Raw genomic sequence first — 72,089 nt, 5'->3', positions numbered from 1 at the left:
TCCAGGAAAATAATCAAAGATTGCTTTACATTTTATAAATAGACTTCCCTCAGGATCTTCAGACTCACCCTGGTTATGCACGGTGAGCGGCTTTGCATAATTTTCCATACAAATGTATTCACAAAGCGATTAAACCGTATAGCACACAAACTAGGAGTACATATGAATGGGCAGCTGTGTTTTTTTCTTCTTTCTAGGAACAAAGAGGTTCATTTTTATGCTCGACGCATCTGGACATGAGCACATTAATAAACCATAGTTCTCTGCTGGTGTCTCTGTTGACTGAGAGTGATTTCAGCTGGCTTTACTTACCTGTCAGTTTCTCACCAGGCAGCCATATTGAACTACGTCAATAAGTGCAAAACCAATACACTGAATGAAACCGTCGCCCATGCCAAAATTAGCAGCATCATTTTTTTCCCTCAAATGTTTTGACACTACCCCATGTGGTGGTAGGTGTGCTGTATGCCAGTAATTCTTTAACTGCTGTCCCCTTTCAACTGCTCTCAGTGAGTAATGGCTGAAGTCCACTTTGCTGCACACTTCTTTCCACCTCCTACTGTTTCTGAGAGAAAAATGCTTCTCATTATAGCTCAATTATTCAGGAGAGGCACTGACATACTTCATTGCCATTAACTTCACCACTGTAGGACAGGTGTATCTTTCTTGGTGTGAAATAATCAAGATAACCGCTATAGCGAGGTTAGGATAAAAGTCACAGTGATTCAGCTATTAAAAGGAATTGTTCATAAAACATCCTGTGGTTTTTTGATGTGCTTATTTGTGTCTTTACTGTTTTATGTATTGGTAAAATACCTTAAAATATGCTTTTGTCATTATTACAATAATTAACATGCAATTCCACTTATAGATAAGCAATTTCTAATTATTAATGTCTCAAAGGGATAGTTCATCCAAAATTGTTATCATTTACTCACCTTCATGTTGTTTCAAATCTGTATTTATTCTGTGCAACTGAACCCCAATTAATTGGGTGGGATATATTAGACAGTAAGTTAAAATTTTGTCCACAAAGTTGATGTGATAGAAGCAGGAAAAATGGGCAAGCGTAAAGATTTGAGTGAGTTTGACAAGGGCCAAATTGTGATGGCTAGATGACTGGGTCAGAGCATCTCCAAAACTGCAGCTTTTGTGGGGTGTTCCCGGTCTGCAGTGGTCAGTATCTATCAAAAGTGGTCCAAGGAAGGAACAGTGGTGAACCGGCGACAGGGTCATGGGCGGCCAAGTTGCTCAAGAAGTTAATGCTGGTTCTGATAGAAAAGTGTCAGAATACACAGTGCATCGCAGTTTGTTGCATATGGGGCTACATAGCCGCAGACCAGTCAGGGTGCCCATGCTGACCCCTGTCCACCGCCGAAAGCGCCAACAGTGAGCATCAAAACTGGACCATGGAGCAATGGAAGAAGGTGGCCTGGTCTGATGAATCATGTTTTCTTTTACATCACGTGGATGGCCGGGTGCGTGTGCGTCGCATGGCACCAGGATGTACTATGGGAAGAAGGCAAGCCGGCAGAGGCAGTGTGATGTTTTGGGCAATGTTCTGCTGGGAAACCTTGGGTCCTGCCATCCATGTGGATGTTACTTTGACACGTACCACCTACCTAAGCATTGTTGCAGACCATGTACACCCTTTCATGGAAACGGTATTCCCTGGTGGCTGTGGCCTCTTTCAGCAAGATAATGCTCCCTGCCACAAAGCAAAAATGGTTCAGGAATGGTTTGAGGAGCACAACAACGAGTTTGAGGTGTTGACTTGGCCTCAATTCCCCAGATCTCAATCCAATCAAGCATCTGTTGGATGTGCTGAACAAACAAGCCCTATCCATACAGGCCCCACCTTGCAACTTACAGGACTTAAAGGATCTGCTGCTAACATCTTGGTTCCAGATACCACAGCACACCTTCAGGGGTCTAGTGGAGTCCATGCCTCGACAAGTCAAGGCTGTTTTGGCAGCAAAAGGGGGAACAACACAATATTAGGAAGGTGGTCATAATGTTATGCCTGATATATATACTGTATATATACAGAGCCAGTATGTTCAGACTGTGTCTTAAGTACTAGTATGACCAACTAGTTATTAGTCAAGGGCAATCAGTGTTACTTTATTTATGCAACCGGCCCCTGGATTACATAATCAAATTCCAAAAATTAAGTGCTTGTAATTAGATTATATTACATTTTAAAATACTCATAATCAGACTACAGTTACTTTTTAATGATTACATGATTACATGTTATTCCCACAATGGCAGTAAATTACTCAAAATTCATTGATTCTCCCCACTATTTTTAAATAGCTTTTCATTAAACTCTCAAACCTCAGTCTGGGAAATCCTAACTTAATGTAATATTTAATACACTTCATGTTGTTGACAAAGAATGGAATATATTTTCTTTTTCTTTGTATTTTTTATATCAATATGGTGCAAGATTATCCTATTCAAATCAATTTGATTAACGAGTTGGGTCAAAAGTAATCTAAAGGTATCTTTCTAGGTGTAATCTAAAAGTATCTTTCTTAATAAAAAAGTAGTCAGATTACATTACCTTAAATGTGTAAAGTAATGGATTACGTTACTAACTACAATTTTTGTCATGTAATTTGGAATGAGTAACTGATTACAATTTGTAAGTAATCTATCCAGCACTGTGTGTGTGTAATATATATATATATATATATGCAGATGGGTAGATAGATAGATCTTCAGTTAGCCTTTAAATTGCAAATATGACAGTTTTGTCAAATTAACTTTTTTTTTGGTCCGGATTTCAGATCTATCTATCTATCTATCTATCTATCTATCTATCTATCTATCATCTATCTATCTATCTATCTATCTATCTATCTATCTATCTATCTAATCTTCAGTTAGCCTTTAAATCACAAATATGACAGTTTTGTCAAATTAACTTTTTTTTTTTTTTGGTCCGGATTTCAGCATGCTTGACTTCAGTATTTTCCAATTTCCCCCAATCCACTTTCGCTTTTTCTTCACATCTGCAGACAATGAATTCAGATGTATAGCTCCTAACCCTCTCGAGTGCTTTGTAACATGCTGTAGTTGTACCGTTCATCCCACCACCCTGCAGTGACCCTGTCATGTTTTTGTTTTTTTTCTTTTAGGTTGCGTAAATCAATATTGTAAGACTAAGGGTGTTTTTTTGGCATTATTAAATCATAATCCAACTTGTCTCCACACAACAGAAGCCTCTAACATCTTCCTTTGGAATATATTATAGCCAAGATGACATTATTCATTCATTGACTGTGCCATATGGTAGCATCAGAAATGTGGTTGTGAGTCTAGCCTGAAGGAATTTGGGCACCGCGGTGTCTGGGTATTCCATACAACTATCGATTTAGTTCACACCATGAACTACCCTTTCCTGGTGTTCTCTCTGGTGGTTTGGTTTAATGCATTCTCTTTCTTTTCCACTACTAATTACTTCCCCTCTGACCTCAAGGCACATTCTGCAGTTCAGGCGAGCACCTTTATATATATGTTTGTCTGTGTGTGTGTATGAACTATGGGTGGGATGGGAACAAGAGGTCACTCATAGTGGAATCCCACAGGCATTAGGCTTCGATCTTTTGGCTAGAGCAGTTCAGGAATGTGGAAGTAGTCTAAAACACCACCTTGAGACTAAGAGCTGACAAACTACTCTGGTACCACAGTCTCGGTGGAATTGTAATGGCTCCCTGTTTTACCATAAGCTTCGTTATCAGAACCAGCTGCAGTACCTAAACTCCTGTTGTACCGGTTTTCCTTTCTCCCTAGTGCACTGGCCCAGACTGGCCCTCTCATTTAAACACAGACAGCTACCTGCATGAGTGCCTGTTGAGAATACACCCATTTGGCCCTCTGTTTTCTCTTATGAATTGCTACTCATCTACCTCTTCCAAAGTTCAGTCCAATTACTGGGCAACGAATGCAGGCGAATGGAAACACAATTACGATATGTTATTTCCGCCAGTGTTCCCTCAAGAGCACTTGAAGGAGCTTTTCACACGTTTCCTGTAAAAAAAAAAAAGTGCAAGAACAACATTTTAAAAACTTATTTTGGAGCTTGGCCTTGTTGAATAATTTCACAGCAGATATGATTTCTGAGCTATTGTGATTGTTTGATTTACGTCATACTTGCCCCTTTTTTTTTTTTTTTTTTTTTTTTGTGGAGAGCCTACAAGGTGGATCCACTAGACATATAATGATTTACAATATGTCCCTGAGAAGTCAACATGACCTTTTAAACTCAATTAATATTGAAATGGAACAGATTGTTGAAAGGTTGCGTCTGAATTGGATTGTTGCACTTGTAGATGTTTGGTGGTTTAATTGCAGTCACAAGAAAACAGAAAACAAAATACAGCCACACAAGAAAGGTCACAGCTTGCCACACACTTTAATTTATCAAACAGTCTCTACTCTTAAAGATTGTTTCAAAGACATTCACGTGCCAGCATTATACCTCTAGTATGGACTTAGGCCCAGGTGAAAAAAAAGTATGCTTCTATAATGTACTTAAAGTGCTCTATTTTCGCGCACTAATTTTGTACATCTAAGTGTACTCAACTGTGCTATTTTGAGACACCATGAAATATGAACTAAAATGTGCTTTTAATAAACTATCTCTGTATTTAAAAAATGTATTTAGTTACCACTTGTAGTACACTATGGGTTCAAGTGTGCTATAAGTGGTAACTAAATACATTTTTTAAATACAGAGATAGTATATTAGTATATTACACAGTTGAGATGTTCTTAAAGGAACACGCCACTATTTTTGAAAATAGGCTCATTTTCCAACTCCCCTAGAGTTAAACAGTTGAGTTTTACCATTTTCAAATCCATTCAGCCGATCTCCGGGTCTGGCGGTAGCACTTTTAGCTGCAGCTTAGCATAGATCATTGAATCTGATTAGACCGTTAACATCTCGCTCAAAAATGACCAAAGAGTTTCGATATTTTTCCTATTTAAAACTTGATCTTCTGTAGTTACATTGTGTACTAAGACTGACGGAAAATGAAAAGTTCTAGGCCGATATGACTAGGAACTATACTCTCATTCCGGCGTAATAATCAAGGAAATTTGCTGCCGTACCATGGGTGCAGCAGGAGCAATGATATTACGCAGCGCCTGAAAATAGTCCCCATTTTTCTGGTAATTATTTTTTTTTTATTTCTATATACTGGAAGCATAAACAGAAATTACATAATCATTCTTAAAATTCCTTGTTGTTTTAAGCTTGTTTAGTTCCTCTAAAGAATTTTGGCCTTATAACGCAGTAGGAGTCAGTTTATATCAACCATGAATGTGGCTATAAAATGATACCCTGATAAGATTCATATCTAGAGTACGGTGAAAGTTTTAAGAAATTCAGGAATAATGAACCACTCTTAGTCTGACACAGACAAATGTAAAGCCATAAGCAGTTGTTTCCACTCCGTGTTGTTTATATCACAAGCAACACCACAGAAATTAACTGTTTATATCTGATAAATATCAAACAGAGATCTTTGGTTTCTCATTGCATTCTGGGATGCTGGGATAATCTGAAAATACTTCTCTCTGAAAAATGAAAGTGAATAGTATATAAGGTGTCGTGTGGACAGATGTGGAATGCAAATGGAGATTTTTCATGGCAAAGGAAGAGAATGACTCACATTCTGTCATCATCTACTCACCCTTATGTCACTCTAATGTCACTTGTATGACTTTTTCCTGTGAAATGAAATGTCAAAGCTACTCTTATCCATGAAATGAAAAAAAGGTAAACATTGACTGTAAAGCTCAGTTGCAATTGTGATATACTTTGTAATATTATATATATATATATATATATATATATATCCTTTAAATAATTTTTATACAGCACCAACTCAAATATACAGTGTTTCTTTTATGCACCTTTTATATGCCTGCCACTTTATTCTGTCTCTTATATGCTTTATTCTTTTCTTTTGAATTACATTCTTGAATTGCTTCACCTTTTATCTGAAGCTATTGCATTTATATGCCAATTACATGCCAGACCTCTCTTGCCTTTTATAAAATGATATTTTCCTACAGAGAACGTTGAGACAGGGTCAAATGCAGAGGCTGAAGAATATCAACTCTAATTTCCCTAAGAAATTGCCACTTCGATTTAATTTGAATCCACAGCAGTCAGTTGTAGGATGTGAGGGTGAAAAAAAAAAAAAGAAAAGAAAAAGCTGTCAAAGAAATCCATAGATTTTTTTTTTGTTGTTGTTCATTGCTCTATATAGTGATACATTGCACACTCCCTTTAGACTCCCTGTAAAAGCAAGAGAAAACTTCAATAAAAGATTAAAAATTATTTTTGTTGAAAGACTCAAAAATAATGTTTTTGTTAATTTCTGCATTTCATGCATTATTAATTGTGTTTCAGTTGGAGTGTTAGCACAATAAGAAATTTTGCGGATAAAAGGAAATGCATTGCAAGGCCACTGAAACAAAATGAAGGAAGTCAGGAAGATAATGAAGTGCTCGCTGAGACGTGGGGTGTGCAATTTCTTTATTTTACATGTCTAATGCCATTCTGGCAGCATTGTTTCTATGCACGGCTGAATAAACGTAATCAAGGCTTTTGAGATCTGCCCTGCAGAGGTAACACTAGCAAAACAACTGTTAGACAGGCTCATGATACAACGGCTCATGATATATTCTTTTTGAAGAAAGAAATCTAATCATTTCAAACTATTTGACAGACTTCAAGATGGCCACTAATGGCTAGTAAGCTGGGAGAGGTTTTAAGTAAAATTCGAAAAATAAATTATACATTTCACTTGCAATTCAGAGGAGCAGCCATCTGAAGTCATTGGGGCTGCTTTTACTTCTCAGCATGGACCGTATTGCATACTTTCATCTTAAATTCTTTGGTTCCTATCATGTTTAATTTTTCATCGCTGCCTTTTCATGTCAGTATACCTTTGATACTAATACTCCTCCGTCGACTCTATTCATAGGACATGCGTATTTTCTCCAGTTGGGTCTGACAGTCCAGTTGTTCCGGCAGCATCTCCAGGTTTCAGAAGTACTTTATTCAGCCCCAGGCACTGGATAAAGAGCACCAAAGATATGTCGGCAACAAACCTTTGTATTAATTATCCGTTTGAAATTTAGTTTGCATGCAACAGAATGAGCAACTGGTATTGTTGAACACAGATATTGTCAACAGTGATACCCAGACACTGAATTCATACCTGAACCGCAAGCCATTTTTGGTTATATCCAATAGAGACAGAGCGACACGCTTCATAATCTGAAAACCACGCCCACCGGGGGGAAAACAATCCAACCGTCTCCATTGATTTTGTATTGTGTGATGCTGCCTCCTTGTCATTTCTGACTTATAACAAAAAACAGAACAATGTCTAAAAGCTGCTATGTGACAAGGTGTACAGAAAACAAGCTAAAAAAAACCCAGAACCAAAAACCCAGAAGTTTTTATAAGCTGTCGACCCAAAAAACAAGCGTTTAAGGACTAAAAAGTGGATACAGGCGATTGAGACAGAGCGCGACATGTCATATTACTATGAGAACTACGCCCACTGGAGGGGAACATAATCAGCGACATGAAATATAATATATAAAACTGACATTTGGATATTTGACTTAACAGTGACAAAATGTTTTCTGCACACGTAGGCTTACTGAGGCATACTGAGTGTCAGGATCCCAAAATTTACCCATTCTTCCTGCTGATACTTCACGTCTTATTGCCTGTATCCACTTTTGTCTCCTTAAAGGCTGGCTTTTACGGTTCGGTAGCTTATAAAAACTTAGTTCTGGGTTCTTTAGCTTGTTAGCTGTACACCTTGTCACACAGCAGCTTTAAGGCATTGTTCTGTTTTTTGTTATAAGTCAGAAATGACAAAGAGGCAGCCTCACGCAATACACAGTCAATGGAGACGGTTGGATTGTCAATTGGCCAAAATGCGCTCTGTCTCTATTCAAAATTAACCTGAAATTGTTACTTTAATGTGCAGTATTTAGGTACATAAAATCATTTTAAAATATGATTGGTTATTTGAATTTGAGTTATAATTCTAAGTTTAAAAGGGCTGTAAAGGAAAGTGTGTTCGTTGGAACCATAATCAACTAATTTTTTTCTCAACTATGCAGAAATATTCCTTCAAAACAGTGATATTTATATGGTGCAAATACAGTCTAACATCAAATTAGCTACTTTATGCTAAATACTAGAAAACATCCACCATTTATCAAGAAATTCTGACATTGTTCAACTAAAAAGTCATTTGATTCCTAAATGCTTCATTTTAGGAGATAAGACTCAAACTTGTTTTCGAACTGAGCACCATGTCTCAAGTTAAACTTGTGTCCTAGAAACTGTATAGTATGGAAATAAAAAAATTGAAAGACAATTGTGACTTTTTATCTAACAATTCTGAATTTTTTCTCGCAGTTTTGACTTTTTTTCTTGTAGTTGTGAGACTTTTTCAGAATTATGTGAAACAAACTCACAATTACATTATAAAGTCACAATTGTGAGAAATATACTCGCAATTGCGTGTTATAAAGTCAGAATTTTGAGATATAAACTCAGTTTATGTCTTGCATTTCTCAGAATTGCGAGAAAAAAGTCAGAATGTGGGATAAAAAGTCATAATTCTTTTTTATTTTTTAATCAATGACTAAAACAAGCTTCCATAGTGCTGATTCTGTCAGGACCACTATCGTCAAATATGATTGATAATTGCATAGAGTTTGTATTGGCGGTATGGTTCTGTTCTGAGCAATAACTCCCTGCGCATCCATGCAGCCTAGCGAGGAGAGCAGCAATAACCCCCCTTAGGGTAACAGAACAGAACCAACATATGCAGATAATTTAACATGTACACATATTTCAAGAATTAGTCTGACTCCAGGGGAATCATAAGGCCAATTCTGACTGAAGAAAGGAGGAGCCCTCTAATTAGCTCCTGAGAAATGCGATAGCTGCTGATAATACTGAGGAGCTTATATATGGATGCTGTGATAGGCGTTGTATTCCTATAGGTAGACGTGAGTCACCTGGGATTCAGCTGATGTGAGCTTGACTGACGTGACCTGCCAGAACTGACGCTAATGATTGATTATTACCAAATGGCTTTAATAGTAATGGTGCTTCACAGTTCTCACAGTATAGTTACATTGTTTCCCTTTACATTGCATTGAGCTTAACCTCTTTAATTGCTGTGTAAAGCATTGAGGCTGTTGTGAGCATTGTGAAGATTCTCTCAGAAACATTTAATCTTGGAAAACACACGCCAAGGCGTAACTGTGTGACACTCATGTTACTCTGGTGCACCATCTGTTTACCTGGCATTTAACCGCAGGCACCACTGAGTTGAGTAAATGACCAAGAATGACAGGACATGCTCTTGCAGCGGTGATGTAATCCGGAGCATATGGGGTGGGGTGGAGAGTTTTTAATGCCACAGAACACATTTCACCACACATCTTATTTAATAGCACTTTTTTGCCATATCCACACAGTGTTGTAATTTATCTTTTCAATAAAAGAATGTGAAACAGAAGGAATGAGGCTTTAAAAGATAATTAACTCAGCAAAGGGAGTTTGTGCTGGTCTATTCAGCAGGGGATCTTCCAGATCTTCTTTACATGGTGAGTTTCCACACTACATCAAACATAAGGACTCTAAAACATAAATATGGATGTGAACAAACATTTTCTTTTTTTATCATGCCTCACACCATTGCGTTTACATTCATCAGACAAGACAATTTCACCAATGTACCTTATAACTTCACTGCGCAGGTTATGAAAACTGTTAGCCTGAGTAAAATTGAGCAAAATATTCATTTCAGATTTTGTTGGGGGGCAATTAACTTTTATTACCTCAGCAGCATCATGTCGGTTAAAAGTAGATGAAGTGCAACACCATTAACACCTCTTTGAAAATACCAACACAGCTCACTTCCTGCAGAAAACAGTTGACACAATCTCTTAATTAATTTTCACTGGACAGAAGTATTTTTAGCCTGCTCAACATGGCAATAATATTCTATTTCTCATGCTGGTTTGGAGAATGAGAAGTCATTGGTGGTCCCCATGTGGCTGGAAAGTCGTGGCACTCAAGCAATGTTCAGACATTTATTTACTGAGGCAGTTACTCCCCTGGAGCTGGAGACAGAACAGATTGAATGTCATGCTGTGCTCTCTAGCATCCAGCACTTACCCTGACTTACTAAATACATGTGTTGGTCTGACCTGATCATTTGCTCTTGCCTGCTTTCACCCAATAATATTTACTTAAAAAAAAAACGTATACATAAAGATCTACTTACTGGGGTTGTGTGCTATTTGGAATCAAATTAAATTTGAATTTAAGGAAGTGCTGTAAGTGTAAGGTTTCACATTGTTATAAAGGCAATATTTTAATATTTGCTACAATTTGTATCTTTACACTTATTTTTCAACACATTTAGAAAAATATGCTATAATTTACATGTTATTAAAAAATCTGGTATCATTTTACAGTAAGGTGTCATTTGTTAACAGTTAAATCTACAGTGGGTACGGAAAGTATTCAGAACCCCTTAAATTTTTCACTCTTTGTTATATTGCAGCCATTTGCTAAAATCATTTAAGTTCATTTTTTTTCCTCATTAATGTATACACAGCACCCTATATTGACAGAAAAACACAGAATTGTTTACATTTTTGCAGATTTATTAAAAAAGAAAAACTGAAATATCACATGGTCCTAAGTATTCAGACCCTTTGCTCAGTATTTAGTAGAAGCACCCTTTTATCTAATACAGCCATGAGTCTTTTTGGGAAAGATGCAACAAGTTTTTCACACCTGGATTTGGGGATCCTCTGCCAAGTCAGGGCTCTGGCTGGGCCATTCAAGAACAGTCACAGAGTTGTTGTGAAGCCACTCCTTCATTATTTTAGCTGTGTGCTTAGGGTCATTGTCTTGTTGGAAGGTAAACCTTCGGCCCAGTCTGAGGTCCTGAGCACTCTGGAGAAGGTTTTCGTCCAGGATATCCCTGTACTTGGCCGCATTCATCTTTTCCTCGATTGCAACCAGTCGTCCTGTCCCTGCAGCTGAAAAACACCCCCACAGCATGATGCTGCCACCACCATGCTTCACTGTTGGGACTGTATTGGACAGGTGATGAGCAGTGCCTGGTTTTCTCCACACATACCGCTTAGAATTAAGGCCAAAAAGTTCTATCTTGGTCTCATCAGACCAGAGAATCTTATTTCTCACCATCTTGGAGTCCTTCAGGTGTTTTTTTTATGTGTCTTGCACTGAGGAGAGGCTTCCGTCGGGCCACTCTGCCATAAAGGCCCGACTGGTGGAGGGCTGCAGTGATGGTTGACTTTCTACAACTTTCTCCCATCTCCCGACTGCATCTCTGGAGCTCAGCCACAGTGATCTTTGGGTTCTTCTTTACCTCTCTCACCAAGGCTCTTCTCCCCCGATAGCTCAGTTTGGCCGGACGGCCAGCTCTAGGAATGGTTCTGGTCGTCCCAAACGTCTTCCATTTAAGGATTATGGAGGCCACTGTGCTCTTAGGAACCTTAAGTGCAGCAGAAATTTTTTTGTAACCTTGGCCAGATCTGTGCCTTGCCACAATTCTGTCTCTGAGCTCTTCAGGCAGTTCCTTTGACCTCATGATTCTCATTTGCTCTGACATGCACTGTGAGCTGTAAGGTCTTATATAGACAGGTGTGTTGCTTTCCTAATCAAGTCCAATCAGTATAATCAAACACAGCTGGACTCAAATGAAGGTGTAGAACCATCTCAAGGATGATCAGAAGAAATGGACAGCACCTGAGTTAAATATATGAGTGTCACAGCAAAGGGTCTGAATACTTAGGACCATGTGATATTTCAGTTTTTCTTTTTTAATAAATCTGCAAAAATGTCAACAATTCTGTGTTTTTCTGTCAATATGGGGTGCTGTGTGTACATTAATGTGGAAAAAAATGAACTTAAATGATTTTAGCAAATGGCTGCAATATAACAAAGAGTGAAAAATTTAAGGGGGTCTGAATACTTTCCGTACCCACTGTATTAACTAACATGAACTAACAATGAGCAATACATTTGCTGCAGTATTTATTAATCTTTGCTTAATGTTAGTTAATAAAAATACAAATGTTCATTGTTCATGTTAGTTCACAGTGTGTTAACTAATGTTAACAAATGCAACTTTTGATTTTAATAATGTATTAGTAAATGCTGACGTTAACATTAACTAAGACTAATAATTGCTGTAAAAGTATTGGTCATCCTTAGTTCATGTTAGCTAAAGTAGTTAAAGGCCCACTGAAGTGTCTTGGAACGCGCAGCATTATTCAGCGTGTTAACGTGATTTCAACTGAAACAGTAAGGTAGGGCGATATATCTAACAGCTCCGCCCCTTTTTTAAAATAGCCAATAGCGTTTCGTTTATATCACAGCTCGGCCAGAGCCGTTAAACTCGGTAAAACCTCCGTTTTCTTTTACTATCTATCCGTTTATCCTCCTAATCTCCTCTATATCACTTTAAAATATAGCATTCTGTGCAGAATTTAAATGGGTCCGATAACTTTCGTGGTCTGAGCCGACTCGCGGATATGATCCGCTCTGTGCTCTCGTGTCCCTGGGCCAGAGCAGACTGTCCTCGCGCTGCGGCGGTTCACGTTATACTAACACAAAAACGGACTTCATTCATGTCTATGGAAAGCATATTTACACTGTCTGAATTGTTCCCTATCCCCTATATAGTGCACTTTACCATGTAGAAACTAGTAAATGTGTGAACAAATGACCGATTTCAGCCGCAGCTTCAGTGTGTGTTGATAGCGTAGGAGGGGGCGGGACTACAAATTCTAGAGAGCATTTGATTGGACAGGAGGTTTGATGAGAAGCTGAAGTGTGATGTGATGTCATGAAAATCCGTGATCCATTTTAGCGGAAGTGAGAGACTAAGTTTTGAATGCTTATATCTCCTAAATGCTAATTTTTTTGTCATTGTTTTGGAACACACCAGCTTATTCATAACATTAAGGCTAACATATTCATACTAAAAGCTAAAAAACTTACATTTTGATTTCAGGGGGACTTTAACTAATGAACCTTATTGTAAAGTGTTACCAAAATTCTATGTACACATTTAGAAAGAGTACAATAAATACAATACCTGCACAAGCACAGCTTTCTCCTTCAGTCTGTGGAATACATCCTTTTTCTAACGTTAAATGAGGCAGACCAGAATTAACCTCCTACGACGGAAAATGACCTTAACTTTTGCCATGAAAACACAGATCTCCATGGCTCTCGCATTCGTTGCTGACTGATATCAGTGTGCTATTAGTGTATATTAACATCATCTTGTGGTATGGTGCATCTGCACCTCAATGCTTTCAATTTTAGTCTTTGTAAATGCCGCCAAACCTGCCATTTGAATGAGGATGGGTCGTCCTCAACATTAGCGCTGCTACGCTTGACGCTCAACTTCGACGACTTGCTCGCTGCTCTCGCGCCTGTAAAGTGGCGTCGATTTGTTTGAACATCTCAACCGACTTGAATCGTCACATATTTTTATCGATTATCGGTGCATCGTTACATCCCTACTTTTAGTTGATATAGACATTTTAATTCAACGATGTTTATCTCCCAGAAATACAAAACAGAAATACTGATGACTCATCCTGCACTACACAGATTTTTGTCCAATCAAATGCTCTCTAGAATAAGAATGTCCCTTCCTCTAATACCCATGCAATTGACTAGCCAAGTAGCAAGTCATGATTCATGACTGTAATGTAATTAAAGCCTTTTGGCTACACTGTAAAAAAAAAAAAAAAGATTGTACTTTTAACTATAAAAGGCTGACAATGCGACAGCAAAAACCTGTCAATTGGTTAACAGCTCTCTTATACACTCTCTTATATGGTTAATTCAGCAGAAAAGAGCAACCAGTTTTATTTTCTGTCAAAATGACTGGATTTTTTACAGTGTATTTTAAAAGGGGGGCCTTTAGATACTGTATTTCCCTCCGAAACTTCCTGTTTCAGTAAGAAATACACCAAAAACATCACAAGAAACAAAACTGCACTTGCCGAGCCATTTCATGCTGTTTTTAATTTTTTATTGTTGTATTTTCTTTCTTACACTCTTTGAGTACAACCGTCCGAAGATCCGTCTGAAGTAATGTCAACAATCAGACATCAATATGATGCAAGCAGAATGAAAAGATGGGATAAGAGAAGTGAGGAGAAAGCACGTTCTTACCTTATCTGCCAAGCTTGAGACACAGTAAGACTATATCTCATATTTTCATCTTTTTTTCTCATCCTTTCTTTGATTTGTGATATTTCTTCTTCTTCAGATTATTCTCTACTCTGGGTCTCCAGAGGGAAAGAGAGAGAGAGAGAGAGAGAGAGAAAAACTGGGACTGAAAATTGATATATTTCCAGATACATTGAAAAAGATATCAAAAAATCATTTTGTGTCTAATTTAGACTACATATGGTTTATAGAAAACAGAGAGCGAATTTCAAAGACGCTTTTCCCACAGCACTCTTCTTTGTCAGTGGCTGGCTCTTTTGATAATAGAGAGCCATTTATGTCTGATGAGAACTTTTCATCTAAAATGAAATTGTCTATTTATTTCCATGTACTTCCCAGGGATATGCACACATACAATAAACAAGATTCAAATGTGGCCTTTTAATAAAACTTTGTGCTTGTTTACACTAGAAAAATTACTGCATGTTTATGTTACTGAAACTGCCATATATGGCTAAATAAATGCCTAGGCTGTTTCTATAATGTTCTCATACAAAGAGGAGACATGCCTAGAGGAATGTTTACTACATCACTAGGTTCAATTCACATCTTGGTAATCCTGAGCAATTATGTCCATTGCTGATTTTCTCATCTTTTGGGCCCTTGAGGGCCTTCTGGATTTTGAATTGATTTGATAAATGCTTCTTGTTTTATATTATACTTTTATTTATTTGAGAAGTTCACCCAAAGACATCCAAAGAGATTTGTTGGCATACCGCTCTGTATGTGATTTGAATCAACAGCCTATGTATTCCTGTGAAACCCTCCATTTCTACCTGCTCATGAGCCTTATTTGAATTTGAATGTCTTATCAGGGCCGTGCTCCTTCTTACAGACCTAAATGCATCTCTTTTTCAAGAAAGATTAGAGCAGAGGATTACTGAGAATCAGAAATAGCTTGTGTGATCCAGCTCCACACAAAACGCGAGCAAAATTATGAAACATGAATATCTCGACCTTGAATCGCATTTCTTTTCCAAGAAACCTTGAACTTTTCTTTCTGCATGTCATGTTCAAAACACAGGAGGGCTTGAGGGAGCTGAGAGACCTCATAGTTATCTTTACAATCAAGCTTTATACTTATTACATCAGTAGGTCGACATCTTCATGATATATTAGTGAGATTAGGGATTAATTAACAACTAGAATCATTATTGATTACTGAAATTTAAACAGCAACTCACAGTGTTCTCAAGCAAGGTTGTTAATTGATGGTATATGCCTCTGTTCAAGCCATAAGAGAAAAAGAATTGTAATTCAATATGCTAATTCTAGGTGAAGAACTACGAAGATGTAACAGCTCCCATTAATCACTGTTCTCGAAATTCTTACAGATCTGAAACCTGTGCATATACTCTACCATTCAAAGGTTTGCGGTGGGTGTTATCTATTTTAATAACATTAATAATAATGTTTCTTGAGCAGCAAATCAGCATATTAGTATGATTTCTGAAGGATTAATTAATTAGATTAATTAATTTGAAGAATTAGATTAATATTTCGACTAAGTTTTCCCATACCGTCAGTTGAAGTTGGTCCTCGTCGGCTTTTTTTCAGCCGATTCAACATGTTGAATAGACTACTTACACTGAGCCTTGTGACGCACATCCGGTTTGATATATTACAGCTCAATTGTTTCCGGTTATATCTATTTTCAATGGGCTGTTATCACATAGTTAACTAAACGCCTCTTAAAATGAGAGTCCTTGGGTGATTTTAAATTCCAGACATATTCAGAGACAGGAGAAGAGATATTCTGATGATTACCGTGAACATACCTTTCCAAACTCAACGGAACTTTAAGTTTTAATCCAACATAAGTTGTGATTTTTTTTTTTTCACCACAGGGTGTCAGCGCTCTTCTAGTGATTGCGACGCTGCAGTGCAAGACGCGATGAATAAGATCAGAATGAACATAATATTATATTTAATTTTAGTTACTATTCTGTGCCATTTTTTCACTGACAATCATTTGTATGTAATTCACACATTTATGCCAAAAATCCTAATATTCAAAGTAGTTGCGCTGTCATTGCATTATTCTTTAAGATTAATTAAATATTGAACATCTTTAAAGCAGTTATCACATTCATTCAACTATTTGAAACACTGGAATAAAAGAGCACCAACGCAAGCAATACTGCCGGTACGAAAATTAACCATAGTTACACTCTTACTATAGTAAAACCATGGTTCGCCTTCATAAGTATTTGATTAATTATAACTATTATTTGAAAGGTAAGTTATACTGCTGTTTAATCGTAAGCTTGGTTTGTTTGTGCATGTCTTGTATGCTCTTCTGCTCGTTTAAATTCATTAAAATGTAAATTTAACAGGTATGAAATATGACTAAGAGAAAAACACTGCTAATGAGAAGACGAGCACTTGACGGCGGCAGATTAGTGAGGAAATATATTTATTTATTATTCAGAATGCGCATTTGGAAGCGAAATATATTAATAATAATATATTGCTTAAAAAACATTTGGCAGCCCTAAAACGTAGTAATAATCTGCGCTTTCACGAGAAGCTCTCTGTATATAATGCTGTGTTCCAGGCAGGTTTTTGAGCCCGTAAGTCACGACTTTAAAACACGACTCACGACTTTGTAGCGCTCCAGGCAAGTCGACGCCAAACTGCCTGAGTGTAAACAAACCAGCATAGCGGACCGTACGGGGCTTATGCTCATTTACAATAATTTCTATCTACAAAGGTGCTTACTCCTTGCTGATTTGAGGGAAACGGAGGAGGAAAAACGGCGCATAAGGCAAGAGAAGCTGTTATATCTTTTATTTTACGTTATTTTACCGTGCACTTGCATAAACACCGCATCCATAGGGGCTGCCATTGTTGTTTCATGGGCTATGTGACGTCAGAGCGGGGAACTGGGAGTATATCGATCTAGTACGAGTTCACGGGTGGGAAGTCACGGGTTTGACTGCCGTTCCAGTGCACTTTCACGGGTAGAAGGTTGGAAAAACACGGGTTACGGGTTGCCTGGAACGCGGCATAAGTGCGCTGAACGCTGACCGGAAACGCTCGAGCCGTAATAAGTAGAACGCGGAAGTAGTTGTGCAAGTAGTCCATTGGTGTCAGAGATTGTATATAATAGGGTGGTAAGAGGGTCTGTATCTCTTACCATTCGAGAAAGCGTAATGGCTAACTTAATCACATGCTGCACCTCTCAGCCTATCGTGTAATGGCATTGACATCAGTCGCAACATTCCCTAGTCTGCCTTCTCTTGAAAAAATACATTTTTATCAAGCTAAAATCTACATGTAGTTCCCAACGAAAGTATTGTTCATGCTAAAGATTAGCAAACAGGCTGTTGATTAATTAAATGATTAGCTATTTCCCCACAAAAGCTGTTTAATCAGCATACTGAAGCCTCTCATCCATTGACATCCATTAAAAAAAAACAGCCTCTGGTCTCCTTCCCTGCATACCGCCAGGGGCGGAGCGTTAGCATTAGCCGTTACGCTTTTTTGGCTAAAGGTTGCAGGCTTGCCTTCCAGTGGCTTTGATTGGCGTCGGAGCTCATTGGTCAGTCAGGCCATCAGATCATTCTGATTGGCTTTTCAGCTACTGCCACCTGCTGGTACGGAAAGGCATTTCTTCTTACACAGGCGCAGAACAGATGTGCTACTTCGCCGTCGGGTGTCGAGCGTCGGTTTGGTGTGTCAGGGCAACTTTGGACCCAGACGCTGCCGATGTGAGCCAACCCCACAGTCTGCTTTCGTCGCCACTATACGTTGGCGTCGGCTTGGTTTGTTCCGGGCTTTAGAGTCTTCTTTCAAAAACATTTAGAAAAAAAAAAAAAAAACATTTGGAAGTGTATGTATTTTGGTTGTTTCTTGGCTTAAAATTCTTTACTAAAGAATTTTGAATTGAAGTACCCGTAAGAAAACGAATAAGAAGAATACATGGGAAAAGATGTCACTGTTGTCGGAACTGTGACTATTTGGATGTTTATTCTATATAGGCCCATTTACACTAGTGTGTTTTCATTTTAAAAACGGCATTTTAAAATGAAAACAATCCTCTTCTACACTGCACTTTTCCACAGCGTTTAAGAAATGATTTCCGTCCACACTACACAACCGAAAACACGTCACATGACTGTTCATGCACACTGGGCATGCGTGTACAAGTGTAAACAGTTGCGCATGTAGGTAGCTGCAGTATTTAAAAAATGCAGTTTAACTGTACAATGCCTGCTAAAAATGACAACAAAGCCAGCAAAGATTGCAGTTCAGCCTCCATGTCGAAAACACGGGAGTAGTGTAAACGACAGGTGTAACCAAAGCAAAAATTATGCATTTTAAAACAAAAACGCACTAGTGTAAACGGGGCCTAGGACAGAAACTTGTGTTCTAAATGCATTTGTTTCAGTTTCTTTGATAAGGTTGGTTTCAGTGTCTCTTGGCTTTGTTGTAGTGATGTTATGCGACCAGTCCAGTCTATCATAAATCATGAACTGCATTTTGAATTGCTATCAGCTTGTATGGTGATGTTCATATTTGCTTCATCAGCTATGCAGTATGTGACCTGTTTATCTTTGGTTATGACACACATTTATTACCTTTTTATGAAACATCCTCCTAGCCTCTGTTTACTGTTAGCTAATATCCCATCTGTCTCTCTAAAATGAGATTCTGTCTACTGTGAAGAAAAAGCTGTCAGCTCAGATTGTGTAATTTTATTAAAGTGTTTTGAAATAAAGTTTGGTATTATGTAACTCACCATAGAACATCTTTCCTCCCTCAGAACAGCAACTGCATGTGGCAGAACAATCAATGACAAGTCTGTCCTTTAGACTTTGATTTTTTTTTTTTTTTTTGAGTAAAAATGATACGGTTACAACAACAGACCTACAACAGGTAGAGAAAACCAAGGACAAAAATCTAGAACATGCCACTTATGAAAGGCGACAGTCATTGCTATGAAAATAGGTATATTGAGGCTTTTGAACCTTTTTGGATTCAACAAACAACAATGGAAGTGAATTTAGACTGTTTCTACTAATTTGGGTGTCATGGAAACAAACAGACCTCCTTACTTGAGGGCTACAGTGTTTAAAATAAAATTGCAGTATAGCCTTCAATGCCTAAAGCCCATGTTTTAATAATAATAGAGGGTTACATTCAACAATCTGATTTAATGTGTGTTTCAGAGTGTGAACTTTTACTGTACTTCTGAATTACAACGCTGGCGGACATGCCATCGAACACCATTACCATAAACCTGATAAATGGGGATGACCTACAGTGTCTATTAATGTAGGACATGGATGTTTTTAATATTAGGCTTAAAGCATAAGAAAAGATTCCTCCGCTGGGAAAAGCCATTGAACAAATAAGTTCAGAATTTTTTGCTCTTAACTTCAAACTTTTAAAAAGTGTGGGTCATTGAGGTTTTTTCTTTACTAAAATCACTTTGATGCCTCTGTGGACCTTAAACAGCCAATATCCTAGTAATATGCATATTAATAAAAATAGTTAATTGGACCTAAACTTGGATGAAGACTCTGACCCTTGACCCATGAGTCAGAATAATGTTTTACTGCATACATAAAGTGACATTTTCCATGAAAGAGGTGGAAAATATGATTATTCTTTGTTTTTAAAACAAATAGTATTTGTTGATTTCATTACCAACTTTACCTTTTGTTTTGTTTCTAAAATGAGATTCCATTACAAATGCCTTCTATTACTTGTAATGGAACCCGTCTTAAAGATTATGCAGCTCACACACTGAAAGGAGAGGGAAAAATCTAATAATTTGTTTGTTGGCTTTCATTTGTGTAAATCAAGCACTCAATTTTCTAGAGTAGAGAAACAATCTAATTGAAAAAGGACTAGCGATCCCCCCCTTTTCTTGTTTTCCCAATTCATTTCCCCCATGAATCTTAGTAATTAATAGAATGCATTACAGGCTGCTCCGGTGACTTATTTGCCCAATTCTACCAGGCCTCAGGGACAAATCAGTCTGACTGATGAGGAGCGAATTAAGAGCATGGAGAAGGAAGCTTCATAAACCTTAGTCAGGGTGATGCCATATTTATTAATTTATTTGTCGGTGGAAATGAGGCTACGAAGGACATGCATACAGTCTTCTCATTGGAATGTAATATTTTTAACTTGGATGTTAATTGTTTAGCTGATGCAACACTGTAAAACATCTTGCCAGCAGCATCTTCCGTAACTTAGGTCAGTACCAGTCATTCTCAAAAAGCGTGATTTCTCTATGCAGAATTTCTTGGTTAGCTTAAAGGGGTAGTTCACCCAAAAATGAAAATTATCCCATGATTTACTCACCCTCAAGCCATCCTAGATGTATATGACTATCTTCTTTCAGACGAACACAATCAGAGAGGGATATTTAAAAATATCCTTAGTCCTCCAAGGTTTATAATGGTTGTGAATGGGGGACCACGTTTTAAAACAAATAAAATGGATCCATCCATAATTAAAGTAATCCATACGGATCCAGTGGGTTAATAAAGGCCTTTTGAAGCAAAGGGATGTGTTTTTGTAAGAAAAATATCCATATATAAAACTTTATAAATTCAAATAACTAGCTTCCGGTGGACGCCAGTAAACATACTTGTCGGAAGGGGAGAATTGGGCCCAAAATTGGCCCAATTATCTTGTAGTGTGTGGGTGCCTTTAGTCGCTAAACAATGGCAGATAGACACTGGGGTATTTAAACTTGATCACCTTGTGTGTTTTAATTGAACAGATTGCTATCCGATAGGGAATGCACACTCTATTTACACTGGGCCACATAAATGTGTCACCACATAATGGTTATAAATCTGATGTACTGTATGAAGTGACCCATTATTAATAAAACCATGATTACAGTGCCAAGACAAGTGTTGGCAAATCCCATGTCTCCTTCCTCATACATCCAAGAACTTGTAGAAATGTATTACCATTAATATTTTTATATTTTATTACACCCATACATATTTGGTATCGCTATTTTATGTATTACCATACAGCCTAATGGCATACTATATGAAACAAAAGGTGAAACATCTTATTCTGAATGTGATATTGTTAAATTATACTTTTAAAATGGCCGTTTTGCATTAGCCCTCTTTTCACAAACCTTTTTTTAAAATAAATCGACCTGTATCTGCATGTACTTTATATGTTAATGATGTAAACAACATTCTCTGCTGTAAAACATTGTAATACAAATGGAATTCAGTTCCATTTACACTAATACACTGATTCATAACCAAAGGTCATAAAAATTATGACTTTGAAAAAAGGTTCTATCTTGAAAGAGTGCTTTCCTAGGGGAGAACAGACATGAGGAATGAATCAGAACCGGACTTTCTTTAAGGAATCTTCAGGACCAATACACAAAGGAATGTAAGGCAAAGTGTGAAATTCAGCAGGTTAACTTAGCTTGCAGGTTTCGGGACTGAAGAGGAAGATAGTCAGAAGATGATAAGATAACAACATGTCAACAGGAATGCAGGTAAGTCAGTCAGGTAAGTCATTCATTGTAGTTTGTGTAGACAACAGTGTGATAGTGGGATCAGGATTTATAGGAGTCCATGATGAGCTGTGACAGGTGATTAGAATTCTGGGGACTGGGAATTAGTGGGAAGAGCTGAGGAATCTGGCATTGATGTTAGGTCAGATGTGTTTGTGACACCCACATGATTTTTTAATTCTCTACACATTTCAGTAAAAGTTTTACACCACTCAGCTAGTAAAATCTTTAGGACTGAATATTTAAGTGAAGCCCAATCTGAATAGGCTGATTTCCGCCACATTAATCGTATGTTTATAAAATCTGACACTACTTTAGACAACTTGCAGCGACTATATATTTCATACTGGAGCTTATAATGAACTTACATGCAGCGATACGGTTTATCAGGCAAACATATGTGGCATGGCCCAGGGAGAGAGAAAGGGGCTTACAGTGCCTCACACCTGACTACACCACTTCAGTTTTATGAGATTCCAGAATTATGAGCAAACAGGTTATTCAAATAAATGAATAGAGCAGAGAGGCTGTGAAATTACAAACTGTGAAATATTTTAAAATGGAAGCAAGAGGTTGTAAATGCCCAAATGGCCAGATGAAGGCACAGAATTTAAAAAGGGAAGATATGCACAGATATGCAGATCAAAAAATGCAAAAGTAGCCTACTCTGTACTGTTACACTTTATTTCAATGGTCCACTTTAGACATTCTACTAACTATAAGTAACTTTGCAACTACATGTCAACTAACTCTTATTGGAGTATAGTAGACCATAATATACTGATAGGTTAAGGTAGGTGTTAGGGTTTGGGTTAGAAGTTCACATATAGTTGCAAAGTTACTTATAGTCAGTAGAATGCCTGTTGGGGGACCATCAAAATATAGTGTTAGCAGATATTAAGCAGACAGTCTACTAATACTCATTGTAATTGCCCCTAACGCAAAATAATTGAGTTGGGCCAACTCAGTTTAATTGGCTAAAATTGAGTTAGACCAACTCAATTAAATTGGCCCAAATTAAGTTGGATCAACTTAATAACACTGGCCCAAATTCAGTTGCTCCAACTCAATTTAAATGGCCCAAACTGAGTTTAATTAAATTTAATTAAATTGAGTTGGACCAGCTCAATTTAATTGAGTTAGTCCAAATCAGTTTGGGCCAATTTAATTGAGTTGGTCCAACTCAATTTGGGCCAATGGTAACCACAAAATTCAAAAACATTACACAAACTCCTCAAAATGTCCAACATAACTGAATATTAAACACTAACATTAACTAACATCTTTACCTATACAGAAAAACACAAAATAACACTTTAATCCCTAAATTTACTCTCCTAATGCCGTCCCTTGCAAAGCATGCTGGGAGTTGACAAACTTAAATAAATTTCATAGATGACACTATTTTAATATTTTATGTTAGAGTCATTAAATATAAATATTAATCCTAATTAGATATGTTTAAGTAAAGTGAACAAAAAAAATTAAAATGTGTCATATCTATGAAGGGCCTGAATCTTTTTTTTAGGTCAAGATTTGTAATTTGTACGGAGCCCCAGACATGACATGCAGGAAAAAAATAGTAGGCTAAATCGTGCGCACGATTTACTATTTCGTTCCCTCGATTTACTAAATCGCGCGCGCGTTTTAGTAAATCGAGGGAACGAAATAGTAAATCGAGGAAACGAATTAGTGAATTGTGCGCACAATAAAAAATTTTTTCTTGCATGTCATGTGCGGGGCTCCGTAAATTTGTACTTCTAAAAAAGAAATGTTCAATGATGAAAAAGAATATTATAAGGACAAATATTCATGAGTTATTGAGTTATATAAATGAACAGTACTAATACTGTAAATGACAATACAATAATAATACTGTAAATGCAAGTACAGTAAACCGTACATCCAGCTGCCATTAAGTTACAGTAAAATTTACAGCAATCTCTTTACAGTGTATTAAGAAGATCATTTGCATACTCTGCACAGTATATATGCTACGTTCTCTATAGAGTAGTATGAGTAGTATGCTATTCAAAAGATTGCTTATATTGTACATCAATCTTAAATGCCTAGTAATATTTTATTAGATTACTGTGTCATTGATAATCTCAAATATTCATTAGTCACAGCATTGTTCTCCTCATTTATAAGTCGCTTTGGACAAAAGCATCCGCTAAATGATTAAATGTAAATGTCAAATGGTTAAAGAGTGGTACTTTATTCATTTAAAGCTGATGTTGACTTTTCTTGCATATAGTTGCATATAGGAATCTCAGGACAATCATATTTGGTTGGGTTAGAAATACAGTTAGTATAGATGGACAATTTGCAAGTTACTATAGGTCATATGGCACTAGGTGGAGACTGAAATCTCCTGATTTCTCATAAATAAGGAGAGGTGTTTCACTTGTGCTGCAGGACCTGATTTTAAATGAATTTCTTTCTTCAAATGTGGACAAGAAATGCAAATTAATGTCTGTGTATTTATGCAAATTAAGTATAGCAGGAAGAAGATATCTTTAAGACGTAAGGATACTGAAGGTCGACCTCATGCTACGTTCCGCTGGCAGAAAGGAGAAAGAAAATTGATGTCTTTCACAATATGAAATGGCAGTAACCCTCAAGATATACACGCACATGATTTAAAAGCCACAACAAGTAAATCACTTCTATTCTGTAGATCAAAGGATGTGTCAGACATGTTCTGTGCTTCCCAGAATGCAATTTAAGAAATAGCTATGTGTTTACTAATGCAGGGATTCTAAACAATTTTACATTGGAAGTCATGTGGTGACTCAACATGGCATCAAAAGTAAACAAAAAAAAATGTCCTTCAATATTTAATGGTTTCTTGCTGTTATTAGGCATTGATTCAATGGTATGAACCATATTTCCCTTTTGTGTTAATATTTTCTATCTTGCATGGTTTGTTCATTACATCATTAAGCAGACGTTTTTATCCAGTGTGACAGTAAAACATTTTTTTCAATGTCCTTCTTTTTAAAAGCTATACACTAAAAGTATAGAATATTTAAATGCTTTTGAAAGAACTTATGCTCACCAAGACTGCATTTATTTAATCCAGTAAAAACAGTAACATTGTGAAATATTATTAAAATTTAAAAGAACTTTTTTTTCTATTTTAATATCTTTTAAAATGTAATTTATTCCTGTGATGGAAAAGCTGAATTTTCAGCATCATTACTCCAGTCTTCACTGTCAAATGATCATTCAGAAATCTTTTTTGATGTTTCTAATCAAAATAGGCGTATTTGCGACCCAACAAATGAGATCCTCTGTATTCAATCGATCCAAACTTTGGCAGACTAGGTTTATTAAAAATGATTCCTACATTCCTGACACTAATATGTCAAGCTCATGGGTTTCTAAATAACATTTGAAAGGTTGAGCGGTTTCACATGCAGCACATTTTATCTGAGTTCCTCACCACTAATGGTCCAAACTCGGGCATTTAGTTTGTCACAAGCCATCTGTTCCTCGCTCTTACAGCTGGCCCATTTAAAGGCACACCGCGTTCATAATTCATCAAAATTAGCACCAGTTAAAATCCTGCTGTTTCCTGAGCACTCATAATTTGTTTGCCTGCATGCTTTAGATCATTCTACCATTATCTCCATGTCCAATAATAACCAGAATGTTCTGGAAAATCTCCTTGAGTGTGGCGATACTGGGCCCTTGCTCTGATCTGATGCAGTTTGGATGGTTGAGTATGCCAAGGCGAAAAGATTAATTATCACTGCTGCTTATTTACTAATGCTATTTTGATTTTCAACCCAGGTGTGAAGCTTACATATTTACACCTGGGACTTATGCAGATATGATAAGACTGACATTTCCATTGTAAACAACAGTTGGCAGAAAATAAAGACACCGAAATATCTATGCTAATCTGCTAATAATTGATTGCTGCTGCAGCTTGGGAAATATTAATGTGTAAAATGTGAATGTACACTTGAATAAATCTGGAAATATTGCATTTAATGAAGCCAGCATAATTTGTCAGTAGTCCATGCTGAGTGATTTCAGAGCTCTTAGTATACTAATGCACCATATGGGGAACTCTTAATAAACCATTAGATTTTAAACTTAATTTAATGAATTTAGGTTGTAATTTAATTTCTTTGTTTTTTCCTTTCCTTTCCTTTCCTTTCCTTTCCTTTCCTTTCCTTTTCTGTCCTGTCCTTTCCTTTTCTGTCCTGTCCTGTCCTGACCTGCCCTTTCTTTTCTTGTCTTTTCTTTTCTTTTCTTTTCCCTCTTTCCTTTCCTTTCCTTTCCTTTCCTTTCGTTTCCTGTCCTGTCCTGTCCTGCCCTGTCTTTTCCTTTCCTTTCCTTTCCTTTCCTTTCCTTTCCTGTCCTGTCCTGTCCTGTCCTGTCCTGTCCTGCCCTGCCCTTTCCTTTCCTTTCCTTTCCTTTCCTTTCCTTTCCTGTCCTGTCCTGTCCTGTCCTGTCCTGTCCTGCCCTGCCCTGCCCTGCCCTGCCCTGCCCTTTCCTTTCCTTTCCTTTCCTTTCCTTTCCTTTCCTTTCCTTTCCTTTCCTGTCCCGTCCCGTCCCGTCCCGCCCTTTCTTGTCTTGTCTTGTCTTGTCTTGTCCTGTCCTGTCCCGTCTTTTCCTTTCCTTTCCTTTCCTTTCCTTTCCTTTCCTTTCCTTTCCTGTCCTGTCCTGTCCTGTCCTGCCCTGCCCTGCCCTGCCCTGCCCTGCCCTGCCCTTTCCTTTCCTTTCCTTTCCTTTCCTTTCCTTTCCTTTCCTGTGCTGTCCTGTCCTGTCCTGTCCTTTCTTTTCTTGTCTTGTCCTGTCCTGTCCTGTCCTGTCCTGTCCTTTCTTTTCTTTTCTTTTCTTTTCTTTTCTTTTCTTTTCTTTTCCCTCTTTCCTTTCCTTTCCTTTCCTTTCCCTGTTCTTTTCTTTCCCTTTTCTTTTCTTTTCTTTTCTTTTCTTTTCTTTTCTTTTCTTTTCTTTTCTGTCCTGCCTGCCCTTCCCTTCCCTTCCCTTCCCTTCCCTTCCCTTCCCTTCCCCCCTTCCCTTCCCTTCCCTTCCCTTCCCTTCCAGACCTGAAAACAAAAAGAGTAAATATTAGTGCATGAATGTTTTTGCTCATTTTTTAAGATGTTTTTTAAACCCAAACCTTTGAAATTTTGCCACACATCTTTGATACAATAGCAGTCATTATCCATGTCAATTTATTTACATTTAAATGTAACTTAATTGACTCACAAAGGCATTTGTTAGATTTTGAACACCCAAGCTATAGAAATATTACAGTATGCTGTTGTGACAAATTCAACAGTAAAATCCTCTGTAATGTTATATGTACGTATTATTCTTAGTCAAACAACACATTCTAAAACAATGTCAGATCATGAAGCACAGCCTTTAATAGTGATATAAGACTGTACTTAAACTCAGCAAAATATAGAAAATACATCTTTTAAAAGAATGCACTTTAAACCCCAGAGAGACACCTTTATAAGCATGAATACATCAATGAAATATAATAATGTTTTACAATGCTCTCTGGTCTCTAACATGCATTTGATTCTGTCTGAGGATAGAACTGCCTTAATAGATAATGTGACAGACGATGCATGTGCTTTCCTGTGATGTTTGGCATATCTTTGATGCTTTATTTCACCTTTTGACTGTTTCAAAAGGCAGGCAACTTCAAATTCTATCATTATTTATTCACCCTCATAGTATTATTTCAAAAGAAGATATTTTGATATGCCATTATACACTGTGATAACAAAAAAGAAATGTTAATTATATATATTATTAGATAATAATATGCTCAATTGAATGCAAAAAATTAGTTTTAAAACTAGATTATTTTACCAAAAATTCATGCATGCTATTCCCTATTTATGCCTATTCCCCTGTATTATGAGTCTAGTATCACATTCTGAGTGCATAATATAATAATTGAGTTGCTACCCATGTAGAGTGTCACTAATGAGGATCCATTTCAGTAGTTGCCACTGAACGCAGCTGCCTATGTAGGGAGCAAGGCAGCTTACTAGCTTACTTGAAACAGCACTAACATTTTTAAATGTAAGCTTAAGAGATCAAAAATCTTGTCAAAGCGTGCATTTCAACCAGTTTTCAAAAGCTTCTTGTGAATTATTATTATTTTTTTTTTTTACAAGCTGAGGGGTTTATCAAACAGACAGTACTCTGACCCCAACATTTCTCCATCTGTCTCATAGATCTGAACATTGTTAGTCAAACAAGGGTAGGAGACAGAATTAACAGCTTGTGTTTGTATTCATTAAGGCTCTGTGTGCTGCATCTGTGTTTTTTTTTTTTTTTCTGAATTTTGTTTGAATAATCAGTGTTCTCATTAGCGAGGATCATAGTGGTAGCATCAGCTCATGATTAAATTGTAAGTATTGCATGAGGAGAACACAGACCCTTATGTGGAGGACAAGGCCCTTTGAGAAGCACTCTCTTCACCAAAGCCCATTATTACAAACACAATCAAGGTATCTCAGTGTGTATTTGAATAAGAAGGCCCAAGGTTTTCACAAATGTATTCTGTATTCCACCTCTCACAGTATCTCTTCCCTCTTTGCTCTCTGTGTTTGTTTGAATGTCAAGCATTTCTTCAAGGATCACTTAAATCACTGTATGCCAACACACACTCATGAGGAGATCAAATCATAATGACAGCAATGAAGAAAAAATATTATTGGGGGAAAATAGCATATATATATATATATATATTTTTTTTTTTTTTTTTTATCTGAGAGTGTGTTTATGTGACCATCTGCGAAGCAATGCTGGTGTGTTAATAAGTGTTTTGATTAGGAACTGTGGGTTCAGTCTAGTCCCTGTACTTTGGTGTAAATTGCAACTGTGCTATGATCTGGCACTACAGTTCTCATAATAACATCATTATGATCTTTTCCTTCTTGCTGCTTTGGTGCTCTCATAATAATGAGATTTTTAATCTGATTCATTTTTTGCCAAACTTTTGTAGGAATTGCATCATTCTGATTTGTTATAAAATGAATTAGATGTAAATTGTAAATATATTTGTTTACAATATGATGTAGCTATTGCTGTCAGCTATGCTGAATACATGTTCAAAAGATTTTTACATGTAGATTATTTTTTGCATTCATCCATCAGTATTAAAGACTTCAGGCCAGTCTTTGTCTTAAGTAATAAATTGCTGCATGCTGCAAATGTCAATGTTTGTCCTGGGGAGAATAAAAGTTCTAGGAGTAATGGTTAAAAAATAATTATAAAGCTGGACAAATGCCTGTTAGCACAAAGGATTTTAATAAAAACTGAAACACTGTACTCAAAAAGACACCCAAAACTTTCAATTTGCTTGCTATGACCTGACTGACCCCTTGATATTGAATTTTTGTTCAGGACATATGCTAATGCAGTCATAAATAATGCTAATATAAAGTGCTTCGTTTTAATGTTTTATCAGGTTTCAGTCATTTTGGCAAATTGTAATTCTGTGCTTATAATCTTATCTTGTCTCATGTTTTATTAATGACTAACCGATTCCCTGGGAAAGTGAAAAAGAGCTCCATCCATTGGAAAAAAAATAAGCCTAAATTTGGGGACTCCTATTCACTCACATCATTCAAAGAAAATGAAAGGCATAAAGGGGAAAATATCTTTATAAACTTTCTGCAAAAAAAAAAAAAAAAAAGAAAAAAAAAGAAAACTTTATTTGCCAATTGATTCAGGTCTTTATCATGTTTTCTGTCCAAATGAACTGAAAATTGCATTTATATCAGATCCATTTGTTAATAGCCTTCTTTGACTCTAGCCTCTTTCCCTTCAGTACCTGATAAGCAATTGCTTTTATTTTTTGGTCCCCTGAATCACAGAGACTCCCCTAGGGTGTGAGATGTCCTTTCCCACCTGTCCTCTCCCATCCTCACCTGTGTGCCATTCGGAATTCCGAAAATGAATTTTGAATTGAGGTAGCAAACAGTATCTAGAATTACCATTTGAATAAATAAAAATAAAAAAAAGAAATACAAATATTTGAAAAGTGCCTAACAGGTATAGAATAGTGGGAATGAAGTGTTTATCAGGTAGGGTTAGGGGTAAGAGGGGCTTTAGAGATAAAGACAAGTAATGTCCCAATAAGGCAGCATTCATTTATCATTTTAATAAATATAATTATAGACACTGAGTATGTTATTATTTAACGTGATTTTATAATATTCTACAATACACTGAGGTGCAAATAGTATCTGCCACCATTTGCACTAAGTATAAATAGCATTTAACAACTATTTACACAGTGCAAAGAAAATATTGCTATTTTCACTTGGTGTAAATAACATCTATCACTATTTACACTTAGAATACAGGTAAATAACGCTATTTATACTTACTTTTTGTACACTGTAAACCCTAATGCTCAAAATAATTAATTGGTTTGAGTAGGGCAAACTCAAATTAAACAGATTAGTTCAATCAAATAAAGCTGCAGTCGTAAGTTTTGCCTCTTTGTCGCCATCTCTGTTTGAAACCTGCAATTGCAGTTAGTTGCGGAATTAACTTCTTTACGTGGGTTGTGCATCGGCACGGCTCCTCAGCGCGTATGAATCTAATGTTTGCTGTCAGTCACCACATCGGTGTGGATACTGTACTTCGGAATTACAGATTCTGCGTCTTGGAAATATGACCAAAATAAGAATTTTCACCTGGAAAATGTCATCTAAACAAGTAACATGTCTTGATTTGATTGATTTGATTCGATTTGGCAGGCATACAGGAATCATTTTGTTCCCATTTTCGCGTTTTTGAGCAAGTCGTTGAAAGAATGATTCAGTGACTCACCCTTTTCCACCAAACACTGGTAAAAGGTTTAAACTGGTTATAGTCAAGTAAACAACATTACGTAACCATTCGTTCCTCAAGTCTGTGGAAACATGCGGCAACTTTACAACAGGCTCTTGGCCAAGAACAGGCCCTGGCTCCAGAACGTGAACCATTCTGGTGGAAACAGTCGCATGTTTTGTTCTGGACTGAATCAGCGTTGAACGATACGTTTAACTTAACAATGAAATGACTCACTCAGAAAGACTATCACTTGGTGCCACCTAGTGGTATAATGATTAAGTCATTTGTCGTAAACACAGACAAGCTGAGCCATACAAATAATATGCATATAAATTAACTTGTTAACAAATGGCCAATATTGATATTTGATATTTTTACTTTAATTGATATTTAAAAGAATATTCTATGTCTAACCAAATAAGAAAAAAAAAATGCTGTTTATACTTTTTTGTTGTCGTTAAAATGTGTGACTATTAAATCGCAATTCAACTCAAATTCCATCTCTAATAGTGATTTCATAATGATTTACTTCTTTCATTCTAAATAGTAGGCAAGTCTTTACATTTTGCACTTCCTCAACTTTCTCTTCTATTGAATTCTCCAGTTCATTTGGCTTCACCTAAACATTGACAGTCTACTTCAGTTAGCACCGTCAGCACATCATCTCACACCATTGCTGTCAACTAAATTTAGCCACAAGCTTTGACAGGACACTTCTTTCTGTCTTGATTTTTATTCAGCCCAGTGACAGAAGGGAAGAGATGTAGCAGAGATAAAGACTAATGTTCTTTTACTGACACTGCCTCTCCCAGCCCTACATGTTCTCTGGAGGCACCGGTGCACTGTCATTTTATCAATAATGCTTTATAATAGACAGAAAATTGCCTATTTTAAGTGCAAGTCACTGTGCATCTGATAAATAGACTCCCTCAATAATAAAATGTGAACTGGTAGAGACACTGCTGTACTACAGAAGACTCAGTAATGTGCATTAGCTCTAAGTGGTTTTAGAGAGATCCCCACAAGGCTTAATGAAATCAGGGCAAATTTTGTTTTAATAGAACTCATTACCAATGGGTAAGATGATTGTAATAATATATATTATATGTACATTTCAAACTATTATAATGCAAAGCAATTTTTTTTTACACTGATCCAATAAAGAATATTGGATATAAGCATCCTCAGATTAATATTTGCTCATCAATTATTCAACTGTTCTCTAAGCAACTTTAAAAGCTTCATTTATTGCTTTTCTTATATCTCACAGAAACAAATACCCTTGCCCTTTTAGTTAAAATCTACTATATAAAGAAATATATTTCTGTCATGACAACTCTCAGAGTGTTTGGCATGGTAATGAGTTATGATAATGTTGATACAGCATGATTAGTCTTGGTGGAATAGATATGCTATGCTGCTGCTGTAGGTTATTGCTGCTGCAGAGTAAGTACGGGACTACGGGGCTATTGCCAATACATACACGACATGCTGTTGTGAGCAAGTAAGACATGCTGCTGCTGTACAATACATGAATTACCCGTAGCAGATCTATACGGGTGGAGCTGGGGAGGTAGAGGGTTGGTGAAAGCGCACTGCACTGCTAAGGCAAATGCTACTCTTGTGTCTGAAGGTTTAGCATGCAAGCTCAGTGGCTACTGATACAGCAGGAACCAGTCAGCTGTGTCCTATACAGTGTTGGGCTTGTTACTCAAAAAATGTAATTTATTACTCGTTACTTGTTACTCCTTTCAAAAGTAATATTACTTATTACTTTCTGGCAACAGTAATTAGTTACACTACTATACTTTTCCTTCACGCCACAGAAATTGTAATTGTGTATCTTCCCCATAAAATTCTTATAAAATGTTGCTAACAACATATTTCTGCATCATCATTTGACCAAAATCCACATTGGATCACAGTCAGAAGTTATTACAAACACTCAATGGTGATTGATAGTGACTTTTAAGTAAAAATGTTGTATTAATCTCATTAACAGTCATGTGTAGCTTGAATCGTATATGGGTCTCTGTTACCCATATACGATTATATTTCATGATGTATTTTATCAAAAGAAATCACATAAGTTCATAAGAAAAGTGTTTTGTTTTCCAAAAAGATTTTTAATTATAGTAATATATTTTATATCGGGATCACAGGGATGTGGGTGGGCATGCCATGTATTGCCAAATAATGCTACAACTTACATAATGTTACAACTTACAAAACGGTGTTCAGATTATCTTTTCTCCTGATGAAATCAATGTAATGGCAAAATTTCCATATTCCAAGCTTGCCTGCTGCAATGGTGAAAATAATGTGCCTTTGCCAGTCGTGAAAATTATGAAAATAAATCTAGGAATTATTGGATTGTTGGATTTCAAATCAGTAGGGGTTGAGGCATCAAAAGTAACTAGGTAATGAGCTGTATTATGGATGGTAACTGTAATATTATTACTGAAATTGGTAACACTTTAGTATAGGGAACACATAAACTATTAACTATGACTTTTCCACTCAAAAAACTCCTAATTTACTGCTTATTAATAGTTAGTAAGGTAGATGTTAAGTTTACGTATTGGGTAGAATTAAGAATGTAGAATAAGGTCATGCAGAATAAGGCATTAATATGTGCTTAATAAGTACTAATAAATAGCCAATATTCTATTAATATGCATGATAATAAGCAACTAGTTAAGAGACCCTAAAATAAAGTGTTACCCTGAAATCTTATTAGTAATTAGTTACACTACTAGTTACTGCAAAAAGTAATATTATTACTGTAACTAATTACTAGTGACTAGTTACTGCCCGACACTGGTCCTATAGATGATGCGATTACGAGCAGGTTGAGTTAAAGGACCTATTAGCCTGCGCCATCTAGAGTTTCATGGCAGAACTTTGTATATATATTGTAATTTTTATGCATTTTTTTTTTCTATTTCAGTTTTTTATTTACAGTTTCACGTTTCAGTTTAATTGTTTTGTGTTTCATAATTGTTTTACTACTCAAATTATATCATAAATATCAGCTCGGGTCACATGTTTTATGTTGTAATTTAATTTTTATATTTTTTTAATTGTTTCAAATTTTATGAATTGTTTTGTGTTTCATTATTATTTTACTGTTTAAGTTTGCCTGAAAAGTTTAAAAATATATTTAATTGCAAAGTAATTATATAATTATAAATATATATAAAAATATTTTTAAAAATGCTTTGTTTTAAATAAATATATGAATATATTTATTAAATGTATTAATTTATATATATATATATATATATATATATATATATATATATATAGTTTTTTTTTTAATTTTATGCAATTTATTAATTACAATTACTGCATTTTACTCTCACTGTTTAATGACATTAAAAAAAAAAAAATCATCAGTTTTATGGGAACTTACCCCATACTGTGTGATGACATAAAATGACACAATTGGGTCTCAAAAAGTGAGTTAAATGACTTGAATGTTTTTTTCTTAATAATGATGGAAAAGTTTTTTTTCCTTTGTAGCCATGCCTTTAAGGTATGTATCTATACTGACTGCAAAAATAAACCCACCCTGAGTGATATTTGCTGGAGTATAAAGTGTGACAGCTGACTCTTATGTAACATTAATGATGTTCTCATTTCACACCAAAGAACAAATATAAATAAAATATATACTGTTACTTATTTGCCGAAATTCTGTAAAACCATTCTTTATTTTTGATCTAGTAGTCTATTTCTTACTGTCACTTAATGAATACTTGCCCTCTCGGTTACTATGTGTGAAATGAAAGCAGGGCGCTCACAGTTGGTTACTTTTTCTCACTTAGGACAAAAGTTTTAATGAATATCCTGCTGGTTACAGTATACATGGATGAAATTTCCTGGCTTCTCTTTCAGTTTCTTTTTGTCATGCTTACAATAGGTGGCATGTAGTGGTTTGTTACATGTCAGCTCATTATTTTTCTTCTACCACTATTTTCATAGGCATCTCAACTGAGAAAAATTATACATCACCAAAACAACCACAAAAGATCTTCATTACTGCTTGGATATTTATGTCTGCATGTGTATGTATCTTTGCCTATATTAGTCCTCAAAGTTTATTGATATTTTTACTTACCTTTTTTGTCAGCTAAAACAGAATTTCCATCATTATAACACCTCTGTGCCTGGACGTTACTGTTTCTCGTGGACAATTTCGAGGCAAGATTAAAATTTTATGTACGGCCGCCCAGGCCCAAATTGAAAACCTGCTGCAGTGGAATCCCATTAAATTAAGATAAATAATTGCCTGCTGTTCTTCATGCACACAATGACAGCATTTAGCAACAAAGTAATTGCGAAGAGGTGGGACTTATTAAAGTTATCTTTCCTCACTCAACGTTTTTCATTCCTGAGGCAGTAATATTTTTTGACCCTAACTAAGCTTAAATTGACTGTGTTGATGTATAAGTCAGGAGTCTGCAGCAGTCAAAATCTCACAATGTGTGGACGGATTGGCATTTAATGTCATTACCAGTTAGTCACTCAAGGATACAAATGTTCCTGACATCAATGTGAACACTGAATAACAACAATTTAACCATTAGGAGAATCAATTATATGCTTGATCATGACCTGTTGCGTTGGTGGTATGTGTCACATCCCTCAGTCTGTCTATATATACATATTTACACCGATCAGACATAACATTATGACCACCTTCCTAATATTGTGTTGGTCCCCCTTTTGCTGCCAAAACAGCCTTGACTTGTCGAGGCATGGACTCCACTAGACCCCTGAAGGTGTGCTGTGGTATCTGGAACCAAGATGTTAGCAGCAGATCCTTTATGTCCTGTAAGTTGTGAGGTGGGGCCTCCATGGATCGGACTTGTTTGTTCAGCACATCCCACAGATGCTCGATTGGATTAAGAACTGGAAAATTCGGAGGCCATGTCAACATCTCAAACTCGTTGTTGTGCTCCTCAAACCATTCCTGAACCATTTTTGCTTTATGTCAGGGTGCATTATCCTGCTGAAAGAGGCCACAGCCACCAGGGAATAATGGTTCCATGAAAGGGTGTATATGGTCTGCAACAATGCTTAGGTAGGTGGTATGTGTCAAAGTAACCTACATTGATGGCAGGACCCAAGGTTTCCCAGAAGAACATTGCCCAAAGCATTACACTGCCTCTGCCGGCTTGCCTTCTTCCCATAGTGCATCCTGGTGCCATGTGGTCCCCAGGTAAGTGACGCACACGCACCCGGCCATCTACGTGATGTAAAAGAAAACGTGATTCATCAGACCAGGCCACCTTCTTCCATTGCTCTGTGGTCCAGTTCTGATGCTCACGTGCCCACTGTTGGCACTTTCGGTGGTGGACAGGGGTCAGCAGGGGCACCCTGACTGGTCTGCAGCTATGCAGCCACATACTCAACAAACTGTGTATTCTGACACCTTTCTGTCAGAAGCAGCATTAACTTCTTGAGTAATTTGAGCTACAGTAGCTCGTCTGTTGGATTGGACCACATGGGCCAGCCTTCGCTCCCCACGTGCATCAATGAGCCTTGGCTGTCCATGACCCTGTCGCCGGTTCACCACTGTTCCTTCCTTGGACCACTTTAGTATCTTTTGATAGATACTGACCACCGCAGACTGGGAACACTCACAAGAGCTGCGGTTTTGGAGATGCTCTGACCCAGTCATCTAGCCATCACAATTTGGCCCTTGTCAAACTCGCTCAAATCCTTACGCTTGCCCATTATTCCTGCTTCTAACACATCAACATTGAGGACAAAATGTTCACTTGCTGCCTATCCCACCCACTAACAGGTGCCATGATGAAGAGATAATCAGTGCTATTCACTTTACCTGTCAGTGGTCATAATGTTATAACTGATTGGTGCATATACAGTTGTGTGACAGGTTATGTGCACTTACTCTATAAAGTGTGATAACATGACCTGCTGTTGAGGCCTGTTGTGGTTTCCTTATTTCAGACAATAGTGATCTAGCTCAGCCTGAGTCAGTCATGTTAGCAGTCTAAACACGCCCTCATCTAAGTTTCAAACTATTGCTTTGGTGTTATAGAAGAAATCAATGGCCTATGAGAAGTGAATCCCACACCTCAGGTCCATCTGAGGCTGTTGTTGGAAACAGTAGAGCCACCAATATTCTTGAAGGCTCAGAAATGACATAGTACATAGAGGGATTCTGTGGAGGCCAAAAACCAGATGTGTGGAACTCAGTGTGCGGTTAGAAGACAGAAAGAGGGAATATTTTAATATGAAATGGACTCGCTGAGCAGTTGTGAACCACAGCTCACTTGAGCCACAGAATATAATAGCCTTTTTCTATTTGAGAGCTAGGTAATGTTGCAGTGCTGCTTTGTCCTCTTGGCCTATGCTGATGATATGGTCTGTTTTGGTATTCAGATTTTATACTTTTATGCATAAATAAAACCATAAAGTTGGGCAGTTTTCAAATTCCCAGAATATTTAATAGATAAGAATCAAAGTGAAGAGATGAAAAGCCAATGCACTGATTCACTCGACCTGTTTCTGTAGAAAGAGATCCATTATCTGTAATGCTTTTGAAGGACTTCTGATTTTGAGTCACTTTCTCAAAGTACACATTTTTTTAGTTCAATATTATCATGAAGTTAATAAAAGTAGTTTTTTGTTGTTGTTGTTGTTGTTTACTGATGTTACACAATATGCAAAACGGAATAATAACCGACAATTCATATAAAATATGAATTTGAAATTAAGATTAACACTGTTGAGCAGGATATGAATCTCAATGTCAGACCTCTCATATTTTCTTTTTTTCCATCAGAATAATATTGATGGACTGAATGTGTTTCACAGGGACAAAAAAAAACAAAAAAAAAACAGCATAAATGTCAAAGCTGAGCAGCAGAGACCGACACCATCAAGATGAAGAGTGGGCAGTCAGCTTACTAATGAATGATGTCAAAAACAGCAGTGCCTTATGGGTATAGACTGTCAAATCACCCAATCTGTGGGACAAATGAAGACTAGGATAGATGAAGGAGAAGAGGAGTCTAACATATGGCATACACTAATTTTCACTAGTCTTGCCAGTCACCGTGATTTTGCCAAGTAAGACATGATCAACATATTTTATTGATCCTGGAACAACATTCCTGTCTGAAAATGTAGTCCTAACCCTAAACCTAACCACACCCATAAGTTATCCCTAAAATCAGAGGGAAATTAGAGGTAAATAACACTGATGTAGAAGCACCTAACCCTGGTTGTAAGCCCTGGTTGTAAACCATAAATGCCAATAAAGAACCTTTATTTTTAAGAGTGAGTAATATATAGCTGCTCTTTCATACGGGCTTATATCTTGGGAAGCTGAAGGTAAGAAGATATTTCAGGATGAAACTCAATACAATAGCTCATTACCATCTCTGTTTGGCCTGTAATCATTGTGGCAGCTCACAAAACTGAACTTATTAACTGAATTAATCAAGCTGTGAAGGAAATTATCTTAAACCATCTATTTGCTAAACACATGATTGTGGTTATATATCTACAAGCAATTGGTGACTCCAGGACACATTCAAATTTCCAACGCTTGATTTAATACCACAGGAGAGACTTTTTAACACAAATACTTATATTACACATACTTATATTATCAGGAAATATTGCAGTCATTTTAAAATGGCTTTAGCAGCAGCAATGATGACAATAGAAAGCTTATGTTAGATATAATCAGTTATGCTATCTAAAAAAATGGCTTTAGTTGTAACTGAATATGTGTAACTTTTACAACATTACACAGATTTAATTAAAATTACAACATTAACCAAATTAAACAATTAAGCATTAGATGTGTGACTAGGTCAGATTTTGTCTGTATTGTTGAGACCATTACCAATTGATAATGACCTTAAAACGATACTAAATGATGTCTTAATGAAATTCATAAAGTGCCAAAAGGTTAGCATCATGACTAGGTTTAGGATTAGCTCAAATAAAAACAATAGAATTCATTGGAAAGTCCTCATTATGAAAGTCTCCATTCCTTAATGGATTTCATGCAAATCCACAGGTGGTTTCCTTTCAAAAGGTCACTTTGCAGTGGGTAGAATGCTTTGTGTAAAATAGTATTGCTTTAGAGAAGATGAATGTGGGATGAAACACCTGTTTTCATGAGTTAGGTTTTGCTTTTAAGTGCTTCTGTATTCTGAAATTATGCTTATTGACAACGGAGCCATTCTGAGAAAAAAGGTATAATATAAGGCTATAATAACGCATCTCATGAATGCAAGAAAAACAATTCACTGTAATTTATGCATGAAAAGGCTACAAATAAAAATACAAAATTAATTCCACCCTGGCAGTGATGAAGGCAAATGTCTTTCAAACAGCACCAGAAAAAAAAAAAAAAGTAAGCCTAATGTTAAACACATTGAGGCATCACAGCAAGGGCAGAAATACAAGAAAAATGGAGAGAGATGGAGAGACCGATCACCTTCTGTAGCATGAGGCACCAATCACTAAGTTGAAATTACCATACTTATGGTGTAAATCAGATATTAGCTATAATGCAAAGCCCTGAGGCATCTACTCTTCACTTCTTCTGTATTAATGAGATTTTGTTCCTTGCTCAATTGAAAGAAAGAAAAAACACTCATCAAGCTCAGCCTGCAGAGAGTAATGTGATTTGGACAATCAACCCAATCGACTCCAAATTATTTCTTGGCTGTTTCGATAAGGTTCTGTCCAGGAGCAGCAAAATTTATGTTATGAAAGGGGTAAAATTGCCTTTGCTTCAATGAGATGTCTTTTCTCTTTCCTTCTTATCTTTTTCTATTACACATAATCAGTTATAACGGTTATAACTGAAATCCTGCATTTCATATCTACACTCTAGAAAAGTCTGTTAAAACAGGGCCCAATGTACTGTGTTGATATGAAGGAATTTTTTCTATTGATTTTTTTCACAGGCATTTTACCACTATTTTGAATTATGTATTGCATTGTGTTGTATTTTGGGAAATGCCGAAAACTTAACAGATAATGTCCTGGTAATGATCAGTACCTTTCCCATTTTTATATAGATTTTTATTTATTTATTTAGTTATTTATTTTACAGTGTATAGTTCTTCAGAGCCCTGTGTGCTGGATTAAAAAAAAAAAAGACTGACTAGACCAGCTGAACACCAGTTTAGAGGGGTTTTATTGGCAGGGTCGAAACTGTATTCATGGAGGATTTGTTGTTTGCTCTCTGCATTATTCACACACTGCGTACTGTTGCCTTGCTTCAGGCTTGTCTGCCTATGTCTCCTTCAGTCAAGAAACGGATGATGTGTACTACAGGCGCCTTATTTATCCTCTGGTCGCACCGGTAGTGACATCATGGGCTGTCGCCGGCCAATATCATTGTTGTGTTTTGACACATGCTTCAGACACCGGCCATGCTGGAGGCATTCCCCATTAGCATCCTAGGACGCAGTGTCTCATTCCCCTTCTCAGGGAACCATGGTTACATTCGTAATCCGAGACGTTTCTTTGCAAAAAAAAAAAAAAAAAAAAAAAATCTTGGTAGGCATCAGGATCACACTATCTCAACACATACAGATGTTCTGTTCTGTAAAGAGATGCTCAAGGTATCACTGAGAATACCATATTAGGTCTAAATTCGTTCAGTATTTTTTTTTTTTTTACATCAAAAACGTCATCTTCTGAGCTTACATGCTCACCCTGTACAATCAAAGACTTGAGATCAGTAGTGGCCCAGAGAGCATGATCTGTACAATCAGCCTCAGGAGAATCAGTGAGTGGTTTGCTTTCAGAGTGCCACGAGAATGAAAATCAAAAAGCTTTTACATGAACACATTAGATGTTCTCACTTCTCGATATCTCTGACAATTCATTTGCTTTTTAAAAGCACCTCAAAATGATTGTATTTTGTTTAAATAAATAACTGTCAAATGAAATGTCAAACTGTCCAGAAAAAAAGGCTTTTAATCATATTCCAACACCAATAATAAATAAATATAATAAAAATACCCAATGGTCCAGCAACTAGTCCAACTTTTTTTTTTTTTTTTTTTTTTTAAGGAAAACAAATGTTGTGGCTCTAGAATATGAAGTGTTATTTTGCAATTGAAATTTTAAATTAAAGCACCAGACTGTTTAGGGAACACATCAAAGTTTGAAGTATTGTGCAGGCTCTCATGTTGAATAGTTTTTGAGAGGATTACATGTCTTATTGAATGAAAATGCTTTGCTGTGAATAATCCAAAATCTTTGAATCCCAAACGTCCTTCCACTCTGTATTTAATGGCTTTGCTGAGACATGAAAAAAAAAAAAGTTTTCAAATGCATCTGGACTGTTTGTATTTGTGTTATGCTTTATTTACACTGTTTTATTTGTTTTAGAAGGTGACATGTATAACAAATATAGTATATATGATTAATTCATAAATAATAAGATCAAAACACAGAAAGACAAACTTATCAGATGGTCAAATATATGCTAAAAAATGCCAAAACACGTCTAAATTGCATCTTGATACAAAAGAAGAGAATGATTTACATATTCAGTCCATGCATATAACATCCCTGCAAGCAGAAGTTGTTGAATATATGCAAAAGTCTCTTAAAAATGCATACCAACCATTATAAAACCTGAAATTAGATCACTGGTCATGGATAATAAATGACTAATGGACAGTTGGACACATTATTAGATATTTCCCTTACATATCAAAACCAATGAGTTTTCAGGTATTCACTGAGGAATACTGGCTGTGCAAAGTCTGATGTTTATGTAAAAGCAGTATAATATGATTCACATAACATGCAATGGCTAGCGCAAAGTTTTACATATTTTTCCATTGGTAATGATGAGAAGGCAACTTATAGGTCTCCTAGGTATTATATAAATCCAACCCTGTTGGTGTGGATTAACCAAAAGTGGGAAATGCATGAATGTTTACTGGTTGTCCATTTAAAGAAATTTATGTTTTCACACCTATTTTAGCTGTCTAACATGGTGGCTGTATGTAAACAGCTGTTGAAACAGAATCAATATTATTAATCAATAAATGAATTGTGTGTTAAATGTTTTAGATAATTCTTAAAATGAAAGTTTGTGATGCTATTCTGCATATAATGACAGCAGAGATTAAAGTCTATGGGGTTTGTATGTAATAACATACTTAGTTTTTTCGGAAATCCTTTAGAAACCTGTCTTGACGTCTCTAAATGAACTTTAAGTAATCAATTAAATTTTTTTTTTGGCCTTTTCTTTCTGACCTTTAAAGCTCTAATAGAGATTCCACACCAGCAGGAGGAAATTATAGGTAAACAAACTCACCAAGCTGGACAGGTCTCATAAAACACGCAACGCCATCCACCCAGAAGTCAAATGGGGGGACCAGTTGTGGCATTTCAAACCTTATGGAGTTTCATTTCATTTTAATCAGTGCCGTGGTCCGATGGTATGAAATTTACAGCATGAGGGTTATGAAACGAAATAAAAAAAACATTAAAACTTGCCGTATGAATATACTGGTATGTTTGTTTCACCAGCTAATGTGTTTCAAGGTGGTACTTTTCAAAGTCCACCAGGGCTCCAAAAAAAAAAAGCTGTAGAAGATGGGGAAGGCTTTCAAATGAATAAAATTGTTGTGGGGACAAAATGTCCTCACAAGGATGGTAATATTCTTTGGTCTCCATGAGGAAAACAGCTTATGAATCATAATAAATGATGTTTTGTATTGGGGGAGGGTTAGGGGATAGAATATACTGTTTGTACAGTATAACAATCATTATGTCTATGGAAAGTCCACATAAACATGTGGGGCACGGTGTGTATGTTTTGTTGAACCATCCAACATGACAAAATAAGTCAGAAGCACTTATTTATATTAATCCCACACAACAGAAAGATTTAAGAAATTGTTAGTATTTGATCCAATACAGTACAGTAGCAGAGTCGTTGCATTTCAGAGAGATCACCCCCCAACGCACTTTCTCATGGTGCTAGTCATGATGTGTTGTGTTAAGTTGATCGACCACTTCATAAGTAAAGTAGATGAAGCCTGAGATGTGTGCAGTAATGAGGGCCATTTGGCCCGTCCTCATCCACCTAGTTACTTTAATAACATAAAAGTCATACTGCTGGCTCTCTTTGGCATTCAGCCATAGCAAAAACTTATGGAAATGAATATCATTATTCACAGTGCTGCCTGCTCTTCCATTTGTTTCCATTAGTTCTTAACATATTTCAAAGTCAAATTCAATCAGCAGGGGTCTGAGAAAGGGAATGAGGTCCTCAGAGACCACAAAGCAGAAGTAATACAGCCAGACAGCGGCCTACATTTATGACTTTTGATTTTAAAATGAGTCAGGGATTCCAAAGAAATGGTGAAAAGAATCTTTAAACAGTATAAAGTTTTGGAAAATTTAGTGTAGCACACATTACTTTTTAATGTTTGTGTAGACGCTTTAGAAAGTTTACAGACATGCAAATAAGTAACTTGCTTTTACTTGTTGCTATTTCAGTTTTTCTACTTCAAAATTTTATGTTTAATTCAATGTGTTATTTGTCGTTTTTTGTAATCATTTGTGAAATTTACTAGCACTTTCCGAGTGAAAATTCAGTGTAGTTCCAAAAAGATAGTGTACATGATTAAAGATTTCATGTTTTGTGTAAGAAGATCATTGCAAATCTCAATTGGTTTCATTTAAGGCTCAGTCAGTGTGTCTTTTTACACAAGAAACCCAATGCATGTTTAAGAAAAGGTCAGTACTGTCAAAGTTGTTATATTAGGATAACATTTTATAGGCTACAGAATATTATTAAAGTTCTTAGACAGCCAACTTTTTATATTGACAGACTTGCATATTTGGTTTAATATAGTGTAAATTATTTCAGTTCATAAAAATAGCTTGTTTTTCACATTATTATATGATTTGCCCTGTAAGATTTGAGAAAAATATTGGCCCAAAATTGAATCTGACAGCATGAATCTCACCCGCACAAAGGGCTGCTTTAGAATGTGATTAGAGGTTTAATAACGCAACGCTTCCCATGGTCTTTGTGTGGTGGTATTGAGTTTTAGGATGCTGTCACAGAGGCTCCATGCTTCCTTTACGGAGCCTCTGTCATATTCTCTCAAAGCCTTGTATTTGTTGCCATCCTTCTGTGCAGCATATTGGAGTCTTGTCATTTTTAATTTCTCATCTGACACAGTCAAGTTTTGACATTGCTTTGGGTCGCCCAATCTGTTGTGCAAATACTCTTTGTCAGTCTAAATAATGTCACCAACTGGCTTGTCACATGTTTCTCTTCTGCATTTCATCTCATCATGTACTTCATTATACCCTACTGATGGCAACAGATGTGAAATATAATCTTTGTGAGAGTGAGTGGGTTTATCTCCTATCTACACTCTAAAAACTGCAGGGTTGTTTCAGCCCTAAATTTGGGACAAATATGGACAAAACCTAGCCATTGGGTTAAATTTTTTAATTACAATTTTAACCCAACGGTTGGGTTTGTCCACATTTGACCCAAATTTGGGTTGAAACAACCCAGCATTTTAGAGTATAGATAGATTTGGAGATAAACCCACTCACTCAGAATCAATCAATCAATTAACCAACCAATCAATCAATCAATCAATCAACCAACCAACCAACCAACCAACCAACCAGTCAATCAATCTGTCAATCAATCAATCTGTCAGTCAATCAATCTGTCAATCAATCTGTCAATCTGTTTGTAACAGTGAATTTGTTTCACTTTTGTTTCTTTCTCAGATGCATAGATGTATTCATAGTGAGAATACATGTGTCAACACAGCCTGAAGCAAACAGTCTTTTTGAAAGTTTTGACCATTCACAATAAGTCAATCAGTCATCAGATACATGGCAAATAAAAACAGCACGGGTCAAATTAGTCAGCTGAAATAAACTACAGGAAGGACTTTGCCTCCATTGCTCAAGATGACGCCTGGAAAACAAGCAGGCAGGCATGATAAAGTGCATTGGATTTGACACTTTATAAGTTGATTGATAGCACAAAGAAAGGGCAGATCGGTGGATAAAAAAGAGAAGGGGAAACCAAAATTGTTGTACTGATTTCTGTTCTTATAATATCTGCATCTGCCCTGCTCTCCCCAATCATCTCAGTTGGTGATCACAAAAAATGCAGACTTTTTCAAAAGTGTATTAGCCTGTGTTTCAAGCTTGAACAAATGCCTCTGGATCAAAAAGACTCAAAAGATTTTTAAAGAATTCTCCCCATGTGTTTCTCTATGCGTGTTCTGTTTTCCAATATAAATGATGATTGTGATGGATATGTATTCCAACTAAAAAAAACACAGACAGATTGTACAAGGTATGCGTATTTGTCATCTGTTAGTGTGCTCATATAAAGTGACCCACAAAAGACTTTTCAGAAGTAAACTAATGTGAAGTTTAATAGCAGTCTCTCATATCACAGAACAGAAAAACAGGTTTTTATAAGTTGTCAGGAACAATGCAGAAAAAAGGTACAAAAGCTGTCAGAGCTGTACTGTACCTTTTCAAAAGGTACACCTTGTACCTTATTTACCCCTAAGGGGAGCATATTAGCACCTTATAAGTACATAAAGTACATTAGCTAAAGTGTACATATTAGTATCTAAATGACACTGTTATACCCTTTGAAAGGGTACTGCCACCAGTGACAGATTTTGTACCTTTATTTCTGAGATTATACTTTTAATTGGCCTACTGTATGTTGTAGAATTCATTATGCAATGGTTAACAAAGGGAAACAAAGAAACACTTGACTAATGAAAACAAACTAAAAGTCCATGAAAACTAAAGCAAATCGAACATAACTGTGACAAAAATAAAAGGAAAAATTAATGCATTTGAGGTCTGTTTTGACCCAGAAAAGGACCTTTTTTTCTTGCAATTTCGAGAAATAAAGTCAGAATTACGAGAAAAAAAGTCGCAATTCTGACTTTTTTCTCACTATTGTGAGTTTATGTCTCGCAATTTTGACTTTTTTTCTCGCAATTCTGACTTTTTTCTCATAATTCTGACTTCATTTCTTACAGTTGCGAGAAAAACAAGGTCCTTTTCTTGGTCCTTTTCCATTCTTGCGAGTTTATGACTTTTTTTTTTCAGAATTGCGAGATGTGAACTCACAATTGTGTGAAAAAGTCAGAAGTCAGAATTGTGAGATAAAAAGTTGCAATTATCTTTTTTTTTATTTTGAGGCGGAAACAAGCTTCCATACCGTTCACACGAATCTGAGAAAATAACTAAATTATTAGCATTGGGTATTAGCAAGTATGAATAATAGTGGATTGTTTCTAATCAAGATCTGTATATATTTGTTAAAAAATTGGGTAACACTTTACAATAAGGTTCATTAGTTAACTGCGTTAGTTAACATGAACTAATAATGTACTGCACTTCTACAGCATTTATTAACCTTTGTTAATGTTAATTTCAACATTTATTATTATTAAAATTAAGAGTTGTATTTGTAAACATTAGTTAATGTATTGTGAACATGAACAAACAATGAACAGCTGTATTTTTATTAACTAACTTTAACGAAGATTAACAAATACAGTCACAAATGTATTGCTCATGGTTAGTTCATGTTAGTTAATACATTAACTAATGTTAACAAATGAACCTTATTGCAAAGTGTTACCAAAAATTGTTTATGGTTCAGATTCAAAGACAGATTTATTATAGAATTGCAAAACATGCAAACAGTGGAGTACTGATGGTTTAAAGGGAAAAAACATGAAACCTAAAACCATTTTCTTTGTGTGCAGGAATGCTGTCCTCGTCTCTCATGGGCTGATTTTACGATAGCTCCTCAAATGCATGGTGAAGTTGCTGGGAAGTCCCCGTCTCAGAAATTCTTCCTGGAGCTGAAAATTTATTTTGTAAGATATTTCTGAGTTTTTGAACATGGTGTTAATTAATTATTTAAACTTTCATGTTTTTTTTCACATTGTGTCATTTTTTTTTTTTACCTTTATGATCACCAGCTCTTCAATCTGAGACTTTGATAAATATTCTACACTTGTAAATTTCACTCTCAGTCCCATCACTGATCAGTAAAAAACAAAGCAAAACAAAATTGGTCAGTACTGTGAAAATAGAAAATAGTTTTATTAAAGGTAGGGTAGGCAATTTTTTTATATAAACACTTTTTTGTTATGCTGGTTGAAACTCTCTTCACACCCTGAGCAATCAATAATAGAAGTGGTCTAAATATTAAAACATGTACATATATCTTCTGTGGAAGTCTAAGGATCAAAAAATGTCTGGTCTGAACGCAATGATACGATGTTCTACCTGCCTGTCAACATATGTATTTCCATACCTCCGTGCACCCTGCTTGCGCAGACATAAATCAACTCTGCTCAGAGTACATATGGTCCCTCTCTAAATAGTGTTAAAGTAACATTGAAGCAGAGTTAAAGTTAATGAGATAATTAATCAATTAATTAAGTGATTATTGAGCATTTGTGATGAACACCTGCTGTTAACAAGCAGAATTACTGAAGAAAAGAGAAACACAAGAACTACAACTGACTGATTTCATCTAAGCCACAGCCTTAGATGAAATCAGCTGAAGATAAAAGAAGACATTAAATCTCTGATGATCTGATTTAACAACTCCACAAACAGCATTACCAGCTTCACTTATTACCAACCACATTGACTTCACCGAGTGCTGCAAACAGCAGCCACCTTTTACAGTTCCTCCTGAAACAAAACAATGAGCTTGTGCTGTGTTCACACCATGTCATAACCGTAATTACAAGATGGCAACCCGTGACATTCTACGTGGAGCTGTTCACGTCTTCAGATTTTTGCGTTTCTATGTCAACACTATCAACGCCAAAATGAATCTGATTCTGCAGCAGTCAGGCGGTACAATTAAGAGCTCTGTGAGTTGTTTACACTCATTATTGTTGTAATGTTATGTGCTTTGAGACATGAGGTACAATAACGCCATCTCTCGTGACGCTTTGCAGAATCTGCTGTATGCGTTCATGTGTTTTGAAGGAGGAGAGCGATCTGAAGGGAGGGTGGGATCTTGTGCTTTCAAAGTTAGCTGGTGATCGCTAGCCTCTCTAAAATTGCCTACCTGACCTTTAAGATAAAAATTGGATGTATTAAGATAATAATTTAAATAATGTGAATTTTGAATTTAAAACGTATTTACACAAACCTACCATACTCATCTGAAATGGTGGGTCAATATGATGATCATCATGTATACCAGAAAGCAAACAGAAAACAGGGCATAAAAGGTTATTGTATTATTTACAATTTGCTTGTTTTGTGTGTAACATGATGTTTATTCATTTATTTCATTAAAAGAGGTATGATAGCTTACCACTGTAACAGAAGAAAGGCAAACTGGCAAAGCAGCTCTCATCTGTCCACTGGCCAAAGTATTTTAAAGACACAGCTGTGCAGTGTTGAGCTCCCTGCTGTCCTGGGACATTTGCACCATTATCTGGTTGTGCAGCATCACCTTGAGTATATGGCAGCCAATATGTGAAGGAAGAGCTGCTCTGATCTGACCACAGTCTGTTTCTGTGCAGACCAATCCATACAGTGTATCCATAATAATAATAACCATAACCAGAATAATAATGTGTAATGTTCAGTATCTGCTGGTGGTCCGTCTCATCTCTCACACTGGCCAGGTCTGTGTAATTCTCTCTGCAGTAGCTCTGAGCTTCAGTCCAGGTCCTTCTCTCATTTACCAAAACATACTTCTGAGAGGAGTTTCCTCTTCCTAAAATAAAACAGTTTAGATGTAATCAGTCAATTTATTTGTAATTTGTCCATCACATTTATAGCTATATAATAAAAGACATTTTGAAAACAGAAAAACATTACTAATAAACCAAAGCATGAAAAACAGTCTTTCCGTTTTCTCCTAAAGAATTTGGTTTAAATGTGGAAGAAAAATACAGAACACTTCTGGATCTTTCGGGACTGAAAATCCCTGCTTTGACAAATTATAAAACAAAAGATATATATATTTTTTTACTTTTAATATCTTACCATTGTAGCAAACAAATGTGTAATAATTGTCACATGATGAATCAAACCAGTTTCCATTAGAATCCATGTAAACACACAGTTCATTCCCAACATTCTTTGGTTCATGATACCAGTTCCTGAAATCTCTTCCTTCTTCCTGATAGAAATCATTGTCTTCCAATGACCATCTCCAGCTGTTCACATCATCATACAGTCCAATCCAGGCTGAGCCGCTGTAACTCCCATTAACTGTGTTGATCAGACTGTTCATTTCCTCCATGTTATCAATGGTGGCCAGATCAGTGTAATTCTGTCTGCAGTATCTCTGAGCTTCAGTCCAGGTCTTAGACTCAGACACAAAGTGATACTGACGGGATGATGCTAATACTGTCAAGGTGAGAAAAGGGTGAGGATGAAAGTTAAAAAGTTACATTAATTGCATCATAAAGCTTCCTTGTAAGGACATTTAGGATTTGGAACTAATGAACTTTTGTAGAATGTTTGTAGACACAATAAGAGGATCAAAATATATATTTTCACATATTTTAGTAACACTTTCCAATAAAGTGCAATTAGTTATGTCATGTTTGTATGTAACATTAGTTAACAGCAATGTATTGTGACAGTATTTATTAATATTTGTTAAGGTTAGTTAATGAAAAAATACAATTGTTTATCGTTTGTTCATGCTAGCTTCATTAAATGATATTTTTATAATAATAGGTTTTTAATAAACGTTGAAATTAACATTAACTATAATTAATAAATGCTTTAGAAGTGTTTGTCATTGTTAGTTCATGTTAACTTATGAAGTTAACTAATGTTAACAATGGAATATTTTTGTAAAGTTTTACCCATATTTTGTACTATGTTTTTAAAGGAAAGACACACACACACACACACACACACACACACACACACACACACACAAATGTGGCAATGTTGAATAACTTAATTTCTAAATCAATTCTAAATCAATTCAAGTATGTCTGCCAGAGAGTGTACACTTAAAAGCATTGTGTATTTCTGAGCAGAGGTGCACATATCACAGACACCTGAGAGTGTATGTTTTTGGCAAGACTGAATGATCTACTTACCACTGTAGCAAATGAAAGGAAATGCAGTATCGCAGTTTTCATCTGTCCAGTTCCCAGAGTCACTGAATGACACTGTAGTGCAGTATTCACTGTTTCCAGCATTATCTGGCTGTCCTGTCCTCCAGTTACTGAATGAAGAGTTGCTCTGATCTGACCAAGATCTGGTTCTGTACAGTCCGATCCAAAAAGAGGAATACCACCAAAATAATGACTTAAGTTTGAGGTTTTCAGTCTCATTCCTGATACTGATGAGGTCTGTGTGATGTTCTCTGCAGTAACTCTGAGCTTCAGTCCAGGTTTTGTACTGGTAAACAAGCACATAACTTGTACTAGCATTCGCTCTTCCTGTGGGGAATATATATGTATGTAAAATATCATGGTATCATAAATATATTAGTCTAAAAACTTTTAAAACGTCATTTGCAGTTCTCACCATCATAACAAATAAATGGAAGTATATAGTGGCAAGAGATTTCACTCCATATTCCCGAGTAATATGATATGTACGCACACAGACTCTGTCCACCTGAGTTTACTGGTGTCTGGATATACCAGCTTTTAAATCCTCCCTCTAACGCTGCATTGTCCAGAGACCATCTCCAGCTGTTCATATCATCATACAGTCCAATCCAAGCTTTGCCATAGTAAGTCCCACGTACTGTTTTAAAGAGCCTCTTCATTTCCTCCATGTTATCAATGGTGGCCAGATCAGTGTAATTCTCTCTGCAGTATCTCTGAGCTTCAGTCCAGGTCTTAGATTCATTCACAAAGTGATACTGACGAGTGCATGATTGTGTGCAGGTTCCTATATGTTAAAAATAAACAAAATACATTTGATTATTCTCTGCAATCACCAATATATCATGAAACTAGAAACTAAACTGGAAACTAGAAACTATATATTTTTTTTTAAATGTAATCTTTAAAAAAGTAAATCAAGTTGAAATAATTAAAAATCATAATTATGTTTGTATTAACAACACTTGTTATCAACCAAAACAGCCTTTGCATTGCGCAAATTAATATATATATGTATTTATATATATTAATAATATACATAAAAAATTAAGTATTCAGAGTAAATATCTATCCCAGATAGCATGCAATGATCGAAATAATGTTAAATCAATTTTAATGTGTCAACGTTAACCTCATTGAATCAATATCACTTTTGTACCCGCAATTAATGTTGAAAAAATGTTGAAATTTTAAAAAAAAATCAATGGTAATGGCATTGAATCAATGTTTGTACTCTCAGAAAATGAAACACAGCTACAACTGACTTAAAGCCACACAGCCTGAAATCAACTGAAAATAAAAGAAGACAATAAATCTCTCAAGATCTCAGCAGAAGTTCTTTTTGAGAATTAACAGAGGTTTAGATGTTGATTTTTATTGAAAATATTTGGTCACCATTTTGGTGGTCAGTGTTTCCTTTAGTTGTGTAGTTTGACTCTTGGCTTTTTGTGTGAGTTTGTGGTCTTTGTAACAGTGTTTACCAAAACACATAATTTGTTGCAAAAAAACCTTAAACAATGGTGATCAGATGATATAGTTTTAATCATCATGAAGCAAAATCATTTATTAATTGTACTCCTGACCAAAAGTGTATATTTGTTTTTAATAGGTTACATTCACCAACAATAATTTCTTGCTACAGATCAGACATTCTGAATCTTGACTTTTAAAGTGCAAAAAAATTTAAAATCTTTAAAAAACAGACATCAAGAATCAGCATAAAAATCTCAACAATGGTGACATGCTTCATGCCGCAATGCATGCTGGGAGTCATGAGTTGTATACTATGGTGGTTCCCAGCATGCGTTGCGGTATGAAGGATGTCGAGATTCAATGTTGAGATTCATATGCTGATTCTTGATGTCTGTGTGTGTCAAAATATTTTTTCCCATAATGTTTTTTGTTTTGTTTGTTTTTTGTTTTTTTTAAATTCAGAATATGACCTGTGGCAAGAAAGTATTATTGGTGAATATTATATTTTAATAACAAATAACTATTTTTGGTCAGGAACAAGATTAGTAAACTACTCTGCTTTGTGAGACAGAAAACTATATCACCTGATCATTTTGTTTCTGTTTTTTTTTTTTTTTTGTAACAAATTATATGTTATGGTAAACACTGTTACAAAGATCACAAACTCACACAAAAAGCCAAGAGTCGAACTGCCCAACTAAAGGAAACGCTGACCACCAAAATGGTGACCAAACATTTTCAATAAAACATCAACATCTAAACCTCTGTTAATTCTCAAAAAGACCTTCTGCTGAGATCCTGAGAGATTGTCTTTTATTTTCAGTTAATTTCAGGCTGTGTGGCTTTAAGTCAGTTGTAGTTGTGTTTCATTTTTTGAGAGTGCAAACATTGATTCAATGCCATTACCACTGATTTTTTGTTGAAATTTTAACATTTTTTCAACATTAATTGCGGGTGCAAAAGTGATATGGATTCAATGAGGTTAACGTTGACACATTAACATTGATTTAACATTATTTCGATCATTGCTAATAATGTCTATTAATTTCTTTTTTAGTCTGCGTAAAAAATGTAAGTAAAAAAGAGAGCAAAAATAAACTAACTGTTGTAGCAGATGAAAGGGATGCTGGATAGGCAGTTCTCATCAATCCATTGGCCTGAATGGCTGAATGATACGGCAGTGCAGTGCTGAGAAAACCACTGGCCATAATCATATAGACCATTATCTGGCTGCTGTGGTGAATAAGGAATTTGTGGTCTCCAGTCTTCATATTTGGTAATCTGACCATTTGACCAAACCCTGTTTCTGTACAGTCCGATCCAGACTCCTCCACTTGCTCTCTCAAGGATCATCTGGTTCTCAGTCTGATTTCTCACATTGGCGAGATCTGTGTAATGATCTCTGCAGTATCTACGAGCCTCTGACCAGGTTTTCCAGTCATAGATTCTGATGTAATTCTGTGTGGCATTTGCACTACCTGTAATTTGTATGCGACACATATAAGAGATGCACAGAAATACTCACAGAAAAAATAAATAAATAAATAAATATCCTTACCATCATAGCAAACGAACAGCAGTCCGTAGTCACATGATATATCCAACCATTTTCCATTATTATCCATGTAAACACACAGTTCATTACCCCCACTGTTGTCCGGTTCATGATACCAGTTCCTGAAATCTCTCTCTCCTTCCTGATAGAAATCATCATCCTCCAAAGACCATCTCCAGCTGTTCACATCACCATACAGTCCAATCCAGGCTGAACCATTGTAACTCCCATTAACTGTGTTGATCAGACTGTTCATTTCTTCCATGTTATCAATGGTGGCCAGATCAGTGTAATTCTGTCTGCAGTATCTCTGAGCTTCAGTCCAGGTCTTATTCTCAGACACAAAGTGATATTGACGGGATGAAGTCAAAGAAAACACTGTGGAGAAAGTGTCAAATTTAGCATTTAAAATATTTAACAGTCCTGGCCATTAAGACAGACTTATACTCACAGCTGTAACAAATGAAAGGAAATGCATAATTGCAGTTTTCATCTGTCCATTTCCCAGAGTCACTGAATGAGACTACAGTACAGGATCCTGCAGTATCTGGTTGCCATGTGCTCCAGTAAGTAAATGAAGAGTTGCTCTGATCTGACCAAGATCTGGTTCTGTACAGTCCAATCCAAACATCATAATAATAATAATAATTCTGGAATAAAAACCATATCTTCTGGTTTTCAGTCTCATTCCTGATACTGACGAGGTCTGTGTGATGTTCTCTGCAGTAACTCTGAGCTTCAGTCCAGTTTTTGTACTGGTAAACCGAGACATAACTAGAACTAGCATTCTGTCTTCCTAAAACATTTAAATACATTAAAGAGCATTAGTGAGAGCTAATTATTTCAGAGTGATGAAACATAATCACTTGATTTTTCATTGTCCTATATACATATTATTTATGAAACTGCTCACCATCATAGCAGATAAAAGGATGTGTATCGGAGCAGTGTCTTGAATACCATACCCCCATGTACATATACACACACAGACTTTGTCCTCCATAATTGCCTGGTCCTGGGTTATACCAGTTCCTGAATTCTTTCTCTCCCACGTTAAAGAAATCACTGTTCTCTAGAGTCCATTTCCAACTGTTCAGATCATCATAGAGTCCAATCCAGGCCAAATCAATGGAATCATCTTTAACTGTGTCAATTAACTGGTTTGTTTGTTGATCATTCTCAATGGTGGCCAGATCAGTGTATTTATCTCTACAGTATCTCTGAGCTTCTGCCCAAGTCTTGGATTCATTCACAAAGACATACTGAGGGACACTCAAAGTGAAGGTGATAAAACCTGTTAAAGACAAGTTTAGTTTTTAATAAGAAAACAAGGAACAAATGGGTCATTAATCACTGTATTCTTCAAATAATAAAAACAAATTACTGTAATATCAGTGGCCAGACAAATGCTACATCACACTCTTATGCAAAATGTCAATTTATGATTTTGATGATAAAATATTTTATAGAAATCTTTGTCTTACCTGATAACAAAAGCAATGGAAACATGGCTGTGGAAAAAAAAAATATATATTTTTAATTGCTTTGGTGCAATTTTCACAAGCAACTGGTAAATTTTCGAAACTCTTAGTACTAATATCACAACAGATCATCAAAAGTGCACTTTTTTCAAACATTTCAGCATATTTTCAATTGTGTTAGTATAATACACAAAATCACAAAGTATCTGTTTCACTATGCAAAATAAGTGTTTCATCTATATAAATGTTTCAATCACAGTAACTTCCTTTCATAATGCTATTACTATCAAACTTTTGATTTGCATCTCTTCTCGTTCAGTTTAATACATTTGTCTATTTAATCCAACTGAACTTAATGGTTAATCAATGGATCATTTGGTACACCTATAGATTTCTATAGATATGGGTTCTATAGGCATAGTTTCTACTTATTTGCAATTTCTGATAACCAAATGTAATGAATTCTTTTTACAAACCCGATTCCAAAAGAGTTGGGGCACATTACAAATTGTGAATAAAAAAGGAATGCAATGATGTGGAAGTTTCAAATTTCAATATTTTATTCAGAATACAACATAGATGACATATCAAATGTATAAAATGTATCATTTTAAGGGAAAAATAAGTTGATTTTAAATTTCATGGCATCAACACATCTCAAAAATGTTGGGACAAGGCCATGTTTACCACTGTGTGGCATCCCCTCTTCTTTTTATAACAGTCTGCAAACATCTGGGGACTGAGGAGAAAAGTTGCTCAAGTTTAGGAATAGGAATGTTGTCCCATTCTTGTCTAATACAGGCTTCTATTTGCTCAACTGTCTTAGGTCTTCTTTGTCGCATCTTCCTCTTTATGATGCGCCAAATGTTTTCTATGGGTAAAAGATCTGGACTGCAGGCTGGCCATTTCAGTACCCGGATCCTTCTTCTACACAGCCATGATGTTGTAACTGATGCAGTATGTGGTCTGGCATTGTCATGCTGGAAAATGCAAGGTCTTCCCTGAAAGAGACGATGTCTGGATGGGAGCATATGTTGTTCTAGAACTTGGATATACCTTTCAGCATTGATGGTGCCTTTCCAGATGTGTAAGCTGCCCATGCCACATGCACTCATGCAACCCCATACCATCAGAGATGCAGGCTTCTGAACTGAGCGCTGATAACAACTTGTGTTGTCCTTGTCCTCTTTAGTCCGGATGACATGGTGTCCCAGTTCTCCAAAAAGAACTTCAAATTTTGATTCATCTGACCACAGAACAGTTTTCCACTTTGCCACAGTCCATTTTAAATGAGCCTTGGCCCAGAGAAAACGCCTGCGCTTCTGGATCATGTTTAGATATGGCTTCTTTTTTGACCTATAGAGTTTTAGCCGGCAACGGCGAATGGCACGGTGGATTGTGTTCACCGACAATGTTTTCTGGAAGTATTCCTGAGCCCATGTTGTGATTTCCATTACAGTAGCATTCCTGTATGTGATGCAGTGCCGTCTAAGGGCCCGAAGATCACAGGCATCCAGTATGGTTTTCCGGCCTTGACCCTTACGCACAGAGATTGTTCCAGATTCTCTGAATCTTTGGATGATATTATGCACTGTAGATGATGATAACTTCAAACTCTTTGCAATTTTTCTCTGAGAAACTCCTTTCTGATATTGCTCCACTATTTTTTGCCGCAGCATTGGGGGAATTGGTGATCCTCTGCCCATCTTGACTTCTGAGAGACACTGCCACTCTGAGAGGCTCTTTTTATACCCAATCATGTTGCCAATTGACCTAATAAGTTGCAAATTGGTCCTCCAGCTGTTCCTTATATGTACATTTAACTTTTACGGCCTCTTATTGCTACCTGTCCCAACTTTTTTGGAATGCGTAGCTCTCATGAAATCCAAAATGAGCCAATATTTGGCATGACATTTCAAAATGTCTCACTTTCAACATTTGATATGTTATCTATATTCTATTGTGAATAAAATATGAGTTTATGAGATTTGTAAATTATTGCATTCCATTTTTATTCACAATTTGTACAGTGTCCCAACTTTTTTGGAATCGGGTTTGTACATTATAAACAATTTATCTTTTTCCAAAGTGTGTGTGTGGTCCTGGAACTGTAAACACTGTGTTCACTGTAAAATGTAATAAGTTGACTTTACTTAGAAAAAGCGAGGAAACGGATTACCTTAACATTTCCAAGTAAAGTAGTGCATTCATTTTTAGTTGTCATAATTTAATTCAGTTAAGTAAAGAGAACTTGTTGGTCAAGTTCTGTTAACTCAAAATCATTAGTTGGGTTAACTTATTACTAGTGTTCACATTACTAGGAAACCGATTGCCTTAAAATTTTCAAGTAAGCTGGAAAATGTAAGTTAAGACAAAAAGCAACAACAGATCTTAGGCAAAACATTATTTATTGCTCATCAATTTCCTTCAGACACTACAATGTACCAAACAATGCCACTAAATTCTAAACATTTTTCATTAATGTAACAATATGCATTACAAATCATGACTGATGAATAAACCAATAATACTTTTGACAAGAAACTGAATAGGTGACCATGAAACAAAAATCAATGTTAGCTTAATTTTGACAGTTTAAACTTTGGCAGGTGACAATTTAACACTTTAATTAAAAAGAATGTTGACTTTAGTGCAACCGCAAAATTAAAGAGATAGTTCACAAAAAAATGAAATTCTCTCATCATTTACTCACCCTCATGATGTCACAAACCCGTAAGACTTTGGTTAGACTTTGAAACATAAATGAAGATATTTTTAATGAGATCTGAGAGGTTTCTGTCCCTCCAACTGAAAGTCCGGGTAACCAAAACTTAAAAGATCCAAAAAGTTTTCCAGCCTGTTTTCTTTAAAAATATCTAAATTTGTGTTTGAAAGATTAACTAAAGTCAAACAACATGAGAAGTGAAAAACTGATGACAGAATTTAGATTTTGGGGTGAACTAAGCCTTTAATGATCTCAAACAGCCTTTGCTAACATCAACAGAAGGGTTTTAAGTGAATGTAGTTTTGGTTTCAGAGAATTGTGTCCAAGGGAAAGAAAAACTCCAAATTTGGCACATATCAGCCCAAAAATTAGTCACATGGCACCTGGAAGGTTTTCAAGTTCATCCATGACAATGGCTCAGTCTAGAATAATGCTGTGCATGAAGACCCCAAATGTAGTTCTTGTGGAGGAAGAATCCTGGCTGTCTTCTGTTATCACGATCAGAATCCCGAAGAAGGGTGTGTCACAATCACAGTCCTAATAAAAGGGAACAGCAATATCACAATTCTGGTTACATTACAAATTAAAATCACAAATGTACATATAACAAAGTACCAGGTCTACGTACAACTAACAGAGATTAATTATGGTTGTTAAAGGTTAGTTAATTCATTGAATTAATTCTAATTAATTCATAATTAATTCATAATTAATTCATTAATTATGGTTAGTTCACCCAAAAATGAAATTCTCATTAATTACTCACCCTCATGTCGTTCCACACCTGTAAGTTCGGAACACAAATTAAGATATTTTTGATGAAATCCAAGAGCTCTCTGATCCCTCCATAGACAGCAATTTAATTACCACTTTCAAGGTCCAGAAAGGTACTAAAGACATTGTTAAAATAGTCCATGTGACTGCAGTGTTTCAACCTTAATGTTATGAAGCGATGAGAATACTTTTTGTGCGCAAAAACAAAACAAAAATAACGACTTTTTCAACAATCTCTTCTCTTCCCTGTCAGTCTCCTACTCTGTTGACTTAGTAAACACAGTCCACAGCTTCCGTGTTCTACCTCAGAATGCCGGCTCAGTATTGGCCGGCTCCTGCATCAGCATCACACACACGTCATGCTGCTCACGTGAACAGCGTCAGCCAATACTGAGCCAGCATTCTGACGTAGAACTTGGAAGCACTGAACATAAACAGCGTAGAAGAATGAAATGGAAGAAAAGAAATTGTTGAATAAAGTCGTTATTTTTGTTTTGTTTTTGCGCACAAAAAGTATTCTTGCTTCATAACATTAAGGTTGAACCACTGCAGTCACATGGACTATTTTAACAATGTCTTTAGTACATTTCTGGACCTTGAAAGTGTTGATTATATTGCTGTCCATGGACGAGTCATATACCTCCCGTATTTCATCAAAAATTTCTTAATTTGTGTTCCGAAGATGAATGAAGGTCTTACGGGTGTGGAACGACATGAAGCTGAGTAAATTATGACAGAAACTTCATTTTTGGGTGAACTAAACCAACTGTCTGGAAGATAGACAAAATAAAAATAAAAAATAACTGTATAATGATGACAGAACTTGCATTTTGTTAAATATATATATATATATATAAAAGAAATTAAACAAATGCAGAGTTTGTATCTAATCCAAGATAAGAGAGTTAAATGAAGCATATTGAATGTCTATATGTAATGTATGTGTGGGGAATCATAGTTTATAATGAAATATACAGAGAAAGTTACCTGTCAGCCATGTTTAAAAAAAATCAGAGGTTTCTTCTCCAAGAATGAGAGGAAGGCCATAAAGAACTGTGCACTTAGCAGTGATGACAGTGCTTTGAAAAAAAAAACAATTAGAATGAAATATCAAATGAGCGAAAAAATCTAGTATAAAAAATTCAGTGACGTCAGTGCCCTGATAAATGTTACATCGAATGAAATATAAAATTGAGCTAATACAGTAACAGAATTTTGATCAAGAAAGAAGCATTGACAAGCTTACCATAGATTTAATTTGCGCAAGAAACTCTCTTTTCAACTGCCACTTTCTTTGTTGTACAGATTTCCAGAAATCAAGCTGCAAGTTGATAAAGCACTGAGAAGAATTCTTGATTGAGGCTTCTGATTGTGACTTGATTGAACTCTGCATTGATCTGTGTCAGGGAAAATACAAGTTAAATGTACATTGGGTTCACAGTTAGTGTGTTCAAGGCATACTTGTTTATTTTGTATCAACATGTTTAGAATGATTTCTTGTTAAATACCCCTTCAATGAATTAAATAACTTGGATGAACACAAACAGTCAGTGTGAAGGCATGGAATTGGACTAGTTCTGGTGCAGCTTCCATGTTTTAAGCGACATTGCTACAGTAGTAGAGCTCTATTTTCAAAGGAAAAATACAGCAGGCTACTTACATTTCCAATGCACATCTCATTCCACAAAACAGATCCTGCAAATTAAGAAAAATAGCCATATATTAATCTACATGTCTCATTCCACAAAACAAGCTCTGAAAATTAAGAAAATAATTCTTACTATAAAGATTTATATTTTTAATTACGAACCATTGTGTAGTCTTCAAACATTTTAATCTTAAGAAATCTAAAATAAAAAAAAACAAATTATAACATCCCTGTACAACACACCTAAACTAGCATCCAAATATAAATCAGTAGAGTAATTAGTAAAGTTTTCCCCAGTCTACATTGTACACATAATAAAAATATCTAAAACAAAAAACCCGTTCCTTTATTCAAAACATGCAGCCAATGACCAGTAACTTGCAAATGCTAACTGCTAATTTCGATTAGCACAATCAAACACAACTCAACAATTTCAATAATATAACATCACACCCAGTGTCACTGTGTAAGTTATTTAATCTGATTATATTACACTATTGATTAATGTATATTAAACAATTCAGAAATTTTAAAATATGACAAACAAGCACCAACTCACAGTTCCATGTGCTTCTCCCCTCAGAATACGTTGCAAATTGACTCCACCTACAGGTAGAACTGCGCATGGCCACTCAAAAGATTTCATACTACTCATTATTTTAAGTAGAGGATAATTGAATCTATTGAGTTTAATATCTTTCAGTTCTAAAAAGTTGTCGTTACTTAGTTAAACTCAGTAAGGTCAACAAACTTACTCAAAATAAGTTAAAATAACTTTTTTTACTAAGATCATCAGTTACATTTTACAGTGTTGTGAACCAAATGTCCCAACAAGGATGGTAGAGAGAGAGAGAGAGAGAGAGAGAGAGAGAGAATTCCATGAGAGATGGCCACACTTGAGTTCCAGATAAATTATGAAAAATTAGAATAATTTTATCAACAAATTAGTAGAAAAGTAGAAGATTCAACATAAAACAACATCTAGACAAAAGCTTCAGTTGAATTAGGACAGTTTTTCTTTTTTTTTAACATTCATTTTTACATTTTTACACTTTCAAACCTGATTCTGAGGAAATGTTCAAGAAGTTCAAGAGAAGATAATCACAGGACAACCCTCTGCAGAAGAGGATATTCATGTTGAAAAGGATAACAAACAACAAAAACAACAACAAATAAGAAGAAAACTTACAAGAAAAGTGAGGTAAAGACATTTTGAACAGACTGTGCTATTTCATATCTCTCTTTGAGTTTGAGTTTTTGCTTAGAAGAACAGCACAAAGAAAACAATTTGGACAAAACTGGAACTTTAAAAACTTTTTTTCACACAAAATCAGTGAAAGTCATATTCTTCCACTTTTTGGCTTATTTTTTCATTTTTATCTTTTTGTAATCTCACTGAGAGAAAATAAATAAAAAAACTGGCAGTTAATTGTTTACATTCTAAATCAACTATGGCCAGCGCATCATCTTAGCCCCGCCCCTTCATCTACCCTCAGAAGAGCTCCGAACACTCTAGGCAGCTGCTCAGACACGAGCAGATGAAGGAAAGGCCTGAAACACTGTTTGCTGAACAAGACCACAGTGTCGTAAGCAACCTGCTCTTCTACACTGAACACACCTCTTTATGGCACACTGCCTTCTGTCAACATTTCACCTTTACCAAGAAAAGAGGCATCTGTAAAGGCAGACAGATCTTATCATTTGAAGATGCTGAATGATATTTGACCCTAAACCTGTATCAAAATGCCACTGCATGGTCCAAGGATCAGAGTCTGCTCTCAAAGTCTTCATTGAGGATTTTGAACATATAAAAACACTGGCACTGTCTGATGAAGACGACAACAAGGATATAAACGCTGATGCCTCCCCTGGAAAATCAGTCCAAAAGTGACAATGACTTCAGCAACAGTGATTCCATCGCCAATGTCAAGAATGAAAGACAATTTTTCACTTCTGGAGGTAGAAGTAGTGGAGCTAAAAGAATTGATACTGTCCCACCTGAAAGACAACAACATGGAACAGCTGACTATTGACATAAAGAATTTAAGACAAGAAGTTGAATATCTGCAGAGACACAGAGAAGAAATGTCAAAAGAACTTCAGCAAACCAAAGATGAACTGACTGAAGTAAAATCAACTTTAGGAAGACAACTAACAGAAGTTAGAAAAGAAATGCAGGAGGAGCTATCTGCCTTGAAGTCAGTACTCCACACCAAAGATGAACTCATCAACAATCTGAAAGAAGAACTCAATTCTGTTTCAGCACCTAAAGAGTCTTCTAAACCCTTGATGTGCCCAGAGATACTCACAGAAAATCCTCAACCTGAACAGCTTCCAGTGGAGGAAGAGTCTCACTGCTCGACTGATCCAACATCCCAGATCCCCAGCTCCGCTGCAGAGGACCCGAGAGAAACACACGCTCTTATCCTGACTGATTCAAATGGGAAATACGTCAATGAGAAACTTCTTTTCCCAAATATGAGAGCCAAGAAAATCTGGTGCCCAAACACAAGAAGTGCTTTTCAGATCCTATCTGAGAGAAACCAGAACGAAAACTATAAGCACATCATTATCCACACAGGGACAAATGATTTAAGGCCCATGAAGGGACATGTGGCTCCTGTGATCAGAGAGGTGGCGATCAGAGCCACACAACGTTTCCCAGAGGCTAAAATAACTCTGTCTGCACTACTACCACGCACTGATGTGCCATTCCACATGATCCATGGAAATAATGTGGAGCTTTCCAGAAGTTGTGCACTTATTCCTAATGTTCACCTCGCCCATCACAAAGACATACCATCATATGCATGACCATGTACATCTCAACAAGCAAAGAGTGAAAGTCTTCGCCAGAGTGCTGAAAAGCACAGCCCTTGGAAACACATCAAGAAACAGCAGAAACTCCAATGACAAGAGAAGATCTCAGTCACCAAGAACACTCCGTCCTTCAGCAGAGTTCAGAACAACCACAGGACCTCCATCACAACACCAGAGCTACACAGCGGCAAGAACCATCCGTCCTCCAATAGAATCCAGATCGGCCACAGGACCTCCGTCACAACACAAGAGCTATGCAGCAGCTGTTCAACAACCACAAAACACTGCAGCTGCTGAACTCAACCAGATAAGACATCTACTGAACATCATCTGCTCCAGACTGAGGACATAACCTGCATAACTCACACACACTTATACATACACACACACACACACACACATTACAGAAAAACTTATCCATGAAATCATTGAAAATCAGTTGTTGGAATATACAGGGTCTGCACTCTTCTACTTTTGGTAATAAGACTGCAGACCAAGACTTACTCAGCAGTGTAACAGATATGGACATCTGTATCTTTCATGAGACGTGGTGTCGTAGTAATGAGACTTTACATTGTCCAATAGGATACAAGGACATTTTTGTTCCTTCATTAAAAAATAAAAAAATAAAATGTGGCCGAGACTCAGGTGGAATACTTATATGGCACAAAGACAATTTGAAACATTAGATATTAATGGGATAAATTTAGCAACAAAAAACTTAAATTATATATTTAAAACATTGGCAACTCTATCTAACATTAAACGACAACACAAACATAAAACAAATCAACAAAAAATGATGTTTGGTTTAATGATGATTGTGCAGGTCTCAGAAAAGAAATAAGGAGACTTTCTAACAAAAAGCACAAAGATTCATCCAGCCAGACATCACGGCTTACTTATTCTGACTGTCTGAAAAATTACAAGTGACTATTGTGGAACAAAAGAGAAAATTATTATAAAACAAAATTGATGAAATTGACGAATCAGATCAAAACACTTTCTGGAACCTATATAAAAAACGCGAAAAACCCAAATCAGAGATATCTCTACAGAGTGGCACAATTTGGAAATCTTACTTTGAAAATCTTTATCAAAAAATCGAAATTACTGACCTTAACCAGCCTCAGAGTAAAATAAAGAAAACACTTGTAGACTTGGAGAAAACAATTAAAAATGATCAAAATCCATTAGATAAATTTATAACAATATCTGAAATAACAGAGCATATTAAAAGTCTTAAATTAAAAAAAGCATGTGGCCAAGATGACATTAGCAATGAAATGCTTAAACTCAGCAGTCCCAGCATGAATAAAGCTCTGGCCAAATTATTTAATCTGGTTTTATGGTCCGGTAACTTCCCTGAGATCTGGTCTGAGGGACTGATCACCCCCATATTTAAAAAAGGCAGTTGATTTGATCCCAATAATTATCGTGGCATCTGTGTGGGCAGTGCTTTAGGAAAACTGTTCTGCAGTATCACAAACAGCCGTATTGTCACACACATCTCCACGCACAACATTTTAAATAAAGCACAAATTGGATTTTTACCAAAACAACGCACATCCAACCACATCTATTCTCTTCACACTCTAATTAACAAAAACATAAAGGACAAACAAAGGAAAAAAGCATTTGACTCAATTTGGCATGACGGTTTACTGTACAAACGCCTACAAATTGGCATCAACAGGAAAACTTTTGATACTATACAATCCCTGTACACCAACAGTAAATGTGCGGTGAAAATCAATAACCACAGAACAGCGTTTTTCCGACAGGGATGTGGAGTGAGGCAGGGATGCAGTCTGAGTCCAACCCTTTTCAACATCTACATAAATCATCTGGCAGACACGCTGGAGCACTCTACTGTCCCCGGCCTCACTCTACACCACACAGAGGTCAGATGTCTGCTGTACGCAGATGATTTGGTCCTGCTGTCCCGCACACCTGAGGGCCTTCAGCAGAGCCTGTCCCTGCTGGAACAGTACTGTCACGAGTGGGCCCTGACAGTCAGTCTGGACAAAACCAGAGTCATGGTGTTCCAGAACCCAGCCAGCACAGCTATGTGGGGCCCAGATGGGTGTCACATGGGCTGTCTAACTGGGGCCCAGCCGGTTTTGTCCACAGTTTCCATGGAGGCCCCACATGGGTTAGCCCAGATAAAATGAACACTGCTCAGTGTGCATACAACAGGCTGTTAAATGTAACACAGAAACATGCTGGAGTTAATGAGATAATTAGGTGATAACGAGCAGACTCACCGAAGGACAGAGGAACAACAAGAACTACAACTTCTCCCCAGATTTGAAACACTCATTCCATCATTCATTGACCTGAGTGATACTGAAAAAATGCCCTTCATACTTGGTGAAGATGATAGCAGCGCTACACTAGCTGCAAAATATGTGTTAGCCATTCACAATATTAGAGACGGATAACTCTCTAGAGAGACCTGCTTTATTTATTCATTTAATTAAATGGATTTATTTACTATGCTACATATGACATGATGTATACATATATGTTTTGTTTGTTTCTTTGTTTTATTATTTATGTATAATATGTTAATGCTTTGGCAACATTGTGATTCACAGTCATGCTAATAAAGCTCAATTGAATTTGAATTTGAATTTTCATTTGAGAGAGAGAGAGAGAGAGAGAGAGAGAGAGAAAGAGAAAGAGATCGAAACTCTAGAAAACTAGAATCAGAAATATATAATGTATGTACAGTTTTTTTAACATTGTCTTATTCTTTTTTGTTGTTATTTCTTGTATATATATATATATATATATGTTTATTCTTTTTTTGTTTATGCATTATATAATCATTATTTGTTCATTGCTTATGTAATGGCCACTGCTTTGGCAATACTGTGTAAGTCAAATTTGAATTGAATACGAATTGAATTGAATTGAATTGAATTGAATTGAGAGAGAGAGAGAGAGAGAGAGAGAGAGAGAGAGAGAGAGAGAGAGAGAGAATTGAAATTTGTGAACACAGAGCAGGATAGTACGGTGGCCGAGAGAGCTCAACGCGCTGCAAATGAAGAAAAAACATGCAAATAGAAAAAACACCAGCAAATAAAGAAAACATCTTCATCAGTTTGACAACACATGCGCTGCAAAAGTCCACAACACATACAAATAGACAAACGCGCTGCAAAAGTCCACAACACATACAAATAGACAAACGCGCTGCAAAAGTCCACAACACATACAAATAGACAAACGCGCTGCAAAAGTCCGAAACGCATACAAATAGAGAAACGCGCTGCAAAAGTCCACAACACATACAAATAGAGAAACGCGCTGCAAAAGTCCACAACACATACAAATAGACAAACGCGCTGCAAAAGTCCACAACACATACAAATAGAGAAACGCGCTGCAAAAGTCCACAACACATACAAATAGACAAACGCGCTGCAAAAGTCCACAACACATACAAATAGAGAAACGCGCTGCAAAAGTCCACAACACATACAAATAGACAAACGCGCTGCAAAAGTCCACAACACATACAAATAGAGAAACGCGCTGCAAAAGTCCACAACACATACAAATAGAGAAACGCGCTGCAAAAGTCCACAACACATACAAATAGAGAAACGCGCTGCAAAAGTCCACAACACATACAAATAGACAAACGCGCTGCAAAAGTCCACAACACATACAAATAGACAAACGCGCTGCAAAAGTCCACAACACATACAAATAGACAAACGCGCTGCAAAAGTCCACAACACATACAAATAGAGAAACGCGCTGCAAAAGTCCACAACACATACAAATAGACAAACGCGCTGCAAAAGTCCACAACACATACAAATAGAGAAACGCGCTGCAAAAGTCCACAACACATACAAATAGACAAACGCGCTGCAAAAGTCCACAACACATACAAATAGAGAAACGCGCTGCAAAAGTCCACAACACATACAAATAGACAAACGCGCTGCAAAAGTCCACAACACATACAAATAGAGAAACGCGCTGCAAAAAGTCCACAACACATACAAATAGACAAACGCGCTGCAAAAGTCCACAACGCATACAAATAGACAAACGCGCTGCAAAAGTCCACAACGCATACAAATAGACAAACGCGCTGCAAAAGTCCGAAACGCATACAAATAGAGAAACGCGCTGCAAAAGTCCACAACACATACAAATAGACAAACGCGCTGCAAAAGTCCACAACACATACAAATAGACAAACGCGCTGCAAAAGTCCACAACACATACAAATAGACAAACGCGCTGCAAAAGTCCACAACGCATACAAATAGACAAACGCGCTGCAAAAGTCCACAACGCATACAAATAGACAAACGCGCTGCAAAAGTCCACAACGCATACAAATAGACAAACGCGCTGCAAAAGTCCACAACACATACAAATAGACAAACGCGCTGCAAAAGTCCACAACGCATACAAATAGAGAAACGCGCTGCAAAAGTCCACAACGCATACAAATAGAGAAACGCGCTGCAAAAGTCCACAACACATACAAATAGACAAACGCGCTGCAAAAGTCCACAACACATACAAATAGACAAACGCGCTGCAAAAGTCCACAACACATACAAATAGACAAACGCGCTGCAAAAGTCCACAACGCATACAAATAGACAAACGCGCTGCAAAAGTCCACAACACATACAAATAGAGAAACGCGCTGCAAAAGTCCGAAACGCATACAAATAGAGAAACGCGCTGCAAAAGTCCACAACACATACAAATAGACAAACGTGCTGCAAAAGTCCAACACATAGACAAATGCGCTGCAAATAGCACATACCGGGCCCAGCGATCTCAAGCCCTTCTGCGATGATCTGAATGATCATGATGATGATGATGATGATTAGGCTACTTTTAGAATTAAATTAGTAATTTAATTTGCCCCGCAATAATTTATAGCGCATCACGCATAACCGACGCGCTGTAATAAGTTTAGCTAACTCCTCATTTTAAAACAACAACAACTTGTAACACCTACATCTCTTCTCATTTTTTTCAATACGTATGGACCACAAGAGAAATGTTAAGAAAATAAATTAAGGGTAAATAGTGGTATCAGAACATGTTGAAGTAGAGCTCTCATCGCTGAGTTTTTTCTTTCACTTTCTGCAGTGAATAATTGACTGGGATTTGAGACATTAAATCAAGTAAATTATATATATATATATATATATATATATATATATATATTATTATTATAATTTATGTTTACTCGTGTTGTGCACCTGAAAGGTGAGTTTTTTTGTTTTTTGTTTGTTAACATTCTGATCGTTTGTGCATTATGAGCAGGCCTATTTGCAGCGCGTTTGTCTATTTGTATGTGTTGTGGACTTTTGCAGCGCATGTGTTGTCAAACTAATGAAGATGTTTTCTTTATTTGCATGTGTTTTTTCAATTTGCATGTGTTTTCTTCATTTGCAGCGTGTTGAGCTCTGTCGGCCACCGTAGGATAGAGTACAAAGGAAAAGAAACAGTCAATGACTGTATAACATCAGACTGATCAGAGATGCATCAGAAGAAGAGAGATAGATGACATCATTTTACATTATAGTATGCCATGAGAAACTGTGGTAACATTTTATTTTAGGGTATTTTAACTAGTTGTTTATTATCATGCATATTACTAGAATATTGGCTGTTTATTAGTATTTATTAAGCACATATTAATGCCTTATTCTGCATGACTTTATTCTACAATTTTAATCCTACCCAATACCTAAACTTAACAACTACCTTACTAACTATTAATAAGCAGTAAATTAAGAGTTTATTGAGGGAAAAGTTGTAGTTAATAGTTTATATGTGTTCCCTATACTAAAGTGTTACCGAAACTGTAAACAGAGGCATTACCATGGTAAAGACTGCCACATTACTGTAACTCAGCCTTATAAAGGTCTTATTCAGTTATGTAATTTAGGTAATGTAAGTGTATTTTCTAATGTGTCATCTGTAGCCTGTGTAATTATTTCAGCAACAAGGGTGATTTGAAACATGTATCTTGCATTGTTTGTTATTGAATTAACTGAATGTTAAAAGTACTAAACAGAAAGAAGATCATACTGTTGTGTTTTGGTGATTAAACCAAATGTTTTCTTTACATATCACAATGATCTTGTGTTTTGAAACAGTGATTATGTTGAATGAAAATTTGTACAACTAGAATGAAAGCATAAGATCAAGTTTTGAAAGAATGACTAGCTGCATTACAAGTGTGATCAATTTGGAGTTTTGTACTATAAGTTTTGAAAATATACACCGTACTTGTGGAAATAGTACCAAAGCAAATAAAAAAAAAAACCTGTAAACCAATGTTTTTATTACATATCAAAATGATCTTGTGATTTAAAACAGTGATTATGTAGACTGAAAATTTGTACAACTAGAACAAAAGCGTGAGATCAAGTTTTGAAAGAATGACTAGCTGCGTTACAAGTGTGATCAGTTTGAAGTTTTGTACTAAGAGTTTTAAAAATATACACCTTACTTGTGGAAACAGTACCAAAGAGAATAAAAAAAAAACTGTAAGCACATGTAAAACTTGTAATAATTAAAACAACCAATCAAATGATTAGATCTATTTTCACTATTTATTACTTTAATGTTTTAAATATCAGGATGACAGTTTACCTTTTGATTTGAAGCCTTGTCTTTTCTCTTGCTCTTGTTGCTTTTGTTTTATATTTACCTGACTGTCTTAATATTTATAGTGTTTACTAAATATGGGTGGGATCATTTTTATAATCACATCTGACGTCAAGAAACCTGTTGGGTCACAGAGCTGTGGTATAAGAAACGTTCACATTGTGTTGTTACATGAAACAAGTGCTTTAGCAACCATTGTTCCAACTTTCAGAACTGAACACAAAACATAAAACAACATGCAGAAATGCTGTCCAAACTTATGGACCAGTTTAACGATAGTTTCTCAAATGCATTGTGAAGTCCTTATCTGATAAATTCTTCCTTGAGATTATTTGTTCTCTGTGAGATAAATATTATGGCAAGATTGGTAAATAATATCGCTGCTGTTGTTCTCAAAGTTATTTTATTTATTGCATAGGGAAGGGATACTGTATATAAAACAATAAACAGTTTTTTAATGATTTATTTTAATTATTATTGTTTATCTGTAAAAGGTCTTCCAGCTCTTCAGTCTGAGACACCAGAATGTCCATGCTTGTAAGTTTCACCCAATAAGCCCTGTCACTCAAACAGTTGATCAGTACTGAACATACTGTAAGAGTTGGATGGTGGCTGTAATACTCACAACAACAATGTCACACAATTACTTGTCACACAATTTCTGGAACCTGCACTCAAACACCAGAACCATACACAAAATCTGCAAAAACCATACACTAATTCTCGGCCTTTTAATTTCATAAAACACTTTTTGCCAAACACAACACACAATTCTCTATGTAACATAAAAATCTAACAGGAAGTATCTTGATTTCCTTTTTTAAACACAACCATTGTTTCTCTCCAACTACATATGGTTGATGTATTTCTTGTCTTTCATAGTGTCAGTGTGTAATACTGTATTCACAACCACAAATGCTTTCAGTAAAAAAATAAATAGTTTGGTCTCAATCTTGCTTTTGTGTTTACCGTGAATTTTTCAACATCTCTCTGCCAATTACTTTCAGTCTTGTACAGAAATGTACATAGGAGCTCATGAAAGAAGAGCTTTAGGTTTTGAATAGCTGTGTGTATATATCCAAAAATTGAATATTATGGCAAAAGTGTTTGTAATGTAAGACTGTGAAACTTGATTTTCCTGCTGAGACAAAAGCTGAGATCAAGAAATAGGACACCGCCTTGCCCAAACTCAACCCCCCTCAACTCAAACTAAAGGCTCAATGAAAGGAGCATGTTGCACATCATGTAAGACCTTCAGATTTCTGTCTATCACTGACTTAGCAAGTTGCAGTATTGTGACTAAGAAAACTGCTTTTGTATGAACAAGCATGTGGTGGTTCGACTCAAATGCATTAGTAAACTCTGCACCCTCTGACTAAGAATCAGAAACCGACGAATTTGTGTCGTGAGATCAGCGCAAACCCGGGGCGTGTGACTCTAAGCGATATTGGGTCCGTAATGAACGAATAATTGAAAGTATGGGATACCCAGAATAATCAAATATCTAAATTAATACATGACCAATGATTAATTCCTTAATTAGAAACACGATCTACGAGCAATAATCATTTGAAATTGGAGTCAGATTAAACGAGCAGTTAAAGTAAAATTTAAACTAAATTCTAGAAATTGAGTCAACTTCACAGGGGCGCTGAAAAGACATACACACGTTATACCTTCGCCCAGGCCGTCGGATTCCGTTCATTGGGCCGATGGGGGGTTTCTTACAAGACAAATGTTTGCTTTTGAGATGTGTTGTGATATTTTGAATGCAGTGCTTCATTTTGCAAGAGGTGTGAGGTATTTTGCATTTTGTGTGTGCAATTCTTGGATTTGTGTGTAAAGTTTTTAACAAAAAGAGGCAACATTTTGATAATGTGTGTAAGCAGTTGAAAAAAAACTATAAATAACTATAGTGCAGTGATTATCATTAACATAGCCAGTATAATTATTTCTGATGAATTCAAACATAGGCTGCATTACAATATGCGTACTTCACAGTACGTGAAAAAAAAGTAGGCATATATCTGAATTCACAGTAGGCCTATTCACCAAACAGTAGACCGGACAACATGCAACACACTTTACATTCACTTGACACATTTTGTCAACTACACTGAAAAGTTCAGTGAGAGTAAAACAAAACCTAGAACAATGGTAACAAAAACCGTCGTCAAAGAATGCTATCCACCTCGCTTATGGACCGGTTTTATGAGAACCATTGTGAAGTTTCTGGTAAGTACATACAGTTCTAAGAAAAAGTATGTGAACCACTTGCAGAATCTGTGAAAATGTGAAAAATTTAACAAAATAAGAGAGATCATACAAAATGCATGTTATTTTTTGTTTAGTACTGTCCTGAGTAAGATATTTTACATAAAAGATGTTTACATATAGTCCACAAGAAAAAAAAAGCTGAATTTATTCAAATGGCCCCATTCAAAAGTATGTGAACCATTGGTTCTTAATACTGTGTGTGGTTACCTGGATGATCTAGGACTGTTTTTTTGTTTTGTGATGGTTGTTCATGAGTCTCTTGTTTGTTCTGAGCAGTTAAACTGAGCTCTGTTCTTCAGTAAAATCCTCCAGGTCTTGCAGATTCTTCAGTTTTTAAGCATTTTTTGCATATTTGAACCCTTTCCAGCAGTGACTATGATTTTCAGATCCATTTTATCACACTGAGGACAACTGAGCGACTCAAACACAACTATTAAAAAAGGTTCAAACATTCACTGATGCTCCAGAAGGAAACACAATGCATTAAGAGTTGGGGGGTGAAAACTTTTGAATTTGAATATCAAGGTAAATTGTACTTATTTTTTCTTCCAGGAAACATGCAAGTATCTTCTGTTGCTTCCGGAGGGCAGTACTAAATGAAAAGCAATGATATTTCAATAAAATAAGAAAAATTTGGACATCTTCATCCTGTTCAAAAGTTCATTCATGCCTGATGTTGCATAACATGCTACATGACCTTCATGTTCACAGATTTCATTTATATTAATGTAGTAGGGCAGTCTAGGTACCGCCCTATTAAACCTGGTTGTCACCTGAATGACAGGTGCGACAGC

The 72,089-nt window shown here is 36.2% G+C and overlaps 1 protein-coding gene across 1 annotated transcript; it reads right to left on the bottom strand.

Moving 5' to 3' along the window:
- Positions 1-45,136: 45,136 nt before the first annotated feature.
- Positions 45,137-69,036, bottom strand: LOC127503467 (macrophage mannose receptor 1-like). The gene is made up of 11 exons (XM_051877351.1): positions 69,004-69,036; positions 54,386-54,412; positions 53,815-54,195; positions 53,353-53,697; positions 52,905-53,279; positions 52,450-52,824; positions 50,289-50,660; positions 49,856-50,200; positions 48,780-49,145; positions 46,724-48,507; positions 45,137-46,618 (listed from the first exon to the last, which is right to left on the bottom strand). The coding sequence occupies exons 2-10, from the start codon at positions 54,408-54,410 to the stop codon at positions 48,077-48,079; spliced, it is 3,015 nt and encodes a 1,004-aa protein (XP_051733311.1). The 5' UTR covers positions 54,411-54,412; positions 69,004-69,036; the 3' UTR covers positions 45,137-46,618; positions 46,724-48,076.
- Positions 69,037-72,089: the final 3,053 nt, after the last annotated feature.

The sequence above is a fragment of the Ctenopharyngodon idella genome, chromosome 21 (genome assembly GCF_019924925.1).
Source record: "Ctenopharyngodon idella isolate HZGC_01 chromosome 21, HZGC01, whole genome shotgun sequence".
NCBI classification, from domain to species: Eukaryota; Metazoa; Chordata; class Actinopteri; order Cypriniformes; family Xenocyprididae; genus Ctenopharyngodon; species Ctenopharyngodon idella.
The sequence above is the reverse complement of the archived record's forward strand: the minus strand, read 5'-3'. Positions and strand labels throughout refer to the sequence as shown.

What these genes read in the sequence shown, in the direction of transcription:
- LOC127503467 (XM_051877351.1), bottom strand. Translation starts at nt 54,410, where the DNA reads ATGTTTCCATTGCTTTTGTTATCAG. An exon ending in GCTGTTCGTTTGCTATGATG is followed by an intron (nt 52,825 to 52,904) that starts GTAAGGATATTT and finishes TACAAATTACAG; the next exon opens with GTAGTGCAAATGCCACACAG. An exon ending in TCCATTTATTTGTTATGATG is followed by an intron (nt 50,201 to 50,288) that starts GTGAGAACTGCA and finishes TATTCCCCACAG; the next exon opens with GAAGAGCGAATGCTAGTACA.